The following is a 72,082-nucleotide window of genomic DNA, read 5'->3' as shown; positions in this document are numbered from 1 at the left end:
TGATTTTTACCGTTCCACTTCTTTACCATGAAAATAATTAGCCTTTCCTTTTACTCGGCTAGTTTATACCTCAAGTAATTTTCTAAGGCTAAAAAAATCAGAAAATTTAAATAATGTTTCATTAAAATGACTGGTAGTCAAAAAAGTAAATAAAAGAAATATAACAGCTCAATTGTCTAGATGAACAAGCCCAAGTCAACAACAGAATTTGATAAGAAGAAATAGTCATTTTTTGCTCAGTATTTTTTTTTTTTTTTGGGTCAGTCCTGGGGCTTGGACTCCGGGCCTGAGTACTGTCCCTGGCTTCTTTTTGCTCAAGGCTAGCACTCTGCCACTTGAGCCACAGCGCCACTTCTGGCCATTTTCTGTATATGTGGTGCTGGGGACTCCAACTCAGGGCCTCATGTACATGAGGCAGGCACTCTTGCCACTAGGCCATATCCACAGCCACTTTTGCTCAGTATTATCTGAAAGCATAATACTGTCTATAGAAAAGTTTATAATTTAGTCCTTTGTATCACTTGGCTTTTCCCAAACCCCTTCTACATTCTTGGTGTACAAGTAAACTTTAAGATCCTCTTTCTTCTTGATACCCAAACCTGCAGCAAGATACATTGATGAGGAGACAGGGAAAATACATTGTTTTTCACAAATGTCAGAGTCAGACTCAGAAATTAAAACCAGGAAGTAAACTAGGGAAAAGCAGTTAACATTTCCTCCCACTGCAACTACTTCTATATGTCAGTTTATAAGAATGATCTCTCAGGGCTGGGAATATGGCCTAGTGGCAAGAGTGCTTGCCTCATATACATGAAGCCCTGGGTTCTATTCCCCAGCTCCACATGTATAGAAAACAGCCAGAATTGGTGCTGTGGCTCAAGTGGTAGAGTGCTAGCCTTGAGCAAAAAGAAGCCAGGGACAGTGCTCATGCCATGAGTCCAAGGCCCACGACAGGCAAAAAAAAAAAAAAAAAAAAAAAGAATGATCTCTCTTAACCTGTTCTCTCCTTTGAAATGGCAAAAAAAAAAAAAAAAAGCTGCCAACTCTTTATAATGAATAGAAACAGAAAAAACATAAGCATGTCTAAGAAAAGGAAGCACTAAAACCTACCTTGTGCTAAGGTAGGCCTAGACACCTTTCCATACTTTAGAGTACTAATCAACACTCATCTTAGGGTCTGCTAGATGACAGAAATGACCATATATATTTTCCCAGCTCAAGTGCAGATGAGAATCACTTGAGGGCTTTATTCTACATAGGAACAAGAAATGTTTCTCTCTCATCTCCATTTCACCCTTACTTTATTTTATGATACTAAAATAAATCCTTACTAAAATTTCCCCGTGTGAGATGCTCCTTTTTTCGAAGACATCTGAATTATTTCTTTCTTTCTTTGTTTATTAGCATATGGTTCTCAATGACTTGTGGCTTTATGAGGAAACAGGGAAGTTCTTATCCACTGTCTGGTAACAAATTCTTTCATTGAGTTGGGCTATAGCTTAGTGGTAGAGCACTTGCTTTGGATGTGTAAGGCCCTGGATTTGATTCCAGAACCACAGAGGAAATAAAGGGCAAAAATTCCTTTGAATCTTCTGATTTTGCTGACTAAATGTACCAGTTGTTTTCAGGCCTGTTATCTTCTGGCCATCTCTTCCCTCTCAATGTGCTTATTATCCCTCTCTATGTCAAAACCCTAAGTTATCTTCGGGTCATCGCCAACCTTTCTTTCTCATAGCCTACTTTCAGTGTGTGGTCAGAATCTGCTACATTTACCTTTGAGGATTTAAAATTAATACTGTAAATTGACAACTTCAATCATTCTTTGATCAAACAAGTTACATACTAACAACACCATAATGACCATCAACACTCAAGCTCAAACACTTCAATCACTCACAGAAGAATCAAATCCCAGGTTGTTAATATGGAAGTTAAATCTCTGCTCATTCTCTAGCTTGCCTGGAATGTTGATCTGTGGTTTGTCTTTATGATTTGTACTCTCCTGCTTCTTGTTCTTATTGCTTCCTTGTGTCTCTTTACTCTGTTTATAATGTGGTTCTCCCTCTGATCCTACCTAAAGATACTGTTGATCTTCAATACCCAAGTATAGTCCTACCTCTTTCTTAAAGAGCAGAAACAGTGCATCATTAAATTTTCTATTCTAAAATACAGAAGAGGAAATGCAAAGAGGGTTGGGATGGTGATCGTTACATCTGTGAAAAATACAATTGCGCAGTAGATTAAATTTAATTTATGATTCACCAGGGCTTTAGCTAAGACTAGTGTGAGACCTATGCGTGCGCGCACACACACACACACACACACACATTGAACAGAAGTTTTTCTTTAATAACTACAGCTATTCATAAATAAAATGATACAGTAGTAAAATTTTCATGAATGGAAAATCAAGTAAAAGCTGAATTATGTAACAATTTACATTCTAATAGTGCTTTATGTTTGAAATCATTATTTCACTTAACCATCCTTAAAACCCTGGTAAGATACAGGATGCAAATGCTATTATCACCATTTTCCTTAGGGAAATAAGCAAGCTTAATGTAACTCAACAGCATAGAGCTAATAAATGCCATAAATGAAACACTCATTCAGATTTTCTGATCCCTAAATACTGGTAATCTCTAAGCTTTTAAAACTGTGAATATTTAAAATGTTTTATATAATTGAAAATAATTTTGTAATATACCAGGATTTGATTATGGTTGTATTGCTTTATTTCTTATTACTAGTAATCTCATTCCCAGGACTAATAAGTTTGGCCCACTTTATTCTTCTCTCCTGTTGACCACTACCAAGCAACATTTCTCTCTTCCCCCATCCTTCTTCCTCCTCTTTCTCCTCTTTTCCTTCTTCCTCCTCCTCCTCCTTTTCTTCCTACCTGTTATTCTTTTCTGACACAGAGTTTTATTGAGTTGGCAACACTGGCCCTGAACTTCTGGTCTCAAATGATTCTCCTGCCTTAGCTACCTGAATACCTTGGACTGGAAGCACATGCTACTGTGCCCCTTTCTCCTTTCCCCACCCAAAAACAAAAAACAAAACAAACAACAACAACCAAAAAAACCCACACCACATTTCCTATCGTCCCTGCTGCTATATTTTTATATCCTGTGGATTTTGCATGCATTTCCTTCTAGTGGAAGTGATTTTGTTTGGTGTTAGTCACTATCCATGTTTTCCAGGATTCCATTGTATACAGTTTGTGAATAAAAAAAGAAAATACTGGGAGTAGATCTTGCTTGTGTTCTTGGTCACTTTGAATGTCCTTTTTCTATTTCATGGTGCGTTTAAGTTTGTTTCATGATTCATCGGATCATAATATACCATCTCCTTCATTTCCCTTGTATTAGATGTTAAAGATTTAAAAAATGCTGTTCCATTCATTGATCTTCCTTTCTGTGCTTAACATTCTTACAGAGTGGAAATCTGTGTCTTCTATATAGCTATCTAGCCAAGTAAGGAACTAATTGAGATGAGATTATCTTCGTCGAGCTAAATATGCTTTCTGGTGGTACAAACATACACAATTTCTCTAGTTCTAGAGATGGAATTTGTAGCAGCCACATGGGGTGTAAGCACTGCATGAATAGAGAAGCTCATTATCTTCAGACACAAAGAAGGATTTTGCACATCAAATATGCTTGATGCAATGTTTCCTTTGATTCCTCAGATGGGTTACATTTGAGCTAAGAAGAGTGGTTTTTTAATACACGGCACTAGTTGTTTCAATATGTGTTATGTAGGTCTACACAAAAGAATCCTAAAGAATTTTCAACTCCACAAGTATATAAAATATGTCCAAAGATGCAGATTATATAAATTATTATGATTACTACATGATGCATTTTTTGTTTCTTAGTTTTTACTTTGACCAGTTATTTCCTCCTAATCAATGCTTTATTTTACCTTAAGGATGAAGTGAATGACGCAGATAATAATAGCATCTCATTGTTACTATGTTCTCTATATTTGAAGCATGAGTCAGAGCATTTTATGCCTATTCACACAATTTTCAAGAGTACTGTTGTTATTGCCATTTTACAAAGTTGCAAGGTGAGTCACAGAGGAGAGAAGTAAATTATTCAAAGTCACATAGCCAAGGTAAGGAAGTCAATATTTCCAGATAGGCACATACTTTATCACTATACTCTAATGATAAATATTATAATTATTGTTATTATTATAAATGTTGTCCAAGTTGGAATTTTAGAGAATGAGCAAAATTACCAACAGTACTTTTTCTGGTGATATGTTAATACATTTATTCAGAAAGAAAAAAAAAAAACTGTTGTGGATGAGGCTAAGTGATGGACCTCTTACCAAACATGGACCAGGTACTGAGTTACAGTGCAAGAACTGAGGAAAAGCCAATCCAAAAGATCAAAAACTTTAAATCAATTTCTGTAAATCTATGAAAAAATTTAGACATCTAGAGAGAGAGAGAGAAGTATCTAGAAAAACAAACCTGGTATCATTATTATAGTGTCTCAGAAAAATGAACCAGGGAGTAAAAAGAAAGTCAAGAAGATAGATAGGACAGAATAAAACAACTAAGGGAACAAGAAAAAATATTGATGGTGCAACACTTACAGAAATATTCCTATCATTTTAAGTGATTAAATGCCCCAGATAGAAAAAAAGTTAACGAAAAATAGGGTTGAATCATTCCTAACAGTTGGCTGCTGAAGTAAAGGCTTCCATGTTTCTTTATTATGACAATTGACCATCCAGATAAATTATGATTCAGTAAGTTACAGGTGAGGGAAATGGAGCGGAAACATACAAGGGACTCAGCAAACTGTAAAATGGCTTTGGCTTTATCAGTGGGCTCATGTTCAGTCCATCTAGTTGATGAACATCCTTATCAGCCAGCAAATATAAATGACTTATGGGAATAATATTTCAAGGCATAATGACACTGCTATATCTAGTATTCTTCTAAGATCTGGGTTATTAAATATTAAATATCAAAGCTGTAAATTATAGTAGCAGCTCTATATAACTAAATTAAATTCAAACAAAACCTAATTTCCTTAATCATTGCCTGTAATCCTCCAGGAGCATATGCTATTAACTCAACTACAAATGGCACAGAAATTGCATGACTTCAGTTAAGTTATTTGATATCAAGTTCTAATCCAGGGCAGACTTCTATGCAAATCTCCTACAGGGATTTTAATATTTCCACAGTCATATTGGCTTTTTACAAAGTAACTAATCTTTTCTTATTCTGATTTCTCACTCCTTTATCCAATTTCTTTTAACTTTTTTTTCTTTTTCCTTTCAGTGTACATTTTAGGTCATTAAAAAAACTGCCTGTAGAATTTTATTTTTTTATCCAGCATTATCCCTAAAGTTATTGCAACTTGAGATTCTGCACAGAGAATTAATTAAATATAACTGGAAGTATTTATAGACCCAATGAGCTATTTATGGCCATGTATGTCAGTGCAACTCCAAAATAGTAAAAAACAAAACAAAAAAACAAAAAAAAACCCTGAATAGTGTAATTTAACTCATTGTCCCTCTAGCCAAATATTGATCATGGGATTTGTTCTGTGATTAAATGCATTTTGGCTACTGTAATTAGGAACGAATGGCTTAAATAAATTAATTTTTATGTTCTTCTTAGGTAAATGTTAACTGTTTTGTGAAGAGTATGTCCATGGACTAAATAATATATGACCAAGATCTAAATATTCCTATGTTACAGATGAATGCAAGGAAGATGAGAGTCCAGAAGAAAGTGTGTGTTAGACTTATCTTCACTGTGATCAAATACCTCAGATAAACAATTAAGGGAATGAGGGATGTTTAGTATGACTCATAATGTCAAGGTTTTTGTCATCTCGTTTGTTGTTTCTTTCTTTTTGTGTGTGTGGTAAGGGAGAACTTCATGACAAAAAGGTCTGGCAGAGTAAAGCTGCCTACTTCCTAGCAGTTGAGAATGTGTATGCTGAAAATTTTGAATTGCTACTATTATCTCGCCCCCTTGCAGACCTTCCACTCCATAGGGTCTCTCCAGATTCATTTCTGCTTTACTTGTATTACCTTCCCTTGAATATCTGGCAGGTAAATCAATGTGGATTCATCCCTTGTCACAGTCAGCATCTCAGCATATAGCAACTGGCATACTCAAAGGGGTTAACTGAAGGTTTAATGAAGAACAATCTACTGATAGGTGTAGAGAATCAAAGCATCCCATAGAGGGTGCCTGCTTACAACATTGGAAATCTTCTATCCACTGTAGTACTGAAGCAAGCAGCGTTTGGAGCCCACAAAAATCCTGGCAATGCAGAATTCATCAGACTGCAGGAGTGACCCCAGAATGCTTCAACTAGTAGAGGTCAGGGGAATCAAAAATGAGAAATTTGGGGCTGGGAATATGGCCTAGTGGTAAAGTGCTTGCCTCATATACATGAAGCCCTGGGTTCGATTCCTCAGCACCACATACATAGAAAAAGCCAGAAGTGGCGCTGTGGCTCATGAAGTAGAGTGCTAGCCTTGAGCAAAAAGAAGTCAGGGACAGTGCTCAGGCCCTGAGTTTAAGCCCCAGGACTGACAAAATAAAAAAGGAGAAATTCTCCCACTGTTCTCCTGCCTCCTATCATCAGAGTGGGGAATAACTCATCTCTCCAGTAAACAAACTCTCATCTCACTCATTCCTCATCCTTTACTAAAGACATCACTATACATTCACCTTCTCGTGTGAAAGCAAAATTTTCTTTCCATTCCACATATTTAAGCCATTACTAAACACTGTTGGTTAGTTGCATTTAGGCTGCTACAATGCACCCAAAGTGCCATTAGTCCATGTGAGGAATGCCCTAACTCTTTCTTTTCCCTGCCCGTTTCCAACTTATTTTCCCATGATGGCTAGGAAGAAACTTTTTAACATGGTGATGACAAGCTATTTTCACAATACAAACATCTGTCAATAAAGCAATATCCCAATTCATCATTTTACTTGTTACCTATCTCTTGAGATGAAGACACTGTAATAACTGTTTGTTCACAATTCTAAGCCTTTCAGAGCTAACAGTGAACAAAACAAATTTCTACTCTAATGGAGTTTTCTGTTCTTTTAGGAGGAGGAAAACAAAGTAAGTACAAAATATGCCAGGTATCAAAAGTTGTATCATGAAGAAAAAATAAATCAGAGCAAGCAGTTACAGAGTGTCGGAGATGATGCTTTATTTATTTTTTTATCATTATCCTTAAGTAGTTGCACAAAGGAATTTCAATTCAACATGTCATTTTGTGAGTACAATGCTTCATAGTCAATTTCTCCCCTGACTTCAGAGCTGCTATGTTAGTCAGTAGTTCTTGCTTAAAAGATATTGGAACAGAGCCTTGAATGAAGTGACCGGTTGTCATGAGCTAAGTGTTTTAAGGAGAGGAGGAAGTCTTAGGTTCTGATACAGGATTATATACTTTTTAAAATATATTATATACTTTGAAGAAGTGAAGGAAAAACAATCTAGCCAGGCAGAAATGAGGAAATGGAGTGGAAGCCAGATTGAAGAGCAAGGAAAGGACTAGATCATTCATGTAAAATTTTTGTTAATGGTTACGTCTAGTGTGATGGTGAGCCAAAAGAGCTTTGAAGTAACAGCACAACGGAAGCTCAGTTACATTTTTTAATCATTCATGTCATCATTGTATGCATAATTGACAATAAGTTGACTTCTGGAACAGGAATTAGTTCATAAGCAAAGGCACCAGTTAGTAGGCTTTTATTATAGTTTAAATAACACATGGATTGCACAGTTAACAATAGAAAGGTGTAAATTCTTTGGTCTTGGGGTGTACTTTGAAAGTAGGATTTGCTACTGGAAGGAATGTGTAGGTTAAAGAAAAAGTGACTGGTGAACTGCTTGCAATGTGATCTACATGTTAGCAGTCACACCTCTGTCATTAATGAATTATTTGCCATTGTTTTTCAAAGTATTTTTGTTGGCCTACTCATTGTGACATCAATTAATATCTTACTAATAATACTGAAGTATTCTAATAAGGCTTTTCTTTTTGATTCATTGAGAAGACAATAATTATGCTTGGATGACAATTAGAATGAAGCTAGTAAAACCACAGTTGCTTAAAAATTGCCTGCTACCATTCAGAGGCCCGAACAACACAATAATCCCAAAAACTAAGGACTCCTCTTCCAATCTTTTGGTTTTTTTCCAGTTAAAGTTTTCCTGTTAGAAAAATATAGGCCTTCCATCCCGTGTTCATTTTTAAACTTAAAGCCTTTTCAAAAGTAGAGACTTCTTCACATTGATGATGCAAAATGTTGATGTTGTAAAACAAAAATACATGGGATTAAAAAGTTTTGTGAAAGGCCTGGATAAAAAATTCCTCAATTGTTCAATGTATTAGTGATGTCAGGTACCTAGGAAGACTAGTTCTGATTTGTACTTAGAGGTTCTGTGTTGTTTAGCATTAGACAGGAGCTCAATAAATACATTATTGAACTAAGACTGCAATAAATTGTGGAGTGGTAAACTTAAGGCAATATAGTCAAGTGCCAATAGTTTATGCTTGTAATTCTAGACACTTGGAAGCTAAGATAAGGAAGATCACAATTTGATGCCCAAGTGGTACAGAAAACATATGGAACATACTCATAATGATGTATTCTGCAGCTATAAGAAATGAATGAATATATTTATGCACATCTGTCATGGGCAAGTAGAAGAGTAGCAATAAGTCTTTGCTTCAGACTGTGTTTCCTTTCAGTAAGATATGCTGAAGATTAATTTAGAGCATAGTATGTATATTTTTGAGGGGAGACATTGAGAATCACATATATTTATGTATGAATGTATGTGTGTATTTATATCTATATACATACACACATGTATATATGTCTACTTTATATTTAAAGTATACATAAAACCCATCCTTTTTGATTGGATAATATATAATCTTGGAATGGTTCATCTTAACATGAGTCAAGTGATGATAAACTCTTGGTTAGTCTAGAGTCCCTCCTATTGCCTAACTGTGCACATCACTAAAAACTAGGCCCTCAACCACTTGCTTTTTCTTCTAATATTATATACCACAAATTGAACTATTTCTGTGGAGTGTAACCTCAAACACAACAAAAAATTCATTGAGACAGTATGTAATAAGCACTGTAGAGTTTTCAAAAAGAGGTCTCTATTTTGATATAAAAATGTGAGGTTAAAAATTAAATAACTTTTTTTTTCTTGGTTAACAGTGAAGCATATCATACAAGTAAAGAAAAACAGAAAAAGAACATGGCTATGTGGCTCATAGATCTGAAGTACAAGGTCTAAATTACATTTTTAATTGATGCACTAGTTTGCTGAGTAAACATAAACAGTCTTCGATGGAATATGATTTAAGCCAAATATTCCCACGTCACTATAGTTGACAACTGTTAAAGTCACCAAAAGAGATTTTTTTCATGTTTCAAAGGGCAGATATTCATATACAAAAGACCTTTGGTGTCTATGAGTATATTGTTCCAGGGAGTCCTCCATTAAAAAAAAAAGTGAATGATCGGGGCAAATGAAGTTCATTATTCAAAAATTACTTAATTTTACCTCTAACATATGTGCAGTTGCCTCAATGTGTAACAACATATGATAAGTTACTTTATTGTCACAAAATTACTGTTGTCCATGTAAATACTCCTTTAGATTTTATTTCTAGCTTTATGTCTTGATACAATGAATACTTGATTCATTTTTCTGGTAATGTTGCCCAATTTCTGCTAAAGACATATAGCCTTTCGGCAAATCTAAAATTTTCATTTTTATCACTTACAAATGTTATGTGCACTTTGGGGTTCAGAAGGATTACTCCAAACTTTTACCTTGATCTGTGGGTTTGCATTTAGGGGGCATAATTTCACAAAATTAAGGGCCAGGAGTCACTCAGCATTTCAAATGATGATTTAAGCACACTGGAACTAAGAGACTTTCTCTACATCTCCATGTCTAAATGATGTCCTTTAGGAATTGTCTTTTGCTCATTCTCTTTCCTGTGTGTCTTGTTCAACCACATCTACTATAAGCATATATATGGTGGGTTCCTGTGACTAGCTATGCTATGGATGATAATTTTCAGGAGACTGTGGACTGGAGACTGTCCAACTGGATGATGAATTCTTAGGTAGACACATCGGAAGGATTTGGACTCCAGGTTATGAGATAATCACGTCCAGAAATCCCTGGACCACCAGCTCCTAGAAGATCATTTCTGGGAATTGATTTCCAGGCCTCCAGAAGTGTCTGGTCTGTGATTCCCAGATAAACTACCCTGAAGTAGCCTCAGACTATTGCCATGGTGATGTGCTGTCACAGTCTACCCCACCATTTGTCTCCCATTTAAACCAGTTGTTTTTGTTCCTTCTGTGGTAAGATTCAATCTCCTTGAGGTTTAAAAACCCTACACAATCTTGGAACATGTGGCCAGCTCTACTAGTGTGGAATGTGTGAGAAGGATGGCTGAAGGAACAAGAAATAGCCTGTTTTTCTCCGAAGGTAGGAGAAGTATCAATAACTCAGTACAGGATGAGACTGGCATGAGTATGTGTGAAGAGAAGGGATGGAAGCTTAAGGCATGGGCAAATAGAATAATCATCTTCTTTCCGTGTATTATGTCCAAACCTCAACTTTAAATTTGATATTCCTAGTGGACTTATGTGAGTAGCCATACCAAGCTTTTCAGTGGTTAGAACAAAGTTGGGGTTAATTCCATTTAGTGTAATATTTTCCTTTGTGACTGAATGTTCACTTCTTGGTAGTCTTACAAAATGACAGAAATTTTTCTTCAATATCCCTGCCTCAGAATGGGATTGGGTTGATTTATGAAGAATGACATTGTAACCTTTTTAAGTCTCTTATTAAAAGTACCACTCACTGTTCATTAATACATTATTTTCATTCACCAATCACCATTTATTTTGACTCCACAACTTTGGGAATTTGTTGCTGATGTTTTTAGAAGGGCATCAGAAGTTAGTGATAGAGTAGAGGCCATGTTGGCATATGAATTATTTCTAATGCTCTATGGGAAACAAATGTAACATTGGTGTAACATTGGATTTGGGGCTTGTTAAAAAAATCCAATTTTTCTCCTACATTGGAAGTTTTGAAAGTATGAAGTAGTAAGAACTGCAGTCAATTTCATGCTCAATACAAAATATTACGAGCTGGAAAGTTCTGTACCAGAGGCTTCAAATGAAATAGTAAAAAAAAGGAAAAAAAATCATATATAGTTCATTTGAAAAGCATAAAGCTTACCTGTTCCATTAGGTAATTTGGAGAGTCTAAATAGCTTCAATCATTGCTGTGAAGCGCTACCGTTTTCTGAGGGAAGTTACTCTTCAAACTAGAGCTGCTGGTCAATAAAAAGCAGGGATTCTGTGGTCATGATATTTGTGCAATATTTCTGCATTATCAACTTTTGATTCAGAAAGGGGGAGAAACATACCTGTAGTATCCCCAAGGAAAGTCTGTAGCAATCTATTAAATGAATCTAACATTGCACCTTTGGAGAGTTTAGAAATTGTTTCACAGAACAATTGCATTGCTTTTATTTACAGTTTCATAGGTCATCTCCCAAATCTATGAAGGCTGTACAGTGAAAAATTGAAACACCTTAGCATTGCTACAAACTACCCTTTACTTTTTATTTTTTCAGGAGTCAGATCATGAAGATTTTTTTTATTAACAATAAAAATATTTTAAAAAACATTCTTCAAGTCCGTTTTAAAAATTGTGTTATTTAAAAAATGAAAAAGTCACTTACATACAAACATAAGGACCTTGCAACAAATTATGTTTCTAAAAGTTGATTGCATAGCATGATACAAACACATATGCAAAGATACATATACGCATTCAATCATGACACTGTTAGTGTGATTTAACTTTTACTTATGCATTGATTGCAAACCATTCAGATAAAAACCAAGTCTTTTACCACCACTTGTAATGAAATGAGGATGGTAGAATAGCCAGGCTATGCCAACCCAACATTCTGGTAACCAAAGGTCAGGGAGCAGTATTCCAGTTAAGGTTAAATGTCTATTTGTGTTTTCCACTAGAAGTAAGTAAGTTCTTTAAAAATCAATCTCCTACCACAGCAACCTTACTCTATCCTTTTACCCCCAGCCTGGAACCTAAATCCTTCACTGAAGGAAGAATGTAGGCCTTAGGGTAAGCATGACTTTTTCTCATTGAGTCTCTAAGACTAATTATAAGAGACATTATTTGCTTATTTTCTTTCTTGGCCATTCAGCTACTTTTGGTAACTTGCTGTGATTTGTTTCCTTGACCTGCTATTGCACTGGTACTTAAACTCAGGGCATTCTTTTCCTGCTTATTCTGCAAGTGCTCTCCCACTTGAACCCCCTTCCAGCCCAATATTTTCCTGCTTATTTTTGGAGATGGAGTTTTCTGGACTATTCTTCCAGGGCTGTCTTGAAACTTTCATCCTCTGGATCTCAGCCTTCGGGTAGCAAGGATTACAGTGTGAGCCAGCAGAACCTGGATGACCATGCTAGTCTGAAGCAGCATGATAAAAAATCTTCCACTAACACTTTGAGGAACTTGTAATCTACATTTCCTGGTGTTTGAAAAGAGCCTATTTGAGGTTTCTTTCCAGCCAAATCATTCACAGGAAAGACAAGAACATGCAATCCTTGAACTGATGTTCTTATTCTGTAATAATGAGAAACACTTGAGATGGGACTTCACCACTGTGGTAGTCATTCAGCTAGCTGCCATGGCAATATGCCACAGACATGTTGTCTTACAGTTCTGGTGGCTGGATTTCACAAAATCAAAAAGGCAACAGGCCTGATTTCTTAGGCCTCTCTCTCTAGATTGTAAATGTTTCCCTCCTCACTATGTCTTCATATGGTCTTTCCTTATTGGGAAGCCCTAGGCCTTCATGCTATGACTTCCTTGGACACTCATTACTTCCTTAGAGGCTCCATTCCCAAATATAGTAGTATTGTAGGGCAGAGATTCAACATGTGAATTTGGGGCAGAGAACATCATATAAAATTCCATCCCCATAGTACTTGAGTCATGAGGTATCAAGGAGAAAAGTAAACAGCATTAAATGACTTTGATTCTCTTCTGAGGAAAGAGTAAACTTTGCTTGTACACAGTGTAATTTTTGGCATCAGACAGAATGACTTTAACTGGAGATTAGCCATGTCTTTGTGGAAGCTGCCACATTGACAAGGATGGAATTAGGGTAGTTCATTTAATATGTTGATTTGACTAAGCAATGTAGTACCTAGATGTGTAGTCAAGCATCATTCTGGATGTTTCTTTCAGAATTTTTTGCTTTGAGATCAATGTGGGAACTGGTAGACTGACTAGAAACAATGCGTCCTTTATAAGGAAGGTAGGCTTTGTCCAATGAACTGAAAACCTAAAGAGAACAAGAGGCTGACTTTCCTCCAAATAAAGATTTCTTCTGGTTGCCATTCTTAACACTAACTTAGACTCTTTTTTTCCTGATGGCCTTTGAACTATGGCCCTATAAGTTCATCCTGGTTCTACAGCAGTAGCCTCCGAGCCTTCAAATTCAAAGAGATTCAGACTGTGGATTTTTGCAGAACCTTGATTCTTCTCTTGAGAATTCTGACTAATTTCAGATATGCTTTTCAAAGGCTGGTTATCTCCCACTTGTCACTTAATCATGTGCATTGTAAATGTTTCCTCTTTAGTCATGTTAATATTTTCTAGTTGCAAAATTTAGGAATTAGAAAAAAATCTCAGTGATCTTTCCTACAGTTTTCTGACTCCTTGTGTGAGTCACAAGCTTAAGTGATTACAAAATATTTAAATGACTATAAAATATTTCCTGAAGTCCCTAAGGTTTTAGCTATATAACCTCTGGTAAATAGTTATCTATTCTGAAATCCAGTTCCTCATTTATAAAAGAGGAATAAAAATACATCCCCTTTTAATCCGTTAGTCACTTTAGTGTCTGATAATAAGGCATATAAATGTTCCTCTAAAAGTACAAGCCATCATTGTGTGAATGAATTTAGTACTATCAATACATAATGTGTACAGGTATTTGCTACTATGTGTTTATCTGATGTTAAAAGTCCCCACAACTTAATGAACAAATGTTTGAAGACAATGGCAAGTTAGAGCACATATTCAGCTATTTTACTTTCCCACTTTGCAATGGACAGTTGAAACCAGGGAGACAATGTAGCACTAATATGTAAAGGGCTTTGGAATTTTTCTAATGCCTAGTCTTCCTGTAACCACTACCAGGAGACCTGAGTAATCAACACAAGTGAATACCATGATCTCATCTGTAAATTACTTACTAAGAGATCAATTTTGTAGGTCAGTCTATCATTTCAAAGTATGTGTAGATTTCTATTCATTTATACAATGCCATATCAATGTGGAGGTGGGGTGGGAAACATAGGGCTAATCAATATGGTTTCTATTAGAAATAGGAATCTTAAGTCTCTCTTCATTAACTGTAAGAATGCATTTCCACCCCTTCCCTCAGTATTTGAAATCTCTGTGGTCATTTCTTTTCTGCTCTGCAAATTCCCAAAGACTCTAGACCATGAGAGTTTCCTTGCAAGAAAATATTTGAAAAGGAACGAAAAAAAAAATCACACAGTATGACCAGAGTACAAAGGCCACCCCTTTCTCACCTTTCTTCAACCACAATGAGGGTACTTTCTCAGGTTTTGTTCAAATCACATAGAAGAAACTAAAGTTCTTGGATTAAACTTAAGCAGAAGGTTTCATCTTTCCTTTTGTCACTGAGTCATAAAAAAGAAACAACCCAAAACACATTCAACTCAATCGAAGTTTAACCAATCACAGAGCTTTATTAAACATAGCATCAACTGAAAGAAAATATGTAGTTCTTGCCCAGGAAGGGATGGATGCCAAGAAAAGAGTAATTTTCTGGCTTTGTCTTTGAGATCTATAAATTTTATTCTTTGTGCAACTCACTATGTTGCTGAATAGCTGTTGATATTAAACAGGAGAGGAAACTTACAAATGGACAGGGAAATACATCAGGGATTATCAGATTTTAACTAGTCACACTTCACAAGGACCATGCTCACATCAGTTTTTGACCTCAGAATGCATAAAACACTTTCTTTTCTCTTCTATTATTCTACCTCCTTATTTTTGTGGCCAAGTTTATATTGGATGCAAAATTCGTTCAGACCCAAACTTGGCATGTGAACCCTTGCTTTGGCTGCCTTTGGGTTAGCACCAATTTGCAAAATAAAGTCTGAATAATAATCTAAGCTGTAAGAGTGCAAAGCAAAATAAGTCTTTACCATCTTATCAAGGAATATAAATCAATCTGGCATGGAAGTCAACCTTCATTTCTATGTAAAAGATCCAGATGTAGTTATGATACTATTTTATAAATATAACCAACATGTTAGACATAATGAGAGCCAAAGACTCCATGGATCTCATAAATGGCCCTTCATAAAATCAGTCCAAGCCTTGGGGCATGGAATTCACTTGATAGATTTTGCCTTTATTCTGATTGCCTTCACCTCTTCCCTCCTGATACTTACTCAATGCAATTTCTTTCCTTCCTCCTTATATTCTGTCATGTCTTTGCCCCATGTATTGCCTAGAGGCAATAGATTGGCTCTTTAAGGAACAATTTAAAGCCAAAAGGGAGTTGTTTTTGGAACATGTATCTGCAGTGATAACAGATTGTGATTTCGAATGTTGATCTTCATCATTTAGTGTTTCCAACGTAGGCCTGAATATATTAGCGTGCTGATACCTCAAACTTCATGGAAACCCTTCATTGGACTAGACCCATATTGAGGTGCTGCTCATTGGGCACAAAGCTCTGTCCACAGTTTTTGTTTGTAAACCTACCACTCATAAAATGCCGGGATTTTACTTCCTTTAGTGTACAGCAACCTGTTAGGGAAACACTAAAATATGAGGAGGAGACGCTTAGGACCTAAATAGGAGGACCTTTCTTGCTGTTGCTACTTTGACAGCCACACTAGGCCCTCTCATCCAATCTCTTCTTTCTCTTTGCAATCCATTGTCACCAGATGGTATCCTTGCCCAATCTCCTCAACTTGGCATGTTTGCAACCCCTTTGATTTTGCAATTTCAAAACACCAAAGCCTCTACTATCCCAGGATGTATTCTCCTGGTATCCAGTTTGAGATTTGATCCTTTTCTAAGTGGAAGGCAATGGCATCTGGTGTTAATATGCTCTCCCCCTCTTAACACTCATGAATCTCCCTTCAGTTACTTTAATACTTTGCAAGGGATTGCTATCCTTTCCTACCAAATTTAATTTCAAAAGATTTTTACCTTTCTTTAACCTTGTGGAGGCACCTGATTTCCTGGGGTCTCCATTTTCTTTCCATTTGTTGGCTTTCTCCACTTCCTCTTTGGCCCTACCCACCCTGGAATTGATAGCAAATAGGAGAACAACTGATATCAGCCTTCATGGATCACTGAGCTATCTGCCGCCCCTGGTTGAGAAGATGAGATCCTAGAGGAATGCTTTAATATATTTTTTCTGTACCTTCTATACACTTGCACTGCTGAAGGCTGATGACCATACTGACATGATCTTGTGTGTTTGTGCTCAGGGCTGCTTATTAATCCTTTGCTTAGCTTCTATTCTCTCTCCCTTCAGAGAAAAATCTTTACCACTCTCCTTAAATTTGCCACACAACATCCACCCTCACTGTCAGCAAATGGCCTCCTATCTACTCTGCTCTGATGACTGCGGTCATCAGGTCTGACCTCTGCCAATTTCCTGTCTCCTTCAGTTCTTGTCTTATCTCAACATACACCCTTCCCTCCTGATATATCCCTGAACAAGATGCCCCTTCTCCTGCCCAGATCTCTTCCCATTTTGTTCCATTTGGTTAACTCTTCATTCATCTTTTTAAGATATCTTAAGTGGTCACTCTTCCAAGAAGGGATCCTTAAGGTCCATCCCCATAGCTAGCTTGAGCAATTCTCTTTAAAGCTTTCTCAGAACACATTCCTGATATTGTGGTATTAACTATTCTGTTATAAAGCTGATGTGATATGAGTTTTGAGATCATCCAGATAAATACCCAAGGCCTATTCACCTATAATCCTCAATGCCTAGATCAGGTATGTTGTATAAAAGAGATAGTTTTACCTATTTGATTTATCAAACCTTCTTTCATAACCAAGTATATTTCATGAATGCAGCATTAATCAACAATAAGAAAAACAAAACAGAAAGACCAGACAAATTGGGTGTGAATGCAGTGGTAAGGTATTTGCCTAGCAAGCCACAAGGCTCTGGTCTTAGCCCTCACTCTGGAAATTAAAAAACAACTACAACAAATCTAGACTAAGAAATCCACAAAGGAACACATCTCATGGGATTACATCTTATTTTTCTTAAAACATGTATGTGTGCTACTATGTACACATCTACACATGTATTCATATTTTCTAGCATGTTTTATGGAATAAAAGAATCTCTTGTTCTACAGTCTAATGCTGATGCATGCCTCTGGCCTATTTTGCACTGGTTGTTTGTGAGAATCTTACTTTCTGTCCGGGTGTATTCATGGATAACATCCACCACGTTTAGGTATGCTATCATAACTAGGGTACCAGGCATGTACCACACACATACATCCAACTGTCTGCTGAGATGAACTCTCATACACACTTCTGATCATTGTTTTTTGGAATCATTATGCTCCTAATTCTAGCATCCTCAGGCAGTTGGGATGAGAAGCATGTACCATCTGATTTAGCTATTGATTGAAAAGGGTCTCACATGTATACCTGAGCTGATCTGGAAACATGATCCTACAGGATCTGGAAACAGGACCATACAGATCCTTTCAAGTAGCTAACATTGCAGAGGTGATCCACAATGCCTGGTTTGTTTTGTTTTTTTCCCATCTTTGTTTCACCTTTTTAAAGCTGCCACAAAACAAATAAATTGAAGATTTCAGATGACTGGCTTCATCTTGTAAATTCAGAAGGCCAGATCAATGTAGACTTTGCAGCAGTGACAGAATGATTCTGATAAGTGTAATGATCATCATCATCGTCATCATCATCACACATAAACAGAAACAAGGAGCATGGCAAACAGAAGAAAGATGATGCTAGCCTAAAAGCACTCTAAAATATCATATAATAATTGCTTTGCTTGACATATCTTAAATCCATTTTTATCCTATAAGCTACTGTCAAATAAACTAAATTGCCCCAATAAAATCTTAGATAGTTCTCTCTTCATATGGTTCCTCATTCGTGGATTCAACTACCTGACAATCAAAAATGTTTTTTAAAAATTCCAGGTAGTTCCAAAAAGCAAATCTTGGGGCTGCGAATATGGCCTAGTGGTAGAGTACTTGCCTTGCAACAAGCAAATCTCATGGTTTTTTTTTGTGTGTGTGTGCCAATCACTATACTAAATCCTCAGGAATGAATTGATGAGTAGCACACTCTGCTGTTATCTGTCATTATTTCACAGACTCTCTAGTCCTTCCACTACATGGTAGGCCATTTCCTGTCTCACATCATATTTTTATATTATATATTTGGCCTTCAATAGGATAAATGCACTGGCACTGAGCAGGTGCAAGCATTTTTCATTCCCATAATTCCCTCAGCATAACACCATTATATTATTTTTAAATTTAATTTTATTGTCAAGGTGATATACAGAGGGGTTATAGTTATATATGTAAGGTAGTGAGTACATTTCTTGTCAAACTCGATACTCCCTCTCTTATTTTTCACTCACATTCCCTTTCCCCAACCGCATGTAAGTTGTACAGTTAATTTCCAGTGTATGGTCTTGTGAGTATCATTGTTGCATTGGCTCTCCCTTTGTCCTTTGTCTCACCATTTTGATGTTCCCCTTCTTTTCACTAATTCAGATAAACGTATACATAATACCCAGGGTACCAAAATCAAATAGTGACAACAGGGGATAAAATATAGGAAAGACAAATGAAATTAAAAAATTATATAATACATTAAAAATAACAACAGCAATGCAAAACCTCTTCTTTCCATATCTTGGAGTTCATTTTGCTCAGCATCATCTTTTATGATTATGTGTGCATAGCTATTGAGCTATTGTGATCCTCTACTGGGGCTATCCTAGACCAACCCAGATGCCCCTCATTAGATGAGTGGATCAAGAAAATGTGGTATATATACACAATGGAATTCCATACTTCCATCAGAAAGAATGGCATTGCCCACTTGTATGGAAATGGAAAGACTTGGAAAAAAACATATTAAGTGAAGTGAACCAGGCCCAAGGAAACATAGAATCTATGGTTTGCCTTGTTGCTAATAATACCATTATATTATACATAGTCTATAGCCAACTTAAAAGTACCCAGGAGGATATGAATAGTGTATATGGAAATATTGCAGTATTTTACTAAAACACTTGACCATTCATGAATGTTGGTATCCTGGTCCTAGAGACAATTCCTTCTGGATACCAAGGGGTGTCTGTATTTATATATGAATTACATTTTAAAGATACACTTCAATATTTTCTGGTTGTACAGAGATTTGAACTTAGGACATTTATGCTTGCTAAACAGTTGCTAAAACATAATAACAGGCCCAGTAGGTATGTTGTTTAAGTTTGGCCTTGAATTGTCATGATATTTCTATGTGTATATAGGAGTAAACCACTATGCCTCATATGTTTTGTTGAGATACAGTTTTCCTAACATTTTGTTCATGCTGGCCTTGAACTTCAGTCTTCCTAATATCTGCCTCCTGAGTAGCTAAAAGAACAGGCATATGGTAAACGCTTGACTTTTACAGTATTTTAGATATACATAAAACCTGTGAAAATAGTATTCTTTTTTTCTATACCTTCATGCATTTTTCCCTTTTGCTAATGTTTTACTATCATCCTGTTAGATTTGTAACAAATATGGAATCTACACTAGTATATTTTTTACTATACTAACTCAATTCCACCCCATACTTGATTTTCATTTACATGTCCACCAATATCTTTCTGCCTTTCAGTGCTATAGAATCCTACCCTAAGCAGTGTATAACATGTATTTACCAGGCCTCCTCAGTTTCCAAGGCTTCTTAAGGGTTTGTCAGTCTTGGTTCTTCACCACCTTGGCAGTATGGGAAATTGGTAGGATATCCTGAAAAATGTCCCACAATATAAGTTTTTCTGGCTTATGTTTTTGGGTTGTTTTTTTTTTAAATGGAGACTAAGATTGAGGCTCTTGGGAGGTAGAATACCAGTCACATATCATATAGTGGGGGCAGAATCTATTCATATGATTTATGTCTGTTCATATTAACCTGATATCCGTGTACAGAGAAACTTCATAACTATTGTGTTATGTGATTCTTTTAATGATCATGAAATGGATAAGTTGGCATAATCCATTTTGCAGTAGAAGATATTGAGTCTGAGGATATTGTGCTGTGACTTTTACCTCATAGGGCTCTTACAGTACTGGGTTGATCTCCTCTAAATTATATAGAAAATCAGTGCTTATATGAAGCAAAATCATACAATGCTTGGTAGAGTAAACCCATTCTTGTGGGTTAGCACGGTTTATATTTCAATGGTACATGTTATCTTTATACTGTGGTTATAATCACAGGCTTTTTAATACAAATGTAGATCATATTGGTCAAACAACCAATCAAGTAACAAATGACAGGCTATATAAACAAAACATCATCATTTAAATTCATGTGAATTTTAAAATAAAAGACTGGTTATTTTGTGTTGGTCATGCTGTCTTTTCTTATAGATTCACCTTTTATTAAAACCTAACCCCAAAATATTAAAATTCATTTAAAAGGTTATTTTTTATGGAGGAAGTCAACTTATGAATACGAAAACAAACATTTTGGGTTCATAACTATATTAGTCATATCTCAGACAGGGAAAGAGCTTGAGGACAACTGTATCTCTGGAGACAAAACAATAACAAATTTGTGGTAAGTATAATTATATATTGCAGACACAATTATATATTGTTATGATAAAATCAGTATTTTGGAAATAATAATAGCATATTTAGCTCTTATTATGAGGCAGGTTTATTGTAAATGATAATTTTCCACTGTTAAAAATAATGTTTTTCTGTGCCTCATATTTGTAATTCTAGCTATTCAAGAGGCTGAGATCTGAGGATTGTGGCTTGGACCAATTACAGGCGGACAAAACTTAGCATCTCTTATCTCCAATTATCCAGCAATAATAAAGAAATGGAGGCATGACTCAAGTTAAGTTTTGAGCACAAAAAGCTAAGGAAGAGTGTAATTCCCTGAGTTCAAGGCCTTAAACTAACTTACACAAACAAAATAAACCAACAAAAAACTCATATATTGTATTAAATTTTACTGCTCTCTTCATAATTTAAATGAGGACACTAAAGCTCAGAATTTATGTAGTCTTAATGTGTAGCATGCTAGGGTTGTAATGACAAAACATATAGACCACATATCTGAAAGTGTCACAGCAATATTTATTACAATTAAAATCAGTTTTAAAAAGAAGAATTAAAGAAATATCTTCAAATACAGCTACATTCAGAGATACTGGGGGTTAAGACTTCAACACATGTATGGACAGGGCCATAATCAACCTATAACAGGAGCTGTGATTCCTATCAAGTCACATGATGCTAAAGTCAAAATTATAAGTACTTTGTTCTCCTGAGAGATGAAGCTCACATTATTCAGAGGGGAGAGAACATCAGCATGTTTAGTCTTTATTTTTCCTTTTTTAGCATAGAAGATGAATCAGGGATTTTGCTTTTCAATGATCTCCCATCACATAAGAGAATAAGGCATTGAGCTTATGCTCATGAAATTTGCTAACTTTATCCTGTATCTCTCCATTCGCAAGCAGCTGGACTTAGAAGAATAGTCAGTGATGGTACCAGATGGGAAATAACTCATTTTTGTTCTGTGGAGTTTATTCAACCCTTGCTTATATCTTTATTTATTTATTCAGCAAATATTTGTTGAGTGCCTGCTACATTCCAGGCAGTCTTTCTAAGCACTTTGGAAATATCAACCAGTTTCATCCTAGCCATAAACATGAACCTACTATCTTTTTTTAAATAGGTGAGAACTCAAATCTCAAAGGGATTATACAACTTGCCAACAGTCATATCACTTAAGAAGTACAGCCAATTCTTGAAGAAAGAGAATTGGGTAAGAGAGTTTTACCTAGAGTTTTTCTCTTCCTTGGTTGTTTTTAAAGTGTCTGAATATTGACAATTATTACTAACCTTTAGTGGGTGTTTTTTTTAGAACAGCAATCATTACAGTTACTGCTAGCTTTGTAAAGCTGTTTTTATCCATTGAAAATAGGTTATAACATAATCAGAGTTACAATGTCTACTTCATTCACTTTTTAAAGAACAGCAAAGAAGGGCTGGGGATATAGCCTAGTGGCAAGAGTGCCTGCCTCGGATACACGAGGCCCTAGGTTTGATTCCCCAGCACCACATATACAGAAAACGGCCAGAAGCGGCGCTGTGGCTCAAGTGGCGGAGTGCTAGCCTTGAGCGGGAAGAAGCCAGGGACAGTGCTCAGGCCCTGAGTCCAAGGCCCAGGACTGGCCAAAAAAAAAAAAAAAGAACAGCAAAGAAATAATTTTAAAATTCTGTTTCTAATTTGTGAACTAGGAGCTAAAAATTTCACTTTTGAAATGAAGGTTTTTCAATACTCAGAAAACTAAAAGCAATGTTAGAAACCCTGAAGTGCTGGGACAGGAATTTAGAGGAAATCCAATAAGACTGAATACTGATTCTGGCCAATGGAGATACCAGACTGGAATAAAAGATTGCAGAAGTGAGCACATTTCCTTCTGTGAGGGTTACCAGGAAGCTGATGCTATAACCAGAAGGTACAAAGAGCAGCAATGCTCGTGGTCTTTGCTCAAGGTCTTTGCTCAATAATTATGGCTGGTAATAGTAGAAATGGCTAGAGATCTTCTCTGCTTCCTTCTTCAGAGTTTTTTGTCAATACTTTCCTTCAAATTAATGTACTCACTTCCTTCTGTATGAAACTGTAACCCCTCTGTATATCACTTTATCAATAAATAAATTTTTAAAAAGTAAAACCTGAAAGTTGATCTTTATAAAAAAGAAAGGTTAGCTAGGTATGTTGGCATGCACTTCACCTATAATCCCAGATACTCAAGAGGAAAAGATAGGATGATCATAGTTTGAGACCAGCATAGGAGAAGTTAGAGATAATCTTTCTAAGTACAAACAAAATTCTTAAAAAGTAATAGAGAATTTGTCTTGCATAAATGAGGCCTTGGATTCAATCAATTACCTGTACCATGAAAGAGATGGGGGTAGGAACTGAGGTACTCATTTAAAAATGGGGAGAACAATAAAGGGAGAACCACTGTGGCTAGATATGTTCACACCTAGAGCTGGTGTATAGGGAAGAAGACAAAAGTCAATTCAGTTCCACTAAGGACTGAATCAAATGCAGTAAGCATTGGTGCTCAGAGGAACTTTCCGTATCTAGCTTTCCTGCCCACTCCTTTTCACTAAACTACAAAGGAAGCCAACTTGACAAGTCTTTCCTGACCCATACACAGGACCACTGCCCATTCAGTGGACAAACAATAGCTTAGAGCATTTACATAGATACATTTTGGAGTCAGTCTAGATCTGATTTGCAAAAATGTAAATGGAATAAGAGGGCCAGCACATTGTTTCAAGAATGGGATTGAATTAGCCAAACAATTAACATGAAGACAAATGATTCAAGAGGATAAGATAATCAAAAGATCATAAGTAATAATATTCAAAGTATTTTTAAAAGGTATTATCACCAACCAAACCAGAATAAGCTACTGTGAAAAATGACATATTCATTAATAACTAAGGCATGTTACAAAAAAAAGTTGACAAAAAATCAGGAGCTCAATAAAGGAGCTCAATAATAAAATAATCGAAAGGCCAGTTACACATCTGGAAGATAAATATCAGAAACACTACTGGAACATGAATGATAATGACAAAAATGAAAATTATAAAACCTTTAAGAAGGGGATGGCAGAAACAAAAGAGAAGAAACTATCAAATAAGTAATAACTAATAAAGAATCAACTAGACAATGATACAAGATTACTGCACTAGAGAAAGCATATGAAAAATATATCTAAGCACAATCAAATGGTAAGTATTTCATAATAGAAAAAATTTCTCAAAATTTGAAACATTTAAAAAATACTTATCTGTAAGGTTGGAATGGCATTCAGTGAAAGAATTTACCTCATATTTTCAAAGCTCTGGTTTTCATCCCCAATGCCAGAACATAACTAAACAAAAAGAAACACCCAAGAACGCCAAGAAGTTATCATTCTAGCTAGATGACATGTCAATGTGTCAATAACATTACTCAGGGATTTCTTTGGACTGGAGATGTATGATATGTGTATGTTAACCCACAGTCAACCAGCCTGCCAGCCTTCATTCTATCCCTGCTCAAACTGCTATGCCTAGAATATCATTTTGAAGGTTGAAGAGAAAACTAATGTTCACTTTGCATAGAGATTGCCAATGACTGGACTGCAGTCATTGAGAACCTCTACTGTGAATCACCTTATTACCTGGTATAATGAATCAATTCATCACACAGGTCAGAGTTCTCAGATAATAATACCACTAGGTTGAGGCCTTCAACACAAGCACCTCTGGGAGGATATTCTAGATCCAACCTGGTACCTATAAGTAAAAGAAGTAATCAAATTATGTTTCTTAGGAATTGGAACTCAATATGGAGGAATTTGGCTGGAAGCCCACAGTGCAAAAATTTATCAACTGAAACTACATAGTCCCTAATGTCACTCAGGTACAGTGTTGGGCTCTGGCTCTAGTTGCCTACTGCTTTGTTATTATGCTTCCTGCTCTGATTCTGAGGAATTCCATCTCCAATTTTGGACCATGCCATTTCCTTTGATTACTAAACTGCCTCTACTTGAGCTAGCTTGAGATAGTCCCTTTCTTGCAACTAAAGTCACTCTAGTTCAAAGAGAAGCCTGACAAGCAATGATGCCAAGTTTATATTCAGTGGGGAGGAGAGTTCTGGTGATGGTTGGCCACCAGAGACCAGGTGGTAATTCATATCTGCTTTGGTGTGATACAGGGTGTTCATGAGAATTGGGTGCATGCAACTAAGATTCCTGTTCAAGAACAGTACACTGTTCTTTTTAATTGCTTCCCCCTACCCTTCCTTCTTTTTTAAAACTTTATTGGGCTATTAAATTGGAGGTCTCAAGATACTTCCCAATGCCTCCAGTCCTTTGAAATGGTTCAGAAGAAAATTAAAAAGAAATAACCTTTACATTCTCTTTAATGATAGGTTTGTTTTTAGGATGGAGAGTCAACAGAGCCTAACTTTCAAAACAGGAAATAAGAAGGATTTTTGAAAGAGGTCAGATGGGCCTCACCTTCATTTCATTTTTAACCCCTTCTCCTAGAGTCCTTCCTGAAAGACACAGAGAAGAGCTATTCTGATAGCAGGCAACTAGTCTTCATGGCACCATCAGTGAGGCTGGGGATTATGCCAAGAGTCTTGCACATACAAAACAAGAGTTCTACCACAGGAGTCACAACACTTACCTTCATATTTTGTTTCCTTCTATAGATAGGCCCTTGTCTTCTACCTTTTCTTCAAGCTAGCTCTGCACTGGTAATCCTCCTGAGTAACTGGGATTATAGGCATAAACTACCATGCCCAACTTTCTAGCTTTCTTTTGAATATAAGAATTTCCCAGACCACTTGGCCAAAGCCATCTCGGTGATTGTGATGAACTGAGATACCTATTAGAAATGCTTCATCATTGTGTCTCAACATAATCAGAACATGAATATTATACAAATCATAAATGTGACCAAGACTTTCCTTCTCTAAATTAAGATTTATTGAGTCACCTAATCACAAAATTAACCTCATTTTCTGTTAACATTCAATATACAGTGTAGTCCCACTGACTTAAAACCCAAGATTACCTAATTCAAGCCCAAATGCTTTCTAATAAATAATTCCCCAGTGTTTAAACCTTTCTAACACTTTCTTACTGTGATATCTCATAGTACCATCATGAAGTGTGTCTCAGAAAGTAGTAATCCCAATCTGTTCAGCTCCAGATGTGTTCCTCATGATGTTTGGCTAGAGGACTTAGGAAAGTTGGGTTTCTCTGCTTCATTCATACATTTCCTTTTCTCAGATCATCACAAAGCAGCCACTTCTCTTAGTCCTAGCAACACATTCCAATGCCTATGAAGTACTGTGTGCTAGGTGCTTAGTATAGATTCACTTATTCAAACCACTAAAGGCCTTAGGAGTAGATAGGCTCAGTACCTAATTTACAGATGGGAAAACTGGGGCACAGAAACCACAACCTCAATAAGTAAATGAACTAGCAACTCTAGACAGCCATTTGGGCTCTGACTTCCACCCCATGCTACTGCCCCCAGTCTATGCCCACTGTGCTCTGCTTGTCTGCTTCCCAGCCTAGCCAGTACTGCTGATGCCAGACGTATACAGAAAAAGGCACTGTAATAAACAGCCCCAGGAAATTATTGCTGAGTTTCCTGTAAGATGCTGGGGGAGAAGGCACAACCATAGGAAACACAAATAAATAATGTCTCCCAGATCTCAGGGCTGGAAATAACTTCTGAACTATTTCTAAGTAGTTGGGATTTGTTTTCACCTAATATAGGTTGTCACATAACTCAAGAGGGTTGCCACCTTGATTGTAAAGGAGGTGGGGCAATGGTTTAAAATTAAATAAATGTAAGCAGGGAAATTATTGGCATTATTTTTCTTTCAACATTACTAAAAATGAACAGGAGAATATTCCTTCCTGTGAATAGTCTGGTACTTTTAAATTCTTCCTTTGTAACCAAGAAAAAGGGAAGCTGGGCCATAGAGTTTTGGATGCAGTAATTAAAATCTAACAAAAGTCCAATAACCTTGTTCAATTTATTATTTTAATTACTTTTGTAATTACTTTCTATCTGTGGCCAAGCACACTAGCTTTCCATTTACAAGTGACTCAAAATTTCTTTTAAAAATAAATATATCCCAGTGACAGTCTGTGTCCCTTTAAAAAAAAGAAAAGTTAAACAAATAGTGCTACAGCTGGTAAGACACCAAACAGGGAAATACAAACATGAAGGTGCCTGGAAACTATGACTTCACTTCCCTCTTTGCTGGATACTCTGAAGACTGGAGTTCAATTCATGGGGCATCCTCTCAGGAGTTCCTGTGCCATGGCCCTGTCCATGACTCTTACCTAATGTCAATCCTAGATTTGGCTTCTGTTGTCCTCTCTATCTCCTTCCTATCTCACTACTCTCCATCCTTGATCAGGAGGGGATAATGGCAGGAGTGAGATAGGGAGGGATGCAAGTGGCATGATAAAGAATATCTCTCAGTAACACTGTGTCAGAGAATAAAAGTGACCCGGACAATCCTTATGCTGAGTGAGGTGCAGGAAACTCTCAGAAAGAGCGGTGCCTCTGTCTATCTGGCTCTCCCTGGTCCTGGCAAGTTTCAATTCTTCAAACTGATCAGAAACTGCATTTCGAAAACTGCTTGGACAGCCAATTCTTTGGCTCCCCCGTGTCTGAGCTTCGAATCACCATGAGAACATGTTGCTGAGATGTGGGAGTGAATTCAAGAACATTTTCTGTAGATAAGAAGGAGGTGATCTCTCTCTGCATTTCTGGCTCCTTAAACTTCAGTCCACCTACCTTCTCTTCAATTTACCTCCACCTCCCTGGAGTAGGGGGGTGATCCCTGGGGTGGGGGCGGAGGGGCAATCCTCAAGTAGACGGCTGAGGGTGGGGATAATGGGCAGGGATGGAAATCTGCCTCCCCCCCTCCCCAATCCCAGGACTGGGAGGGAAATAAGCAGAGCTGGAGAGTGAACACCCAGGAGGCTGGTCTGCCCCAGACTCTCTGACCCCCACCCCCACCCCAGCAGTGGAGTATAGCTGGGTTTTGATCCCCCCCCCACACACACACTTTTTTGAAGAGTTCTCAGGAAGTTTGGGGGGAGGGGCGAGTGGCGCTCTCCTGTCCTCCTGGCATTGGGCGCGGGAGGGTGAGGCGGGACTGCAGACCGCAGCAGGTCTCCGTGCTGTCACGTTCCTGCCCCGGGGCAGATCGCGGTGCGGGTCGGCGGGACTCCGCACTCTGATCGGCATGGGGGGCCTGGTCTTTCTCAATGCCCTGGTCACCAGGCTGCTGTTTGTGCTGCACTCGCTGGTGGGGGTCTGGCGAGTGACCGTCGTGAAGAATGAGCCGCGGTACTGGCTACTGGCGTTACTCAACCTCCTGCTCCTCCTGGAGATGGTGCTCGCCCTCAAGTTCAAGCGCGGCCGAGGCTACAAATGGTGAGCGTCCCGGGACGCCGAGGGAGGGAGGGAGGGTGCCCCTGGGTATTGTTGGTGGCATTTGCAAGCAGCCCCCTTTCCCCACCTCCTAGTCCCCCTCTCTTTCTTCGAATTCAGATCCCCTTTGTCCTTTTTGGGAGCTTGGAAGGCGCGGGAGATGCGTGCGCGGCTCGTGGGCACGCAGTGGTAGCCTTGGGTGCCAAGGCAGCCCCGGGCAGTCTGCAGCGCTGATCACTACCGAGGTTCACCCAGTGCCCGATTTGGAAACTCACAAGATGAGGAATAAAGAAGGGAAGAACTTGTTTATTCAGCACAAAGTGCCCCCCGGATAGGGGCCAGGGGGTTGCTAGGTGCCTGTTTTGTCCATTTGGGAGCTGCCAGCGTGCAGGTGTGGGGATGCCTTCACCTGGCATCCGCGGCCCTGGCGCAAGCGGGGCGCACAGTGAACCCTCCACTGTCAGAAACCCCCTGGCTGCGCAGAGCGCCTCAGGTTCAGCCACTTCCCTTCTGTCAGCCCCTGGCGCGCTTGTGGTTTCTTGCAGCCACTTTTCCATTGTGAGTGAAAATCCGCAAGTGTCCTGGGCTCTGTGGTGAGGAGCCAGCTTCAGGTTCGATGGCTTAGGAGCTTGGCTAATGGCTAGCTTATCTTGCCACGCATGGGGTGCCTGCGTTGCTGGCAGAGGCACCAGTGGGTAGCGATTGTCTTAACCTCAACCTGTGAGAAGTACAATTCCCACCCGCTGCTTTTATTTCCTCCCGTACTGGATGGCAGAAGATGTGGAAAAATTGCTGTATTCTTTACAGAGCATCTCCATTCTGCTGTCCATCATACTCCTAGACTATTTGCATTGTAAACTTCTCCAAGTCAAGCCTCTTCCCATATTATTATTACTACTATTTTAAAATAAGACTGTGTTTTCACATATATTGATACTTTGAAAAAATACCTAATGCTACAAGAAAGGAGCAGACAATATTTGCCAATTTAAGAATTGCATACGCTTTCGTGTTATAGTTACCATCATATTCAGGGGGCAAAAGAAGACCCTCTACAGATTTACATAATTATATATAAAGCCTTGGTTAATTTCATGACAACCATAAGAGAAAATGCCTTTGAAGATGATGAGATTCTTCTTGCTTGAATTTTGTATTGTTAAAATTTTCTAGAATTATCAGTGTTCAGGTTATCGGTGTTCAGGGCATTCAAGAACAATCCTCATTCAATACATCAAAAATTTGGATTATTACTCCAGTCCTCGTGCTCATGAACCATTTACTAATTATGAGACAGTCAAGGTGCTTTCTACCATGCCTTTTGGTAATGTTTAAGAAAAACTGTATTGACTTCCCAAGTAAGCCTCATGGTTAGAAACATGAAAGGGGAGAAAAGTATTGGTTCATACAACATGTCATATAACGCTGATTCAGTCTGAGCTGAATAGCTTTAGTATATTAGGTTAGCCATCTCTTCCAGACTGGAAAATGACGTCTCAAGTTGAAAAATGTTCCATGTAAAGTAGTCATGTCACCAACCACCAGTTTTCTGGGACAAAAGTTAAACTCAAAAGAGGAGCCAGCTCAGCAGGACCTGAAGTAACCTCTCCCTCTCCAAAAGTCCATCAGATCCATCCCAGTTATGTAGAAATACAGTAGCCAGAGGAACTTCAGCTGCATGCCTATGTCATTACTGATTGTTGAATCAGGCAGACATGGAATTGAAAAGTGAGAAAGGAAAAGTGGCTAGAACATACATGAATGGAACATACAGTGAATAAGATAACAGAGAACTGGCAATGGACTAATGTCTAAAATTGGGAAGGAGTCTCAAGATCAGACCAGTGATGAGGTAAAATATAAGCATTCCCACTTTCTTACTGTGAGAACTTATGTATGGTATTCAGTGTCCCTGAGCCTTGGTCTTGAATCTGTAAATATTTATTTGGTGGGTTCTTGAAGAACCCTTTGAGATAGTACATATGTTGACAGTCCATGAATAAAGATGAATTCTCTCTAGATCTTAAGATTTTCCTTTATTTTCTTCTTATTCTTGTATCAGCTAGATATATTTTATGTATGTGCAAGTCGAATATCTTTTCTAGAGAGATTAGCCAAAACCATTGGTTCAAGGTGGAAAATGTGAGGAAAACATATTATTTATAAAACAGACCCATGGTGTATACTATGCATTGTAATAGTAATTAAAGGAAAATATTTTTGGCTCAACATCTTAACTAATATTTGAAAATCATTAAAGAATGTAATTGATAAATTGGTCTCATAAAATGTCAGGAATAAACAAGTCTTTGTGAATAGTCTACAAGGAAATATGATTAGTGATGCTTTGTTGAACAGACATATTGGTCATGCTTGATCACACCATAGAGCACTGGGTTTGAAAATAGGGTCATTTGTGCAGTGACTAAAGCCTACAAATTACTTTGTCATGAGAAAATAACAGTCCGAGAATGGGCTGCTCAAAGCATAGATGAAATTATTCTTGAAATAACATGGTAGCAATGAAAGGTGATTTGATTTGAGTCATATTACATTTCTACGTTGAAGTTTTTGAGACTTTTTCTTTGCTTTTGAGTGATAAGAAAATTTTTTCTTTACAAAATGTAAGTTAATGGACTCTACTAGAGTAAACATTATAATAGTGTCTATGCTATTTCTACCTAAAATATTTACATGTCAATCTATATAAATATAGGTCTATATAAGTATGGAAATTTCTGACCTATAGATCTTATATTATGTGATATGCTCTATAGAACTCAAAGTACCCATTTCTAAAACACCAACAAGCAAATTAATTTATATTATGTTAGTGGGAAATAATGTTGAAAACAACCTGATTATCCATGAAAGGAATAGCTGGATAATTATGATGTATTCACACTACAGAATATCTTTTGTTATTGAATATAATGAACTAGTTTCTAACCAATGGAGATATATGCATGTTGTATTGTCAGGAGAATAAAAGTAACAAAACTGTAAATGTTATAGGCCATTTAAAAAATGGGCATAGGAGAGGAATTTCCCTTCACATAAATTGGAAACCGTGTCTTCAAGTTAAAGAAGAAGCAAAAGCAGCAGCAGCAGCAAAAGTGGAAGACGAAGAGGAGGAGGAAGGAGAGGAGGGGGAAGAGGAAGGAAATGAGAAGAAGAGGAAGAAGAGGAAAAGGAGGCAGTGTTAGCTTCTCTTTCATATTCAAAATTAAATATTATATAGCAGATGAAGATGCACATACATATAGGATGAAAAAGCTCCTTTACTTGAAAATTATATCTATGAATTTCCTTTGGGTCATTCTGGGCTACTTTTACTAAAATTTACACCTAGACTCCTAAAAATCAAATCAATAGAAATTATGGCACGAGACACATACCCATATAGAGGAAGATGTGATCTAATTTTTCAGAAATGCAGCAAACATGTTACATGTGTCCAAGGAATTTTTCTTTAGCTATTCTTTGGAAAGGGAAAATGGAAAGAGAGTTGCTGAGCTCAGCTATCCAGGGAAAAGCAGCATTACATCAACACTATTAACTTGCCAGTTGGAGAAGTTTAATATGCTGGAATCTATAGGATTGAGAAAGAGAGCCAAAGACATAACCCTCGTTAAATTTAATAAATATATGTAAGGAGAGTTTTCTCTTTTTCTACCCAGCATTTGTTTCACCTGCATATTCACTTACATTTTTACAGGATGGAAATTAGTACCACACAGTTTTAGTTTATCCTAATTTTATTTACAGTTATCTGGACAGGAATCCAATCGATTGGTGGATTACTATTTAGGTAAAGTCAGATCCAAGCCAATAGTGAGAAATATTACACAAGGGACAGAAAATTGACCAAGAAAGTGATAAAGCAGAAGCTTATTCACTTGAAAGCAGGGGATATCTGAGACTAAATTTAATTCTAAATTGAAATGACTGACAAAAGTATAGATGTTAAATGCTGAGTTTTTTTCATGGAAAGTTTGTGACTGCAAAGAAATAATGTATTTGAGTTAATAGATAATATTTCATGTATGTGCTTTCATATATATATATATACATATATATCTTTCCCTTTTCCTTTGTTAAATTTAATGAAACAACTGTTTGCTGACTTGCTTAATAAGTAAACATGATATGATGCTAGACATTTTGTGACTAGGGAGAAGAAACAGGAAGCAAACAAATATGAAGTTTAAAAAATAGTATTCTTATTGAGTGCTCTAAAGGAAGAAAATAAGGATAATTAGGAATAGTATTTATTATGCTCAAATGAGTATTACACACAGATTATCCCATTTAACCCTTACAAAAACTGTTATCATTCTGTTTTTGTCTCTACACACACACTTTTTTTGGTACTAGGGATTAAACTACGGACCTCACACTTGGCTTTTGTGTTCATTGTAGGTGCTGTACTACTTGAGCAATGCCTCCAAGTTCTCTACTTTCTTTTTTCTCTTTTATTCTTTGTCGGTTTGGTTTTTTGTTGTTGTTGTTGTTGTTGTTGTTTGCCAGTCCTGGGCCTTGAACTCAGGGCCTGAGCGCTGTCCCTGGTTTCTTTTTGCTCAAGGTTAGCACTCTACCACTTGAGCCACAGTGCCACTTCTGGCCTTTTCTGTATATGTGGTGCTGAGGAATCGGACCCAGGGCTTAATGTATATGAGGCAAGCGCTCTTGCCACTAGGCCATATTCCCAGCCCCTCTTTGTCGGTTTTGGGATTTGGACTCAAGAGTCTGAGCTTTTTTTGCTCGAGGCTAATACTACCATTCTGAGCCACAGCACCACTTTCGATTTTCTGAAGATTAATTGCAGATGAGTCACATATATTTTCTTGCCTGAGTTGGCTTCAAACTGTGATCCTCAGATTCAGCTGCCTGAGTAGCTAGGATTACAGGTGTGAGTTCTCAGTACCCGGCCTGCCTGCCTGACTGCTTTCCTTCCTGCCTGCTGGAATTTGTTTTCCTTTTCCTTCCGTTTCTTTTCTTTTCTTTTCCTTCCTTCCTTCCTTCCTTCCTTCCTTCCTTCCTTCCTTCCTTCCTTCCTTCCTTCCTTCCTTCCTTCCTTCCTTCCTTCTTTCCTTCCTTCCTTCCTCCCTCCCTTCTTTCCTTCCTTCCTTCCTCCCTCTTTCCTCCCTTCATGCCTTCCTCTTTATCTTTTGCCAAATTGGAGATAAGAGTCCCATGGAATTTTCTTCCTGGCTAACTTTTAACCTCGATTCTCAAATCTTAGCCTCCTGAGTAGCTAGGATAATAAGTATGAGCCATTGGTACCCAGATTAATTGTTTTTCTGGTGTTATTGGGGTTTGAACTCAAGGATTCACATATCAGGTGCTGTGACACTAACTACTTAGCCATCCCTACAGCCCTTGATTCTTCCTATTTTGAAATGAAAAAACTGAGGCATAGAACTTTTATATATTTTCACTCAGGATTACATTGTCAGTAATTTGGAGAAGGTTAGTAGGGAAGACTCCAAGCTCTCATGTCTGTTCATTGCACTTCTTAAGAGCCTGGAGAGAAATGGATGTGTGGTTCTTGGTGAAAGAAAGGCAATGTACAGCATTGAAGTTACAGTAAGAAAACCCAGTGATATCGGACTGCTAGAGAGTTGATCATAAAGAGGACACCTTTAATAGGTGAGTTCTAGAAACAATGGACAGATTTCTTTATCACTCTCCATTCTACTACAATATACAAAATGCCTACTGTTTCATGGTAGGTGTTGTAGAATAGTAGAAATGAAGGGGGATGGAAGTAAATGAAAAAGGCAAGTTTCTTTCCTCAAACAAAAAAAAAGAGAAAGTTTTAACCAAGGGACTCAGAAAATAATGAAAGATGTAAATATTAATAAGCCAGTGAGCTAACAGATAATGTTAAGCAAGTAAATAAATAGTGATCAAAACTAAGAATACTTAAGTGGAATGAGTTTTAGTGAAGGGATGGCTGGAGAGGTGACATTTGAGCTGAGGACTTAGAAATGCAAGAAAGCCAGACATGGGATGAATGCTTCATAGAGAACAAAGCTAGAAAGAGAGACTATGTTCTTGTGCCTAGAGACACTTTTAAATGCTGTCTTTAGTGTGTGTCCCTGTCTCTTCTCCTGTGTCACCTGATTCTACATGAAAATAACTCTTCCTCATTTTTAAATACTTACCATAATCTTATCTTAAGCACTTGTGTGCTAGAAGTTGTCTGGATGGCTCATAACTGAAAAGAGGAAAGACAAATTAGGAAGTAATAAGAACTGATACTAAATTCAAGTGTGTTTATGAAAATTCAATTAAACCTGTTTTGAGTATTCAACTAACACTGGACAGCTCCATGGTGAAGGAACACCTGTAGACATGACAGATATATGCTGCATAAAAGATAACGAATTTTTTAACATTAGTTTTTGAGTACTACAGGATTACTGATGGAATTCTATATGGCAGCATATACTTCCCTCTATTAAAAGTGTTTATTAAATACCAGAGAGAAACTTGAGAAATGAGTATGTTCTTTCTCTGTTATCCTCCACTGATCTTTTTGGACCCCATAGAAGATAAAATGGAGGCATTTGGAAGAAGATCTTGTGACTTCCATAATGTCTACATGGGCATTGGACCTTCTCTCAGAGGATAGATTGGGCAATGTCTCTCCCTGCTCACACTGTTTGTCATGAAATCTCTCCTTATCTTCTTAGTTATTCCAATAACACTTTTTACTATGTATTAGATTTCCCAGCTCTGTCTATAATGTGTATCAGGAGTCCTATAATAGTATATTCTGGTATGTGTATAGCCATGTGTCTTTTGTATTCTGAGCCTTGAGCCCAGTGTAAAAATGTGGCTTTAATTTGTATTCCTCTGGAAACACAGATTGCATATTACTATCAAGGGTGTTTTGAGTAATTCAAGTCATAGTTGAGGAAGAAGACTCGTGTCCTTAAATAAGTCGAATGTAATACTATGTTGGTGTTTAGACAGTATCTCCAAAAATTGAATCATTAATTAATAACCATGCTGTCTCCATTCATATATTTATGGAGACCTTTAGAATTGAAACTCAAGGTGATTGTCATTTCATAGAATTTTTTTCTTCACTGGAAGGAAAACAAAATAGAAATTACTGTGGTGGCTAAAATAAGTCAGCATAATATATCCCTACTTTTAAATTTTATGCATTCCTCCCATGGCAGTCACATTATTATGCATACACTATCAGGACAAATGTGAATTGTTTAGCTTCTTTTCCAACATTAGGCAATTCATATTTACATCAAAGTTTATTCTCTCCATGTGCCTGCCTTATACTATGTTGTTAGTTCCTAAGAAGTACTAGTATCAGGAGAGTTGAGTCTCAGGTGGTTAAGTCATTTTGTCAAAGAAAACAAATGCTTCTTTCTGTTAAATGTTTCTTAATGTATGCACTATACACCCTGCTATTTTTGAAAGTCACATTGAAAGAATAGTAAAGACATAAAGATGGCTGCTATAAAATGCCAAGTGTGGATTGGTTTTGTTACCTTTCTCTGAATATAGACCTACCACCTATAACTATTGACCTCAGTAGGGTAGATATGTACAACTGACTTAAAGTTGCATATTTATTAGAATAAAAATAATCCCTAATAAAATGAACCCTAACATTAGTGCTCTTGCCAGACCTTGTATCTTCTGTCCAAGCCCCTTTTTTTTCTTCCCGTGATCGTTCTTCCAGTCTCATGCAACATTTTAGTTCCTCTGGAAGAGCTTCCCAAGGCATGGTGATAAGGATGAAGATGATGGTTGTAAGGTTAATAGAGGTGGTAACAGTCATCAATTATTGAGCCTGTTACATATCCATTATGACCATCCTCCTGACTGTATATATTAATTTATCATTACATTAGGATGAGGGCACTGACATACAACAAGGTGAAAACCTTACCTAACATCACAACTAATAATAATATATCATAAAAAAATTTCAAGCATCTGGTAGGCTCTCACATTTATTGAGCCAGACTTTTGCATTAATTCTTAGCCCATGCAATCTGCATACAGTCCTCCTGATACTATTACTGCTCCTACATGCAAATGGAAAAGCCAAGGTTTAGGAGCTTGGAGGACTCCCCTTCCTAGGAATGAAGCCTTGGTGATCCTGTGTGGAGCCCTCCTTTCCCCAAATTTATCACCCTAGTTGTTGGGCTGTACCTTCAAGAACCAAATTCGGCTTTACCCATAGACAATAGAACTATATGGCTTTTAGGGTGTTTCCCTAGTAGACAAAGGGTCAAATTTCTCTATTTTTCACTCAACTTGCATAAGTAGATCCCAAGTGACCTACTAATAGAGAACTAGGATGAGTTTTCTTACAATGCAACGTGGAAAAGTTCATACTAAACATATGTCTCCAAGACATTCTTGCTCAAGCAGATGTCCTTGTAAAAACCAAAATGGGTTGTAAAGGGTAAAAAAGAAGTAGAAAATTCTAGACTGTCTTTTTTTTTTCAAATTTTTATTATCAAACTGATGTACAGAGAGGTTACAGTTTCATACGTTAGGCATTGGATACATTTCTTGTACTGTTTGTTACCTTGTCCCTCATACCTCCCTCCCCCCTCCCCCTTACCCTTTCCCCCCCTGAGGTGTTCAGTTCACTTACACCAAACAGTTTTGCAAGTATTGCTTTTGTAGTTGTTTGTCTTTTTTTACCCTGTGTCTCTCAATTTTGGTATTCCCTTTCAATTTCCTAGTCCAATACCAGTATACACCGTTTCCAATATACTCAGATAAGATTACAGAGATAGTGTAGGTACAACCACAGGAAGGTGATACAAGAACATCATCAATAATAGAAGCTACAGATACACATGGGACGTTGAAAGTAGTTACAACTGTGATATAACAATTGTCTCCATAACATGGAGTTCATTTCACTTAGCATAGGTCTTAAAGGGAAGAAACAGCCTTTTCTATAGAACAAAAATAAATACCACTGTCTTTATATCAAATGAAATAAACTACATGACAAACATAACATTAATAATAATTTATAATCTCAGGAAGTATTAAAATTCCTTCAATCAGAAGTGAGTTAAATTCATTTATTCATTAAACAAACATACATTCATTCAAGAAGCCTCATTGCACTAGATGTAATAGTGTTCATGAAGGAGTAGAAAATAAATGCAACTATAGGAGTACAGTACCTAACAATTGTCTGAAAACCAAAGACTTTTTCACAATTTCAACTGTGCAAAAATGCTGCAAGGCCAAGAATGAAACAGCAAGGAAGGTTGTTGATGAAAACATATTGGACTTGGAAATAGCTGTTAAGTGTGCAGGAAGGCAGAGGATGGACATGAAGTTGCTTGAACAAGCACAGAGCTGGTATTTAAGGTTTTAGTAGAACCAATTCATTTAGGAAGATGTGATGATTTTCCTTGTCTCAAAAATGTTCTTTGAAAAAAAATATAGCACATAGATATTAATATTGATTTTTCTTTTGTTCCTGTGACTAGTTTGATAGTGAAATGCACTAGTGATATTTATTTATTTATTTATTTTGAGGTACTGAGCATAGAAACCAGGCCTTTGAGTTTTCTAGGTTAAAACTCTACCACTTAAACCCTACAACCAGCATTTAGTGAAGTTCAAATGTGACCTATTCAATTGTGACAAAGCTGTGCTTGCTTCATATATAGTCTCAGAAAAATCTTAGGTTAAGTGACATGTGTAGAGTAGTAATTTTGCTTTGAGTTTATATACTAATTTAGGAATAAGACTTTATATTTTTGGCTGCAACAATGAAAAATTATAATCAATGGCCATGAAAAATCCAAGAACCCTAATATTCACCTTCAGAAGTAACTAAATATTAACATTCCTCAAGATGAGGAAGACCAATTCTATTGTGATGGATGTTTTCAAATCAGATGAAATTGCCCCCTTCTCTCTTCTGCTATTTTTTGTCTATAAGGTCACTGGAAAACAAACTAATCATCTGATCTCAGAAACAATTAGAATGTATTCAGTCCGTATTCTATTTTCTTCTCCTGTGGAAATTTTCATGACTTTATAGCGACTTAGGGATGGCCTCCCTTGCCAGGGAGCAGGTGTAAACTAAGCTCTGGAAACAGAGGTGGTTGATGAGCATCATGCTAATTAAGAAAATATATGGATAGTAGTTGGAATTGATCCAGTGGCTTCTTAGGCACTCAGAGGCTGTGAATCCCACAAAAGCATTGGGTTCATTGTAACTTTCACAGAAAGGTAAGTGAAATATTGAGACCATTTCTTCCTGCATACTAATATCAAACCCTGTACTGAGCAGCATTGATAGAACTCATGTATGTTAAAGTTTGCTTGGAAGAACCAGCTGAAGCACAAGAAAAAAGGAAATCCTCAAATCCTTAGAGCTAGAGGCTCAGAAAAGGGTACTTTGAATTGGTTTCTTGATTTCTGTGAAATTTGAATTTCCATAAATTTTATTGAGAGTACTTAAAGTGATTTAACATGAGATATTTTGAAACTCGAGTCTAGGATCCTTGCAGAATAGCACAGAAATACTGAAAAATGAAATACAAAAAAATCTGTATTCACATAATAATAATTTTAAACATTATTTTTGCTTCACTTAAATATCCATTTTCAGATGTTATTGAGAAAAGCTTAACAATGTTGTGTGTGATACAATGGTTAGTATTTTTCTATATTGCTTCCTTATAATGTTCTATGTTGTAAAAAATGAATAGCTGTTATTTTTCAATTAAAGAGCAGTAATTGTCATTTTTTGAAAGGGGAAAATGGAATCCTAATTCTAGACTAATGGTGAGTTAAAGTAAATAAAATCCATTGCAGCATTAACTTGCTAAATGTCATGACATAATCATTTTTTTTTTTTTTTTTTTTTTTTTTTTTTTTTTTTTTGCCAGTCCTGGGGCGGACTCAGGGCCTGAGCACTGTCCCTGGCTTCTTTGTACTCAAGGCTAGCACTCTGCCACTTGAGCCACAGCGCCACTTCTGGCCATTTTCTCTATATGTGGTGCTGGGGAATCGAACCCAGGGCCTCATGTATATGAGGCAGGCACTCTTGCCACTAGGCCATATCCCCAGCCCCATAATCATTTTTTTGAAAAGTATTACAATTTGTTGAAATGACAGCCTTGTATGATAAATAGTATTTTATTTTTGAGTAAAATGAAATGAAAAAATTAAGTACAGTTCTTAAATAATTCATAGCAAGGCATGCACACATTTGACTAATAACTCAAAGAAATAAATTTGTTAATCAACAAATAAATATATAAATAAATAAAGAAAACTATCCATGGTAGGAGATGTTTTTCCTACCATGAACTTGGGAAAGAACTGTTAGGAAGGCTAAAGGTTGTGAAATCAAAATAATAAAAGTATTGTGGAAAGTCTTATAAAGGAAGGTTTTCATTTAGAATAAGCAGATGAGCAGAGTAGTTTGCTATTTAAAAATTAGCACTAGTAAAGTCCAGCATTCTGACAGAGACTAGGAGATACTGTGATTGCAATAAATCTGAGTTTCTCAAAGCAGTTATCTCATTGGTAATACAATGTGGCAATATTTTCAGAATTTTCTGCTTGGAAGTGTTGCTCATTTTATGATATATGTATTCGATTGTTTTTGAAAATCAGTGTTATATGTTGTATTTTAACAAATAAGTATCTAAAAACTTGATAGCACTTATTTTTGAGTGGATCAGAGCCCATTATGGTATTAGTCTTCAAAGTGGTTGGTATGTACTTATTTCTATGCTATCAGCAAATAAGGAGTGAAATTAATTGGTAACTCCTAAGAAAAGGCATGCAATTTAATTAATTACACACCCAATATGGGATCAAGTTTTATTTATTTATTTTTATAAAACACACACTCTTGCTACAAAAACAAATTGCATTGATCACACAAAATGAAGAATCTACAAACCTACTGTGTGGAAACACCTCATACCTTCAATTTCATCTACTTGGGGGAGTAATAGATTGGGGAGAATTGCAGTTAGAGGTCAGCACTGGCAAAAAACAAATCATGTGACCCCATCCCACAAGAAACCAAGCATGGTGGTTCACGTCTGTTATCACAGCTGTCTGGGAGGCATAGCTAGGAGTATCATAGTCCCAAGCTTACCATAGTAAAAACGGATATCCTATCTTAAAAATAACATAAAGCACGAAGGGCTAGAGCTATGGCTCAAATGGCAGAGTAACTGCCTAGCAAATACTAGGCCCTGAAAGCTAAGTCCATGCAGATCAACTAGGACTCTATCAAATAGCTAAAATATTTGTGGGGAGCCAACAAATTCAAGAAATTCTGAAAGGAACTGTGGGTAAAATTTTTACAGATAGTCAAAATCCTTGTGGGGTACTCTTCTAAGCTGATGGGGAAACAATTACATGTTATCAATTGGCTATGTCCTTTTTGTTTGTTTGTTTTCTGAATAATTACTTATTTATTGTCAAAGTGTTCTACATAGGGGTTACAGTTTAATATGTAAGACAGTGGTTACATTTCTTATATAATTTGTTACCTTCTCTCTCATTTCCCCCATCCCCCTCCCCTTTTCCCTCTCCCCCCATGAGTTGTTCAGTTGGTTTACACCAAATGGTTTTGTAAGTATTGTTTTTGGAGTTGTTTGTCTTTTTATCCTTTGTGTCTCGATTTTGACATTCTCTCTCCCTTCCCTAGTTCTAATACCAGTATATACAGTATCCAGGGTACTCACATGAGATACAGTGGTAGCACGCGGACAACCACAGGAAGGGGATACAAGAGGATCATCAACAAAAAAAGCTACGGTTTCACAGGGCATGTTGAAAGTAATTACAACGGTGATATAACACTCGTTTCCATAACATGGAGTTCATTTCACTTAGCATCATCTTATGTGTTCATAAGGGCATAGCTATTGGGCTCTTGTGATCCTCTGCTGTGACTAGCCTAAACCTGTACTAATTATTCCCTATGAGGGAAACCATAGAGTCCTTTGCCATGCAGAAACTTTTAAGTTTGATGTGATCTCATTTATCAAGTCTTTCTCTGATTTGTTGTTCTTAAGGATCTTTACTCAGAAAGTTTCTACCTGTGACAAAGTGTCCTAATGTCTCTTCTACTTCTTCTTATAATAGTTTCATGGTTTCAGGTCTAACATTAAGGTCTTTTATCCATGTTTAATTGATACTGGTACAAGATGATCTAGTAGGAGCTAGAGTCAACTTTCTGAATGTGAATACCCAGTTTTCCCAGCACCATTTGCTCAAGAGGTTGTCTTTCTTCCAGCCTATGTTTTTGGCTCCCTTATCAAATATTAAATGGGCATAGTCTGTGGGTTTAATTTTGAATCTTCTGTTCTATTCCATTTGTCCTCTTTTTGTGCCAGTGTCAAGCTTTTTCAGTACAAAAGTTCTGTAGTACACTTTGAAGTTTGGTATTGTTATACCTAAAGCATTACTTTCCTTGCTAAGAGTTTTCCCAGCTCTACATCAGACAAGGATTTAATATCCAGAAGATAGATAGATAGAAACATAGATAGATACATAGACACATAGATACATAGATACACAGAGATATATAGATAGATACATACATAAATACATACATAGATTAAAAATTAAGTCCTCAAAGAAAAAGCAACCAAATTATTAAATGGACTAATAACCTAAAGAAAGATATCTCAGAAGAAGTAAAAATGGTCAATATACATGCTAAGAAATGCTCAGTATCTCTGTCCATAAAGGAAATGTAAATAAAAATAATACTGAATTCCACCTCACTCCAGTTAAAATGGCCATCATCAAGAAAACTAACAATAACAGATGCTGTTGAAGATGTGGCCAAAAGGGAACCCTATTACACTGTTAGCAGTATGGAGGGTCCCCAAAAAAACTAAACCTAGAACTACCATCTAACCCAGCAATTCCACTTCTAGGCATTTATTAAAAAGATCACAGACCAGGTTACCGTAAAGTGACTAGCACAACCATGTTCATTGCAGTACATTTCACCATAGCCAAGATATGGAACCAGCCCAGATGCCACTCAGTGGATGAATAGATGGAGAAAATGTGCTGTATATGCATAATTTACTTTTAATTAGAAAGATTCTGCCATTTGTAAAGAAATGGAAATACCAGGAAAATAATTAGATTAAGTAAAGTAAGTCAAGCCCAGAAAGTTGGCATCATATCATTGATACGGAGAAACTTGAATTAGCCTATGAGTAAACACCTTGGGCAGTATGCATGTGGTTTCAAACATATCATTTGAAATATGGAAGATATGAATGAGAAATCAAATAGCTCAATTCCTTTGAAAGGCAAAGTCAAGCTCAACAAAGTAAGCACAAAGTAAACACCAGGAAATTGATGCTTATAAGAGGTGTGGTATGGCCAAGGGGATATGCATAGACAAAGGAAAAAGAAGAGTTGAGTGGAGGAGAACTCAATATATATGCTACAAAAGTAAGAAAGAAAAGGGTAAAGGTGGGTCAAGAGAGATGAATGACAATGTTGAAAGGGCTGATACTGATCAAGATGAATTGTATTCATAAACTGCCTTGCTATATGGCAACTTCTGTGTAATAACTACTTAAATATAATAAAAATAAACTAATAAATAGTATTAATTGTAGTTCTAGAGTCATAAGTGTCTGGCTTGTAAATGCTGGAATATGTTGTTCCTGGAACTTAGGAAGCAGTAAGCCTTTGGATGTGACAATATTTTTCCTAGGCTGTGGGCACTTTAGAGCCAAGGACTGCAAGCATTAGAAAAGCTTTTTGTTCACCTACTCATGATTTATGTGAGTAAAGCCTCTGTCTATTCTATTTGCTTAGTTTTGTTTATTTAAAAATGTGGGCATTTAAACATTCAAGTATTTTCTTCAATGAACATTAATTGAAGATTTAGCAATACCATGGGTGAGAATAGAAGATGAGATGGGTAGCAAAAAGAAATCTAAAGACAGAGAACACCAAGAATCTGCCTTCAAGGAACATGCATAGGAAGCTAGGAAATTGTACAGCATGTTTTGGATACAAGCAATATAGTCATTCATTCCTACCGCTCCTTGAGAATAGAAGTAGGATGTTAATATGCTCATGGGAAACATGTATGAGAAGGACACACCAAACAAAGTTTTCATTATTTGGAGAGATATTTTCTCTAAAGCCATTTTAGAGCCTCTCTTTCCAGATTAGCCAAACTGGGAGGGCCTAAACGCCCTCTTCTGGCAAGTCAAATAAGGCTGTGATTCAGGTATAATTACTTCCTGGGCTCTCAGTTTGATTCCTATTCCTTCTTTCTATCCATTTTCATTTTTTAATGTTGAATACTTCTAATCAAGAAGAATTGAAGTAAAGAGCAATGTTTTAAACTGATTTTTTGTTGAATTACTTTTGTAGCTCTGGGTCTTAAATCCCAATTTCCTACTAAGTACAGTACCACAGAACTACAATCCCAGCCCATAATTTTATTTGTTTTTTTAATACACAGAAGTTAGAATACTGATTAAATATAAAATTATGAAATATTAATGTTTTATATTAGTCAACACGCAAAATCTTAAATCTCCAAGTGTGTGTGTATTTGCATAGCCAAGTTTCTACTTAGAGGAAATATCTTGAAATTGAAAAGTATAATTTTCCAAATATATGTAAGTATATATATATATATGTAATACATAGAAGAGGTTTAGGATCATTGTTGTATTTTTAACTCTTTCAAGAGCCATTATATGTTCAGTGCAATGTTTCCCACAGATTAATATTATAAAGATGTTGTGAAGAGAGGTAATCTCAAAATAATTCAGAAGGAGTATAGGACATTTTGGTCCAGCCAACATCTGTCATGTCAACACAAAAATTTACACATTCCAACTGTCTGTCTTTCCAGAATTCACTTCCCTCTGGGTTTCCTGTGGAAATCTTCCCTCCTGGTGTTTCCTTTGATTTGTAAGGTCAAAGAGTTAATTGCTCTTTCTTGTTTTTTTTTTTTTTTTAAGCGTGCTCAACATAGGTTTTTGATATTTCCTTGAAACCCAACCATCTTCCAAGTCAGATTTTAATAAGATCTTGACCCATAACCTTTCTTTTCAAAATTAGTTTTGGCAGGAAATCAGGGGTATGAGAGTATCTATATTAAATATTGATTTTTTTTAAAAGACTTCTGTTTCTTGCCCTTTCTCCCCTTAGAAGTTCAGGAGAGATATTAACAAAAGGGTTAATAGCCTTAAAATTTTCCTTTTAATTTATATTTATTTATGCTTCTCTCTTGATTCTAATAATATTGGTTGGGTAACAGTTCATCTCAAAAAGGCAAATGTGTACTGAAAGTCTTAATAAAGTCATTGACTTACAACTTTGAGATATTCTGTCAAGTCCAATCTAAACCAAAACACAATTTAAAGAAATATATTTAGGAAGCAAATTTTTTATTTTATTTCAACTGGGGGGGGGCTACATTTTAATTAAATTTTTCATTTTCACTCCTTCTCTTTGCCTTGCTATTTTTGTGTCCTAGCAGATTTTTATTTGAGTTGTCAGAATTTCAAGTTTATCTTGAGAAATAGTCAATCTTCTTGCTATTACAATGTTGAAAAAATAAGTCTGAGATTTACTATTGCTGTATTTACTTTTTGTAAACCATCTTAAACATAATATACCCAGTGCTGTGTCAGAAACTAATGGGCAATGTACCATTAAATCATATTAAAATTAACATCGATTAATTGGATTAGAAATTCAGTGAGAATGACAGCTGCTAGTGCCTTTTACAGTTACTATGTTTCTCTACAATCCATATGGCAGAAATCACATAATGCTTTCTTCTACTCTCATGGAAATAATAAACACTTGAGATAAAAAAAAGGCCGACTTTAATGTGGTCAGCATTTTTTTTCTCCCTTCCCCTCCCAAATTTCCTCCTTTTTGGCTCTCTTCTCCTCGCTACCCTTCATTTCCCTTCCATTTCCCTTTTTCTCTTCTCCTTCTCTTTCTTTCTCTCTCTGTCTCTGTCTCTCTCTGTCTCTGTCTCTGTCTCTGTCTCTCTCTCTCTCTCTCTATCTCTGTACATAAATTTTTTGTAAATGCTAAACTCTCCCTGTTTTCCCTTTCACAGGTTTTCTCCAGCTATATTTCTGTATCTGATTAGTATTGTCCCATCATTATGGCTTCTGGAAATGCATCATGAGAACCAGGTACTTCTTTCTTAGAAAAAAAGAAAATGGAATATTCAGCAATAAGTGACTTATACAGTATGATCTTACTTATTTCATAAATATATTTATTTAAATAATTGGAGTTTTCAAGAACTGAATAAATAAGATGGTATCAGGAAAAGGACCTGATTCCACGATCTGTCAAAAATTTTAAAAGTAAGGCTGGGAATATGGCCTAGTGGCAAGAGTGCTTGCCTCGTAGGTTCCATTCCTCAGCACCACCTACACAGAAAAGGCCAGAAGTGGCGCTGTGGCTCAAGTTGGCAGAGTGCTAGCCTTGAGCGAAAAGAAGCCAGGGATAGTACTCAGGCCCTGAGTTCAGCCCCAGGACTGGCTAAATAAATAAATAAATAAAACAATAAAACAATAAAAACATTAATTCATTCATACTTAAGATTGCATAATTAATTAATGCTTTCTGTTAATTATCTGGTTATTCTAAGCTGCTTTCCTTTCCCTACAATGTGGTAGAATATAGAGGGAGTGAGGAGGTTTAGTTTTAACTTTTGTAAAGTATTCCTGGGCTATGCCAAGTATGAGCAGTTCTCAACAATCTGACCTTCTGTAAAATGGTATTATAGGAGCTCCAGAGCCAAAACAAAACAAAGCTCTTAATCTGTATGTTGCTATGTAAATACAGACTAGTATGGGCTATTTTAAAATATGGACTATGCATGTAACTGAAGATTCATGTTTGGGGTCTCCTTGCTCTGTTTATGAATTAAGAATTTTATTCTAGAGGAATGAAATTAAAGTTAAAAGTGAAACATTTTTAAATACCTTGGGAGGAAAGGTAAGCTTAAACGTATCAGATCTTCCTGACCTGGGAAGAAACTGTGACTTTTTATATAAGGGTTTCATTTTTACAAAGAGCATTTTTTTCATTGAGCTGTTTCCTACATGGAAAATTCAGGTTAGCAGGCTATAGGCTAGGTTAAAGCACGATGGCAGCTGGTGCTCCTATACAACCTTGGGAGGCCATTTAAGTAAAGAATTCATCCAATTCCACAACGACTTCATGGTTCAAGATACAGAATGATGGTACAGAAGAGCTCTGCACTTATTACATAGTCCTTATGTTTCTTTATTAAATGCTTTCAACAAGAGTAGTAAGAATCTGACCTTAAATAGATTTTTTTACTCTGTATTTGGTCATTTTATAGCACAGCTAAACATGTGCTATAAACAGCTAAACTTGATCAGGTAATGTTTACTCCCAAATTTAGAAACAGATGGGAATTTAGCTCTGTAGACTCTTTATTAAAAAGAAAAAAAAAGGGGCTGGGGATATGGCCTAGTGGCAAAGAGTGCTTACCCCGTATACATGAAGCCCTGGGTTCAATTCCCCAGTACCACATATACAGAAAACGGCCAGAAGTGGCGCTGTGGAGCCCCAGGACTGGCAAAAAAAAAAAAAAAGTAATTGCTGTAAAAAGAAAAAAAAAGTAAGTACCAACCATGTAACCATGAAGAAAACACATTTTTCCTCTTAAGATCTCATAGTTATAAGCTGTCTGTGTCTACAGTGAGTATTATTTTATCACCGTATATTGGTTTATTCAAGTTCCTATAGCTTTTTATAAACTACCACAAGGAGTTGAGGAACTGTATGGAAATTGGCTCTGGTGATTTAATAAAAAAAAAAAAAAATGCCCTTCATATCCAATTCCCTGACATGGCTCTTTTCCACAATAACAATTCCTTTCCCCAAATGCTTTTATAATATAAATGTATCTCATAGTTAATTGATATACAGGTCAAATCCCATTACAACAAATAGCATGCAATGAAAAGCTCTTTTTCACCAAAAAAATTAAAAAAGGATTTTGGAGCTCCAGGCAGTACCTCTCTAATTTTCTTACTAGAGAAGAAATTGAGCCTTTAGTAGTAATGGATTTGACACCGAGAATTAAAATGAATGCCCAGAGATTAAAATGGCAGGGTGAGCAGAGATGGAAGTAGATAAAGGAAGACGAAAATGTATTGAGGTTATATTTAATAAAATGAGAAGTGACAGAATAAGGGGACATACAGAAATCCCCTCTGTTCACTTATTCAGGAAATTTTGGTTGTAATAATCACTTTGGTTTTTACAGTTTCTCATATTTGAAGGTATTATCAAATATATTTTATCATTTATAGACCCCAGGACTTCATAAGGTAGGCCTGGTACATACATTTCTGTTTGTAGAAAAGGACCCTGAGGCTCAAAAAGGTTAAGTAATTTTCTTAAGGCCACACAGCCAATCAACAGCAATGCTGGAGGTTAGAACTTAATGCCTATTTAGAGCACTAAGCCACATTGACTTTTACGATATGTTTTAGAAGATTTTGCATCAAAATGATCTGAGTTTTCCATGATGGGAAGAGTAATTTAACCTTCTTTCACACATAGTACATTTACTCTACATTCTAAATATTCTAACTTATGACTTGGCATTATGAAAACAACCTGACCAATTTCATGACGATATTTCTCGTAGATGAGCAATTTCATACCTGTATTCTTGAATCTGGTTGAGTCTACATGCATGGAAACCAATTGGCTATGCCATTGTGACCTTAAGCATTAGTGAGATGTGTGTAGATTGGATCACAAAGTGACTTGTTTGTTTATTGTTTTCAAGTGGTGCTAGGAATTGAATCCAAGGCCTTCTGCGTATTAGCCAAGTGCTCTATCAGAGAGTTACATACCCAATCCTATTAGTAAAATCTGTTTATGAAATGTCACAATGGAAGTAAGGGAACTCTTACATCTCAATGAGCATCATGGTTTAGTTTAATTCAAGGAGTACTTTTTAAGCTATTAAAACTGTTGAAAAACATAGGCCCTGAAAAGACCATCTGTTGGTACCAAACTCATCTTCATGGAATCACTTAAACAATGGCAAATGTAAACAATATAGCCATGAAACAAAATAATCAGGCTAAGCTTAAGAAATCACTTGCTCATTTTAGTCTTAACAAAATTAGTACTTTACAAAACATGTCCTCAATCTAAAACAGCATAACAAGAATGGAAAAAGTTTAGATAAGTATTAATACCACAATATGGATTGCAATGCTATTTACTTCTATGCTAGCTTCTATTACACAAAAAATGACATCAAATACCTTCTGGGAAGATTTTCCTTTCTATTTTTTTAAGGAACACATACAATGGTTGGTGAAATGCTCAAAACATTGAAGGGGAAAACACTTAAAGCTTAAACTTTTGTGTGTGTGTTTTTTTAAATAATTACTTAAATACCAAAGTATTAGTGGATTTTTGTTGATAGCATTTCCAAAACTATTGCAAGGTACACTTTCAGTATGTTAAATGTTTTCATACCTCCAACAGGTGGCCAAAATTTGACCATTCTATTCGTAGTCACAAAACTAGTCTGTAGAGGAGGTGCATGTTAAATATTTAATTTTTTTTATCTGCACTTATCATTTCCTATAGCCCTAGGTACACATGAACATATATCACATACATTACCCCCCACATACACAGTGTACACCCAGTTGGTATTTTTTGCTTTTGTAGATTAGGCCTGTGACTCTTAGCAAATATTCTTGTCATTTCACCCATAACATTAACTACTTGTGTGAAGGGTAGAAAAATATATTTTCTTGGCAGATTTTCTTTTCTACTTTTTAAGTTACACATAGACTTATCAATGAAATTATCAGAATAATGAAAAGTAACACTTTTATAGCTTTAACTTTTTTTTCCTTTTTAATAATTTCTCTATAGACAAAGGTGTGATCCTAAAAGCATGGTCGTGATAGCGGAGGTGATGTATATGTATGTTTCACAAATATGTTAGCACTGCAGATGTTTAAAAAAATTCTTCAGCCTTTAAAAGAAAGCCAGTTTGTAAAATATGCATTGGTTGCCACAACATTTTCTGGTGCTTTCTCTTTCTCTAATATATTTTCTTGTGCCCTTACTCTATCTGCAAAGGACAAAGATCCTTTGCAGAAATTTATGTGAAAAAAGAAACAAAGAAAGAATAAGGGGAAAACCCATGTCATTTGTTTTAGGTCAATTGTAGAATTTTCCATAAACCTAAATTGACTTTTAAACTGACACTCAACTATAGAGAGCACTGAACATGCTAATTTTTTTTTTTTGCTTGTTACAGTACATGACAAGCAAGATTGAAAGTAATTGGGCTACTTATTTAAACAGAATACTATTTTGAGAAACAATCATAAAATAAATGCGTTGACCAGGAACACACATGTTATACTGTTATCAGTGGTAGTCTTATTCCAGGGCTCATAAAATGAACTTTGGTTGTCATTTTTCAGTTCTATGTCCCCCATGATAGCTCAGAACATCTACAGCCTCACAGGCCCATGGAAAAGTTAGAGATGTATAGTTAGCACTTATCACATTGAATATAAAGAAGTTTGCTGTCTCATATTCTAATCTTTGGAAATGTTAATGCATCCTGTATCAGATTCATATAACTGCTCATAATCTTTTGGAAATGTGGAAGCCATTTTTAACTCTACTTTGTGATTTTTTTTCACATTGCTCCCTCCACAATTCTTAGCATTGCAATATTCAATCTGAAGGAATATCACAGAACATGAGCAGAAGAGAAGACTTCAATCAAACCCAGAATCCTTATCAATCCCATATCAATGGAGTGGATGATATCATTGAAACGGTGAGGGGTTTCCCACTTTTCACCATAACATTCAGCAGGTGGTGGACTGGGTTGGGATAACACACTGTCCATCTATCAGATTATTCTTCTGTAAGGAAATTTGCGAAAATAATTGTTTGGCTCAGGAATTCATAAAATATGACCACATTTAATATATTGTTAAACATTTTTTACTTGCCTGAGAGGTATATGTTTATATACCACATTCATTTATAAATATATTCAACTTATAGAATTAAGCAACATTTAATTCACATAATATTTGATTGGAGATTCATAAATTGAAATATACAATGTATCAATATGTTAAATAAAACATTCATGTATTTATGTATTGTAATTATCTATGTGTATATTTATATACATCCAGGTGCATCTATTCCACTTATATATCACATACGTGGAATCATGCCACCTTTCAAATGAGATATTTTTACTATAAATATATATATAGTATTCCTCTCTACATGTCTTTTTATGGTTGTATAGGTCATTTATTGATAGTACTAAATAACATTTCATTGATCATCATTTTATTTATCTATTTACCTATTGAAAGATTCCTTGGTTGCTTCCATATTTGGGGCAATTATGAATAAAGAAACATGCTATAAATATCTATGTACGTTTTTATGTGGACAAAAGTTTTCAGCTCTGAATCAATATGAAGGAACATGATGGCTAGAGTGTACAGCAAGATTGTGTTTAGCTTTCTAAGAAACTACTGTATCACCCAAATTGGCTACCAGGAATGAATGAGAGTTCCTCCGATCACTAACACTTGAAGTTAATGTTTTGGATTTGACTATCTAGTAAGTGTATAGTAAGATCTCAATGCTGTTTTAATTTATATGTTCTCTGATGATATATAACATGATGCACTTTCTCATATACTACTTACCATCTATATACCCTCTCAAGAGGCGTCTATTAAGATCTTTGTTGTGTATGTGTATATTGAAGGTCAAACGTAGGGCCTTGCATAGTGTAAACATATGCAATACTTCCCAAATATATAACCCTTTTAAAAGTCATGCTATTGGGGCTGGGAATATGGCCTAGTGGTAGAGTGCTTGCCTCGTATACATGAAGCCCTGGGTTCAATTCCTCAGCACCACATATATAGAAAAAAACAGAAATGGAGCTGGGGCTCAAGTAGTAGAGTGCAAGCCTTAAGCAAAAGGAAGCCAGGAACAGTGCTCAGGTCCCGAGTTCAAGTCTCATGACGGGCGAATAAAAGAGTCATGCTATTTTCTTAATGTTGAGTTTTTTTGTATTCCTTATATATTTTTTACTCCCCAAACATAGACCCCTTTTAAAAGTCATGTTATTTTCTTACCTTCTGACTTTTTTTGGTTCCTTATACGTTCGTGACAACAGTCCTCTACCAGGTGCATCATCTGTAATTTTCCCCCCAAGTCTGTAGTTTTTTTAATTCTCTTTCAAGGTTTTTGCAGAACAGGAACATTTGGTTTTAATGAAGCCCAGATTATGATTTCTGCCTTTCTTGAACAATTTCTTGGGTATAGTGTTTAGAAAGTTTTTGCCACATAGAAAGCCAAGTTGGTTCTTACTCATCTTCCAAAACTTTATCTTTGGGTCTGTGATCAACTTTGAGTTGATTTTTGTGAAAAGTGTAAGCTCTGTATACAGATTTGTTTTGTTTTGATTTTTGTTTCGTTTTCTCACTTTGCTAATCAATTGAAAAAATTGCTTGTGGTTTTATGGGAGGTTATTTCTGGACTTTCTATTCTGCTCCATTGATCTATTTGTCTACTCTTTGATACAGACCACACTGCTGTGATTATTGTAGTCTTGAAGCTAAGTAGATCCAGCTCACTACATATAAATTTTAGAGTCTACTTTTCAATGTATACTAACTATCCTGCTGAGATTTTGATTAAGGTTGTATTAAATCTGAGAATAACTGACATCCGGGAAACTTTGAATTTTCCTATTTCTAAACAGAAACTATTAACTAGGTATTTTTTGATTTAGTCCTTCATCATTAGTAATTTTCTTTGTATAGAATGTATAAACACATACAAATGTGTATACATGTATTTTTGTTCTAATATGTTTTGTTAAAGTTATGCACAAGAATTTGCTAATGCAAATTTTACACTATTTCTAATAAAATTTCTACTTCTTTACTCACATACAAAAAAGAGTTTAACTTTTTCTTTATCAACTTTTATTCTACAACTTTATTAGTTCAGCAAATATTTTCGATCAGTTCTTTAGGATTTTCTGTCCAATTATTTTATTTGTGAACAAGGTTGCCTTTTTTTTTTTTACTTCTTAGACTTTATACTTTTGTTACTTTTTCTTTTCCTAATGAACAGGCTAGGGCAACCACTTTATTAAAATCTGAAGTATTTTTACATGAGATAGAAAAGATTTTTAACCAAATCAGAATATTTCCCTTTTTGCCCATATGTCTGATATTTGGCAATGGGGTGAAGGGAAAAACTCAAAGTGAAAGTTCCTCTCACTGAAAAATGTTTTTAAGATGATTTGCTATTGATCCTCTGAAGTAGCATAAGAGGAACTTTAGGTATCAATTCAATTCTTTTTTTTTTTTAACTTTTTTTTTTTTTGCCAGTCCTGGGCTTGAGCACTGCCCCTGGCTTCTTTTTGCTCAAGGCTAGCACTCTGCCACTTTAGCCACAGAGCCACTTCTGGCTGTTTTCTATATATGTGGTGATGGGGAATCGAACCCAGGGCTTCAAATATACGAGACAAGCACTCTTGCCACTAAACCATATTCCCAGCCCTCAATTCAATTCTTAGCACAGCTTATCTATGTCACTTTGAAGGAATCACTTAGTTTCTGTGTCCCTCAGTCTTTTTTTTTTAATTAGAAAATAGGATATTTATCTTGCTAAGGTTCTTTCTTTGTGAATTAAATAATATGTACAGGAAGTTTCATAAAAGATATATAAAAGTATGCATATCAGATTAGCATCCTGGTTGACTTTTATTCTTTTCGGTAATCTCATGCATTTGATATTATCAAATGACTAAGAATGGTAAATGATTTTATATAAACATTGTTATGAAGTCATTTGCATAAGTGAATTGGGATCATTGCCATAATCTCTTCTAATCTAAGACCTTGTAGCGTTTAAAGGTTGTAGCTTACATGGAGAATAGTATTCCTTGAAACATATTCAAATGGTAAATGGGAAAGAAATGTCATTCAGCACCTATTACTGGGATGTAGAATTTTTCTCAAAGTCTAATAGTAAAGGCAGAGTAAAATTTGCTCAACACCTTGTGGACAATTGAAAATGATAACATTTCAGAATAACAATAACAACTTTATAATGATTATCTTTCTTTAGGCAAATAAATATTAATTTTCTGTGGTGGATATAATAGAGCTTTAAGGCAACAATAAACAAAAGGAAGATTGTAGCCTGGTTAAAAAGTCTTCCCAGGTTAATACATCCAGGTTCAAAAATCTGTACAAGAAAAACATAATATTATTTTTGTGATTTTGCTATTAAATTTCATAAAATGCTGGGATGTATTGTACTTTGTTATAGAGTATAATAAAGTATCTTCAAAAAATTATAAATTTGGCTCTTTAAATATCGTATGGTACAATGTCATTAGCAAGGGGTAGGACTTAAGTTACTTCCTTGCTAAATTAAGTCCCATTTAGGGGACCAGATTAAATGTTTGGTTTTTTCGTTAGTAAGTAAAGAATAATCCTAAAAATACTCACAAGAGCATACTCTCAACTGAGAAACATGAAAAAAAAAACTCTCTCTGCATTAGCTGGTAGCTCCTAATAACTTCTCTGTGTGTGACATTTCTGTTGAACAGGCCAGACTGTTTGTAAATAACTTATCTAGAGTATGTGAGACAGTCTGGACTTTGGGCCTCCATCAAACTTTCCTGTTACTGTTGATCATTGGGAGATGGCTTTTGCCCATTGGAGGTAACATCACTCGAGACCAACTCTCTGAACTGCTCCTGATGTTTGTGGGAACAGCGGCTGACATCTTGGAATTCACCACTGAGACTCTGAAAGAAAATAATGTGAGGTAAGTGCTGCAAAGAGAAGATCTTTCCAAGGTCAGGGTCATGTAAGTGTTTGCTTTTCATATTTAGCATGAATAGTGATTTTTATTATATCATGTATTCAACATTAGGATCTTGGAATTTGCTGTCCTTTAAGTACAAACCAGTATCCAACACATGCACATATATACGTGTGTATATGGGTATACACATGTGTATGTATACATACACATATATGTGCACGTGTGTATCTATATACATACATGTGCATGTGTGCATATACATGCATGCACACACATACATGCTACACACACATATATGTGTATATATATATTTGTGTATATATATATTGTGTATATATATATGTGTATATATGTGTATATATATATTTGCAGTTTTTGCTAGAGAAAGGGATACACAATATTTCTTGTAGGCAAGAACAGAAAAGTTCTGCCTATTGGCATGACCACATATAGGAAGGATCTTGGTTATTGGCAAAACTCTTGGAATGGGAGCTCTATCTTAGTTCACTTTTCATATTCCCAAGTATAAAGAGCATGGCCAATTGTAAAGTAAACAAAATCTAGAGCATAGCTTAGCTATAATTTCAAAAGACATGGAGAAATCACTCCTTTCTGTAGTTGGAGAATTTACATTCCCTGGTGTGAATGGTGTGTGGGGCAGATGAAGTTTTATTGTTCTAAATTTTATTTTTAGTCAGTTTTGTTCAAAGTGCCCAAAGGCTTTCTGGTGTAGATGCCTATAAATTAAAACTTATTGAGTTGGTACTTTTATTTTTGCCACAAGCAAATAAACTCAGAATCCATGATCACATCTGTTTATGGAACTACTTTCTTCCCATTAGGGATTTAAGTCTCAGTGCCTGAATGTACTTTAAGCTTGGGTTGTTTGGCACTATGCTATAAAAATAAATTGGAATGAGGCTGGCTTTTAATGCTGCAGTTTACTTTATGTTATGCCTCTCAAATAACAAAACATAAAGCTGAGCAAAACAGACTAAGTTATTGAGTAAACTTAATATCTCAATTATGGTACAAATTATATTTATAACCATGGGCTATCTTTACAAAAATCACTTCTTGTTTTGTTCATACCAATTTTTTTATAGCTTATTCAGCTGACATTATTTTTCAAAGAATCTGATCTGATTAAACAATTTTTGTAGTTTTAATGGCTTTAAATTGGCCAATGTCTTACATTGCATGTTTCCAAACACTTCTAAGAATTTTAAATATAGTGTGATTACAAGAAAAATGTGAAGAGGTCATATGAGTACATAAAATATTAGATGTCTTTAATGCTAGGGACATGGCAATATAAACAAAACCTACCTAGAATTACAAATATGCTACATACCTACAGAGAAAGGAGTTAATTGTAGCATAGTAAAATAAATATTGTGGAAAATATATTTATTTATGTTTTTCAAAAAATTCTAATATAGTCTGAGAATATAATTTAAATTATTTCAAGATTTTTACGTTGATAGAGACTCACATTATGGTTTACCATATGACCTACTCTACTCATGCTTAAGAAAAATGTATATTTATGCCTTCCCACTTTTCCTTGGCTAATAATAACTTGATTCAAGGAAGACATAATAATGTTACTCTCTTTGAATGTAGTATCATGCCTCATTTGATTCCTGGCTCCTAGCTCCCTTTCACCCATCCTTTATGCTATGATGTTTACACATCGATTATGAATTTATTTGTATGGTATTACCCACATAGTATGGTTTGGTAATTATTGTTGATTACAACCTTTTGATTTTTCGAGTATAAAAGAAGAAAACATTTATATGGCTGTACAACATATTTACATGTTTTCTGTTTACTCATATGTTTACCATTTTAATATTCTTCATTTCTACATAATAATTTAAGTGTACTAGCTGATGTTATTCCTATTCTTTTTATAAACTTCATATAGTGCTTTTCATGGGGCAAATAGGCTAGCAAGAAATCTGTCTTTCTACATCTGGAAATATGTTTATTTATAGCTGTCATGTTTGAGGAATAGTTTTGTTGGATATATAATTCTTGGTTCACAGGTTTGACAAGTTTTTGTTTTCTTTTAGCACTCACACATGCACATACACACCATTTCATTGCCTTCTTACCTTTATTGTTTCTTATCATATGTTAGCTATTGTTTGTTGTTACATTGACCCCTATATGATGAATCAATGTTTTCTTTCTGTTTGCAAGATTTCTTTTTTTCAACCTAATTTGTACTGTGTGGTTGAATCACTGCTTTCAGCCATTTTAAGGACCTTATTAGGCTTGGAACTGTAAATTATGCTTTTTTATGTCAAAAACTTTATCCATTATTTCTCTGAATATTTTTATCTGCCCTATCTTTTCTTCTTCCTTCTAAGGCTTCTATTAAAAATGTGTATGTTTCATCATGTGTAACAGGTCTGTTATCACTACTCCAAACTTTTTTATTCCTGAGCAAAGATCATTTATTTAGAAAAAAATAATCCCATATTATATCTGATAGTCATTGCATTTGGGTAGCTATTCAAAGGAGACTCTTATGTTTACATTGTGTTTTCTTTTTCACTATATTGCTTTATGACATATTTCTCCTGGAATAGGATAACACTTTTTTTCCTTTTTCTGTCTCTCATTTTATTATGTTCATTTACTATACTTATCCAATGACTTGTTTTAAAAAGTAGCTTAATTATATTCTGTGAACATCTCTTCTTATACTTTCCAAAGGAAATAGTAAATTGGCAAAATAGGGCTTTTATATTTACTTTTTACTTGTCAGTTTGAATGTGCTGATTTACCACACTCTAGTCATTTATCGTCTTGGTTTTCCAAGAAGAAAGTGATATATCAATAATCACACTTCTTATGGGTTTAAGTCCATTGTTTCCCCTGCTTCTTGGTTGACGTGGCAAAGCTGAGCTGTACACATGGGTTAGTGGTGAATAAATCCACTCCAGATTTATCTTCATAAATCTTCACTGACTGCAATTTGATCTCAGTGGTTTATTTACATCCTTGAGTGATTTCACTGTCTAATCTTATAATCCATATTTGTCTGCTTACAATTTTTCAGACTTCTCCAAACTTATTTTTGAAACATTTTATCGGTACTTTTCTCAATACGCACATTCTTTCATATTTTGTATGTGTGTGTTTGTTTTTGTGTGTAATATATAAAAACATACATCCATTATTATACAGTTAGATTTGGACACCTGTAGAGATAGGATAGTCTATCATCTGTTTCCTAAGAGAATGAAATTATTGCACTAAAGGAGCATGCAGAAATAATAATGGTAAGAATGGTTAATAAACTAATGAATAATATTTTTGAGTAATGTTTGCTGTGAGTGTAAAGGTTTTGATGAATGGTTGTTTAGGCTTAACATCAACATTGTGAGTCAGATACTATCATTTATCATTATCATTTTATGAGCAAAAATGTGAGGAAGTCTCAAAATTAAATATAATTTCAAAATATCTAACTTGTGTGGCTCTCTCATACTTAACATGTATAAAGTTCTGTTTCAAACATGATCTTCATACATCGAACATATTAAAATAATACACTTAAATTATCTTTTAAGATCCAATAGCTATTGCTATTGTCATCTTCGCAATGCAGATGAGTAATCTGATGCATGCTGATTGATGCTAAACTACTTGTTCATATTGACGTAGCTGGTAAGTGATCACTATGGGATTAGAGCACTGCATCCTACTGCTCTAGAGAGAGAGGTAATTAACAGCTGAATTCTGATCACTTGGAGCCAGAACCTTTGACCTTTCTTCCATAGCTGTTTTTGAGAAACACATGTTTTATGCCATTCCAACTTGGTAATTCAGTCACAGCTTTTGGAATCCTGATTGTGTCCTCCGGGATGCTGGTTTTCTATCCAAGTTTCATTTCATATGCATGCACATGCACAGCCTTCCATTAGTGCTGTAGATGAAGTCACTGATGAAATGTGAAGGAGAATGGAATCAGAGATAGAGCCTATAGCAAGTCATTCTAAAGCTTCCTGTGGGAAATCATTTACAGTTAAAATCCACTCAACAAAACTGGGCTTCAGTGCTTCATGTTTATCATCTTGGCTACTCAGGAGGCTGAAATCTGGGCACCAAGGTTTGATGCCAGTCCTAGCAGAGAAGTCCAAGAATGCATGTCCAATTAACCAGCAAAAAGCAGGAAGTAGAGGTGTGGCTCAAATGGTAGAGTACCAGCCTTGAGTAAAAAAGCCAACCAAGAGTACAATATCCTGAGTTCAAACCTCCATTTAAAAAATCCACCAAAATATACTCACATATAGAATTTTGTTTTACTTCATTAATAAGGACACCATGGGAGATGCTCTACAGAGAGCATTTTTAAATCCAAATGTCTGTCATCAATTTATATATTATTACCTCCTAAGCAATTCTGGCTCTATTTTTTAAAAACAAGGAGAAATAATCTTATTTGAGTACAGTTGTTCTCAGAGAACCTGTACTGATTCTTAGTAATTACTGTCTTCGCCTATAAGGGTTCTCAGAAATATTTTGAGGATCACTTATGTAATCTAACTATGTATTAATAGTAACATACTTTTTGTACTTTAATATATATTTCTGCTTCTTTTTGGAAGTTGAGACTTGAATTTTTCTGTCATCATCATGTCTCTACCATGAACTCCCAAAATGGAGAGTGGTGGCTTAGAAATCCCATTTACAAATTCTCCAAGCGTTCTGAGATTTAATTTTTCAAGATCCCAACACTTGAAGCATTTATAGATATCCCTTACAATCATCCCATTTAGTTTGCTTTCAATTACTGTTCCCTGATGATTTTTAGCCCTCTCCAATCAAAAAATCCCTCTTGACAGATGGAAACAAAATCTGTTGTTATAACAATGACTGCAAGTTGGTAACTTCCTTTGCTAGAAATAAATGTGTCTTTGGAACTTCTTTGATATTCTTTGCCTTTCTATCACCTTTATTCTTTCTGCCTTTAGTCTTCCATAGACTTCAGTCCCCTAAATCTACAATATTAATGCATTTTTTCCCAGACATAGGCCTGTCTCTGTTTGTCCAGGTCATCTGCCTACAAATATATGTTGAATGTCAACTGTTTTCCAGGCACCATTATAGGCACAGAAAAATTCAATGATGATTCAAACATGCATATTCCTGGCCTACCAGACATGTCTATGGTATATATTTTTTAATGAAATTTCTCTCTCCACTTCTTCTCACATATGGACAGTCTTTATGAGCTTTTAATATTTGCACATCTCTATGTGATACCTTTCAATTATAATTTTGGAATCTTGGTAAAACTACCAGATTTTTCCTTAGAAAATTCTTGGTTAGTCCTTTGAATGTTGATATTACATCAAATTTCACCATTTTAGCATTTTTCTCACATAAGTTTTCTGTAAAAAATTAAAGACAACAATATGGGATTAAGCCTCAGATTTTGTTTTACCTCTTTCTCATCATTACATAATGTCACCCACTGTTTTCTTCACAGATTTATTGTCATCAGCATATTTTATTAGTTCATAAGAGGTTAGTTAAGAAGATGCCTTGCCATGCATTGAAGATTTCACTGTTGGGCATGTGATTGTAATTTTTATTACTAACTGAAATGCTTGCTACATTCTAGAAATAACCCTGGACTTGTCTGTGGTATTCTCCTTATATGGACTTGGAGTATGCTTCAATTTCCCCTTGACTTGGCAGGTAAATATTCTGATAATGTCACAAAGAAACAGAAAAATACTGGGTTGGGAATATGGCTTAGTGGTAGAGTACTTGCCTTGCATGCATGAAGCCCGAGGTTCTATTCCTTAGCACCACATAAAGAGAAAAAAAATAAAGAAGTGGTGCTGTGGCTCAAGTGGTAGAGGGCTACTTTGAGCAAAAAGAAGCCAGGGACAGTGCTCAACCCTGAGATCAAGCCCCAGGACTGGCAAAAAAAAAGAAAAGAAAAGTCGAAAAATACAATTGTTGATTAGAAATAACATTAAAGCTAAGGAGGCAATAGAGATGATGACCATTTTCATATCCTAAGTTCCAGTTTGGCTTTAGAAGTTGATTGAAACTTTAGAATGCTTACATACCACTCCGGTGTATATGAGCTTCAAATACTTGAGTGGCTAATCACAAAAGTTTTCCCCCCTTTGTTTTTTGTTTAGTGAGGTTTGAACCCATCGGATATTGTCCTTGCTGGAGGAAAGTTCTATCATTTGAACCAGACCTCCAACCATGTTTTTTGCTGGTTATTTTGGAGGTAGAATCTTTTCTTTGAGAGTTGGCCTTATCAGGTCTTTTTATATTCACTTGAAACCATGGTGATAACTTATGATTTATAAGACATCCTGAAAAGTAGATAAGATATCTATGTAAAAGTTTTTCCTCCATAAAAAGGGATAATAATCATAGCATCTTAAATTAATGGTTCTTGTGATGATTCTGCAAGATATAGTTTGTAAAGTACTTGTCAAGATACTGGCATACAAATGTTATCAACTGACATTTATAAAGTGTCATTTTCATTCTTTTGTCAGATCTATGTGTCACAGAAATTTCAAGACTATCTGTGGAAAACTAAATTTTTCCTCAGTGGTGGCTGTTTGGTCTTAATTTAATGAAGATATAAATCTTTAGAATTTTGCAAAGAGATATAATCTGTTTGGTGGACATTTCTTAAGAGAGATGATCTATAGCTGCATTTTCCAAAATGGTACCCACATGTGGCTCTTGAAATTTCAATGAGACTAAAGGGTCAGTTCCTCATACTAGCCACATTTCAAGTGTTGACTTGTCACATATGGCTAGCATATTGGCTAGAAATATATGAAATATTTTTACCATCACAAGAAGTTCAATTGAACTGTATTAATCAGAAGTCTTAATAATAAATTTGTATTATCCTGGAATTTGGGTTTGGGAATTCTCCAAATTTTGATTTTGGAATTCTCCATTAGTCATCCAGTAAAATATTAGCTGATCTGCTGCCCTACTGAGAGAACAGTAGATGCCAGCACTCACACATTGAGCAACTCACTTAGTGGATCCTTTGGGAGGCTTACTTGACCCTGACTTCTTTGGAAAGTTACTGATTTTATGCTGGTGTTTCATTTGTCATTCCCTCATTTTTCTCATATCTTGTGGTTTATAGCCTTGCTAAGAAATTTTTTATTTAAGAGAGAATTTTGTAAACTTTCAGAGGTGATAATGTTATGCAGCTGTTTGAAAAACAAAGACCAAATGTTACTTCTGACTAAATGACTATTGTGTTTTCCAACAAACAGTACATTATGTGTACCCATATCAAAGCAGCTTCATAATATTTGCAAGGCTCCAGTAGACGAAGGCATTCTTTGTTTGAAAACTCCAAATGGAAGGCTCCATTATTCTAAAAGTATTATTTTTTGCCGCTGACCCTGAATTTGAATTTACAGTTTAGAAATTAAACCAAGAAAAAGTTAATTTGTTGATTGAATTTCCTCTTGTTCAACTGGAAAATAAGTAATTATCACCAGTCTTTCTCGTAAATCATGAAACAAAAGCATAAGAAATTAGGACAGAATGAAAGCACAGGTCATTTATTTGAACTCCCTCCCTACCTTTAGAAAGTATGTTTAGAAAGAAGTAAATTTGAATGTGAATATAAACACTAACTTTTCTCAGCACAGTTTATACGTATGTCTGAGTGAGTCAAGTAGTAAATGCATAAAAACTGAAAGAGTTAGTAAATAGGCAAATCTTGAAGAGTGCATCTAGAAGGATCATGTAAACTTTGGTCCATTAATCAAGCAAGTCACTAGTTATGACTGAAAGAGGAAGTGATAGAAGGCCGGGTGTTTTTTTGTTTGTTGGTTGGTTGGTTTGGTTGTTTTTACTAGAAACTGAAGAAATTAGTGAGTAGATACCCCTTTTCTCCCAGATATGGTTATTCCAGTTTTCAAAGAGAACAAGGGGAAGTCCCAGAAGGTTAACTAAATTGACCAGTGTCTCCCTACGAGTAAAACGGCAGTCAAGCTCCAGAACTTGAAATCTTGAGTTTACCTCTCTGCTGCTTGCCATAGGGCAGACTGAAGCAGTCACGTGCTCTCCTTGGTTCGCTCTAGTCTGCTTAATTAGACCTTCCCCAGAAAGAAAACTAGAATCAAAATTAATGATTTGTTTTAAGTAGATAGAAGTCATATAATTTGGTGGGAACAGTTAGATGAGGAAGAGCTTGTTGTTGCTGTTGTTCTATTTCAAATTAAATTTCCATCATTTATCAGTAGAACGTTCATTGGTAACGATTTATCCAGTTTCATCCAACTTGGATTTCTGCAGTTCAGAAAGGTAATGTCTTGTGGTGTCTCTTGCGTTTGCAGTACATCATGCGGTGTGCCCTTCATCTGAGAACGCGAGGAGATTCCCCATCCTGTTCTTTTGCCTGTACAGTGCGGATTTGTGGAACATTGGAATCAGCGTCTTTATACAAGATGGGCCCTTTCTCATTGTGCGTCTCCTACTGATGACCTATTTCCAAGTGATAAATCATATGCTCGTGTTCTTTGCCGTGAAGAATTCCCTCGTGGTGGTGTTGCACCTCTACCGCTTGGTGGTGCTGGCATTGGCTGCCCGTGCTTCCTTGAAAGATCATTCCCAGGGCCCCAAAACAGAGGGCAGCAGCCAGGCTCAAGCCTTGGAGAGCAAGCGCAGAGGCTGGGAGGGCAAGTCAAGGGAGGGCATGGCTCTTCCCTTGCAGGCCTCACCAGTGACATCCGAGGACTCCCACTCCACACCCTAGATACTTATTCCAATTGGCCTGCAGCTAACTAGGTTTCTCCTTCTGCTCCTTTTAAGAATACCCCTGTCTCTTCCTCTTTCCCTCTCTTTTTTGTTCCCTTTCCTTTCCTTTTCCTTTCTTTCCCCTTCCCTTCCCTTCCCTTCCCTTCCTTTCCTTTCTCTTCCTGCCCTGCCCCTTGCCTTGCCCTGCCCTTCTCCTCTCCCCACCAATCTTGGCCTATAACAATTTTCAAAAAAATGGCAAAAAATGATCTTAAACACAAAATGAAGCAATTTTTTTAAACCTGAATGGAAGGACTATTGACTAGTAACTATGACATCAATGTAATGTGATGGCATCATATACAGTTGTTCAATGACTAAATGATTGGTTGGTGTTGAACTGTTTGAAAAGCTATGGATAAGGTTGCCCTGATACGCCCTGGAAAGATGCAGGACATCTGTGGTGTCTGCTCACTGCGACTATAGAAGCTTTGAACTTTGGCTCCACTGTCCCATTTTCCTGGAATGTCCCTCAGACTTCAAAAATCTACATTCAGTGAATGCACAACAAATGAGTGAAAAGTGCCTTGAAAATTACCTCACCTGTGGGCTAGAAAGCAGTGGAAATCTCTGCCCAGCTGCCTATCACAGAGAAACCGAATTCATCCCTTCACAGGCCTTCCCAGGAAAATCATTTTTGGGGGGCTGATGTGGAATTCTGTCATGGTGCATATGTTGTTACAGAAATTTTATTGCTTTTGGCTTGGGCACTACAAAATTCACAGCAAGGCATTTCGGTTACACATCTCCTGGTTGCCAGTCAGTAAATACTAGTACCATGCAAACACCATCACAGTTTCCAGCCTGACTGTGACTTGCTGGGTCTTTGGTATTGTGCTGAATCCCACTTTCAAGCATTCTGCCTTGCCAAGTGCAATGACATGAGCGGATGCAAGAAGCTCAGACTCAGCAAATAAAGGTCTTCAGGATGTTTACATGTTACTATGGTGGCAGTTGGTCCAACAGCCCCTACTCTTCCTGGAGCCAGCCTTGGCTCTCAGGAACTCAGGGATGGTAAGGGGATGAGGATGGAGATGGCAGAGCCCCATCCAGGGCGCTTAATGTTGAGCTGCACCACGTGTGGCAGCAGATCTAAAATCAGACCATTTATTTGCTCCACCACTGAATTAAGGCTTCAGTTCCCACTATTAACACAGTCATTCCCTCTCTTCATGCTCCCTACTTTCCAAATGGAGGTCATTCAGAACACTTCAAGTGATCTTTGCTTTTAAATATAGATGGTAAACATTTAGTTGGTTGCATAGTTGTAATTACAGGGGGCAAAGAGCTCCAAAACTATTCTTTCAGGTTCAATGCATCATTGCTCCTATACCAGTGTGCTCAGGAATTCAATGAGATTTTTCTTTCTTTCTTTCTTTAAACAAACTCTTTTATTAGCATTCATTAGTTGTAATAGAAGGTTTCATTGTGATAATTCCATAGGTGCACACAGCACAGTGTACCTTAGAACAAGTTTACCCTTTCCATTATATTGCTTAGTCCCTCCTTCTTTCTCATTTTAAAAAATGTTGAGTGAGTTTCATCATGCTATACACACCGCACATACACACACTTTGATTCTCTTCCTCCCTGAGAATCATCTCCTTTACCTCTCCCTCAAACTCTCCCTCTAAAGACTCTGGACCTCAAGGGACTTTTGGTGCCTCTAATTGGCTGAGACTTATTGATAACCATTTGGGATACTTTTTTTTTTTTTCTTTTGGCCGGTCCTGGGGCTTGGACTCAGGGCCTGAGCACTGTCCCTGGCTTCTTCTTGCTCAAGGCTAGCACTCTTCCACTTGAGCCACAGAGCCACTTCTGGCCATTTTCTGTATATATGGTGCTGGGGAATCGAACCTAGGGCCTCATGTATACGAGGGCAAGCATTCTTGCCACTAGGCCATATCCCCAGCCCCAATTTGGGATACTTTTATCTGTAAATCTCTGTGTGACATGCTATACATTCAAAATATTTGATTAAAAGTTTTATAGACCAATTTCTTTATACTGAATAATGTATATTTTCAATAAATTCTATTTCTTTCTTTTCTTCCTGTGTTTCCCATTTTAATAATATAATGATTGTAAAATTATGCACAAAGTGAATGGAATATGTATTTCCAATTTTCCATAATAATTCTTATGCAAGTTGAGATCAGGAAATTATAATTATATGAGGTAAAGACCTTGACAATTTTTAAAGGTGTGCTATTTAAAATGCTTAGCAATGGAAGGCAGAATAATAACTGCTATTTATAAAGATGCCTGAAGAGAGGCTGTTTTTATATTGGCTGTGTTATGTTGAATATTTCCTTAAACAATATGTATGTGATGCTTATTATTGAAGATTTGCTCATGGCACACTTTTCATGTTTTAATTTTTTTTCTTCCAGCAAAACAAACATTGATTCTCTAAAAATAGAGAAAGTATAAAGTAGGACGGCTGTTGGAAGGATATTTTTAAGTGCTTTTAAATCAGAGACTTGGCTTGGTTTCATGAATGAGTTTTGAGTATTTAAATAAAGTATTTTGTAATTAGCACTCCTCCAAAGGCCTGGGAAACAAAAAGCCTGTCCAAATTCTGGCATTATTTAGAGAGCCAGGAAGTCAAAGAGCACCCAGAATCATCTTGGCAATTAACTGTGGCAAATATAGACACATGCTTTTTGCTTCAGGTTTTCCAGGAAAAATTGCTAAGGGCAGCATTTAACCTCACTGCCAGTTTTCCCATTCCCTTAATCTGGCTGCATTTATAATATGAACAAAAATATGTATTTATTAAGTTTATTTGAAAAGCAACCTAAGTTCAAGACATATCTCTTATGACAGTTAAAAATATATTCATTTAATTGCATGCATTTAAAAATGTTTTATTAGCTTTCGATCTTTTCTTTTTTTGTCTTTTTTGTTTTATGTTTTAGAACTGTATGTTTGTATTGTGGATGGCTAAACATTGTAATGTTTTAAAACATCCATGTGTTTGCTATAAAGTGACTAGATACCATTTATCTACCATATGCAGTTATCCTGGGACTTGTTTACATTGCGTTTGTAATAAGTGGGCTCACATCATCTCTATAATGGATGCACATTATCCCTTCTACCTCTGTCTTCCACAGAACACATGCCAATTCCCAACTACTGAAGTAAGGGGTTCAGTTGTGCCAATTGGATCTGTTGTTATTATTTCTATTATTCTTATAATTGTATGATCAAATGACTCAACACAACATTTCACTTGTGAAAAAACATATTTGAACAATATTGTGTGGAAACATGCCTTGTGACCATCTTGTGGGTTTTATTTGCCCCTGTTGGTGACACTATGACATGTTAAGATTAGTAATCTGTTTTAGTCTTTGATGATACCATTAATTCTACTTAAATGGTAAGTGTTAACATTTTAAAAAAAAACTTGCATTGGTTCATTCTAATCTTCTGGTGAAACACCTTAAAAATATTTACCATTGATTCTACTATAGTTCATGAGTCCTTACACAACATAAAAACACAGCCAGGAAATAGAAGGACTCACTACTGTTAACTCTTTATCCAATAGAAACTTTTCATTGTTTTGGGAAGGTAAAAATTGTAGGTGCAGGCCTTAGGATTTCTATCAGGTTTTAGAGATGAACATTGGCCCTTACCATGTTTGGCACTTAATATCAACAACAACTGTTCATCAGTTGCCCTGTTAAATGACAAAGAATAGCAGTGATCAGACCTCTATGTCCACAAATGCAAGGGAAGACCCAACAGTTGAATTACAAGGGCATAAAAAAGACACACTAATTTTCTGTAACTCTAGACTTTGCTTTTACTTCAGGAACATTTTGATCTGCTCTTAGAAATATCTGATTAGGGATTAAACCAGGCAGCTGGAAGATGTTTACAGCTTTGAGACTTCAAATAATTTTAGCTTTCTGTATGATTGGAACATTTAAACAATGTTTGAATAATTAACTGCAGCAGCCTTAGCTTGATGAGTGTCCATTCTTTGACTCGTTGTTACTAGAATACTGTTTAACAATATATTCTTTGAAGCATTTGTATTGTTTTTCTATGACTGATCTTTGTATTTTATTATATTCATTAAATAGGTGTGCACAGTTTTTTCTCAATGTCTATTTTTTGCCCACTTTTCATGTATTTGTGCTCTACTGTAATTCAATTCCTTTTTGGTTTTGAAGTTCTTGCTTAAAAATAACAAACTGATCTATTTAGAATATGATTAAAGTGGCATTTCAAACCAGTGAAGAAAGGATGACCAATTTTATAAATGATGTTGGGAAATGTTGCAATCCATCTGGAAAAAATAAAGTTAGATTTTTATCTCATGCAATATATAGAAACAAATTCCAGATGGATTAAAGATCTCAATGTAAAATGAAAACTATAAATATTAGAAGAAAATATGGAATATATCTTTAGTATTTGGGGAATGGAAAGATCATCTGAAGCAAGACACAAAAGCTGGAAGCCTCATAATAATAGGCCCGCAGATTTTTCTATATAAATGTTGAACATTTCTGAATGGAAAAAGTATTCTAAATTTATCACTCCTTTCTTTTCTGGAGAAAAGGAAGGCATGTGAGAAGTATGGGAGTTGGAATGGTAGAGTCAAACTTATCATTTATTTGTGTAAGATAGAACATCTAAGACAAGAATATTAAAATTTAAGTAGCAATTTAATAATTTACCAGAAATCACACAAAAACTATTTTCCTATATATAAATGTAACAGAATGCATAGTTGAAGGAGAAACTTCATTTATAATATGGCTTGAACCATAAAAATACATAGGAATAAACTTAAGAATTGTACAAAGTATATGGAAAAAAATTTAAAATGAGTTTTGAAGGTCATAAATGAATAACATATCTATTAACAAACAGAAATATCATTTTGGTGGACAGTATTAAAAACTGATATTTTATGAAGTATCAATTCCTCCTGAATTTATCTATAAATTTAACATAATTTCTATGTTATTGACAAGATTTCAATTTTTAGCTTCCACATAAGCTGATTCTAAATATTTTATGATAAAGTATCACAGAATAGCTGGAAAATATCCAAAGAAGGAAGAAAAATCAGAGAAGGCTTTCAATATATCTAAGTAGATTACATGTCTACAATAACCAAGAGAATCTGGTTTTGGCACATGAGTAGTCAAGCAAAAATATTGAACAGAATAAAGTCAATAAATAGACTCAACTACATGAGGGATTCTGATTTATGATAAACCACAGGGCAAGAGTATTATGAATAATTTAGCTTTAGGAAAATTTTTAAATTAGATCTCTACCTCAATCCTTATGTCCAAAACATTTCCAGATGGATCAAACAATCAAACATTAAGAATAAAAGAAACAAACAGGGAACTTTGCTTTTTATAGTTGTGATGGTGAGAATGCCTTCTAAACAAGACATAAAGCAAGACAGATTCATATCTCACAGCTCATTGACAATTTTAGTTCATGAAAATACTGCAAATGAATCCAAAAGTTAAACAAGTTTGATAAATATAGAACCAGAACAACAAACTATGTAAGGTTTTGAAAAAACTATCCCTAAGCATGGATTTTCTTAATGAACTAACAATTCTTACTAATAAGAAAACAAAAAAAGAAAACAGAAAATTGAGGAAAAGATATAAGTATATGATTCATTGCAGAAGTAAAACACTAACCAAGTTAAAAAATACAAACCAAACCACAAGAAATACTGTTTTCCAGATGCAGAATGAACTACAAGGGAGCCATATTTCACTTACTGAAAGACTAAATCCCAAAGCTTCTTAAGAATGCTGTATTAAAGGAAAATTGTACTTATTTTATTTTATAATTTAAATTTTATTGTAAAGGTGAAGTACAGAGGGGCTACAGTTACATAAGCCAGTTAATGAGTACATTTTTTTTTTTTAAAAAAACAGTGTCACCCTTTCACTCATTTTCTCCCAGTTTTTCCTCTCCTGGCCTCCCTTCTCCCCCTATGTTGTACAGTTCATTTTCAACATAGTGTCTAGTGAGCATCACTGATGAATTTTTCACCCTTTGTTCCACCATTTCTGTTCTTCCCTTTCCCCTCCCCAAATCAGATGAACTTATATATAAGGCAAAGGGTATAGAAATAAAAAAAAAATTGTGACAAAAGGGAATAAACTGGAGGGAAAAGAAATAACTGAGAACAGTACAGTAAAAACCATGTGGGTGTTCTTATTTATGACCAGTAAGAGTAGAAATTTGTACAATAACTTTGAAAGACAGCTTAGACATAGCAAAGTCAGAACTATCTTATTATTTTGATCTAACAACTCAACTTCTAAGGAAGTGCTCTACAAATAAATGTACAAAATATATGAATGTACAAAATATATAAATGAGGCTGTTGAATATTTTCTATAATAACAACTTGGTTACTGTCAATGGGGTCAGGGTGAGATAATGGAACTTCTATACTTCATAGCATTTGCAGACTCCAAAAGAATGAAATAGGTTTAGAATTATTTACAGAAAAAAATGATTATTTTGTTAGATACAGATAAGCATGAAAAGCAAATCAGTATGTTGCTCTTTTGGTAAATATTGTCTATAACTACTTAACAGGATAATAAACATTTGAAATAATATGTATGTTTCTAATGATCATGGGTGTTGCAAACCTGAGCAAGCGCCTTGTCTCGCCAAGATGGGGAACAAGCTAATGATTGAGATCGGACCTCTAAACTGGGTTTGGAATACCAGGGGGTCTGCACCTCTGGCCAGCAACAGACTGGCATGGTCCCATAAGCAGGGCTTTTATTGATCATCAAACATGAGAATAGGGCTGGGGATATAGCCTAGTGGCAAGAGTGCCTGCCTCGGATACACGAGGCCCTAGGTTCGATTCCCCAGCACCACATATACAGAAAACGGCCAGAAGCGGCGCTGTGACTCAAGTGGCAGCCTTGAGCGGGAAGAAGCCAGGGACAGTGCTTAGGCCCTGAGTCCAAGCCCCAGGACTGGCCAAAAAACAAAACAAAACAAAAAACATGAGAATAAGTGCAGGATACAAGGTAGCAGTCTCTTTGGTGGATGATACCAACACTAGAGTGGGGGAAACAATCCTAGGAGTGGTGACTTTCTAGAAACAGGAGGTGAAGACCAGCAGCAAACAACCACAACTTAAATAGGCCCCTGCCTGGCTCCAAGGTCTGTGGAAGTTTGGATGCTGATAGTTCACACCTAGGGTGGAATCTGCAGACTTTGTAATGCTAAGAGCAATTGAGCTTTCTCAGGCCATTCAGCCTTCTGAAAGTCTAGAATGGCATTCCAATTCTCTTTGGCCAACCTCATGGCTCTGCACTTATAAGTTCCCACAATATTTTCTTTTCTTTTTTTTTTTTATTTTTATACATTCTATAGTTTGAGATTCAAACAAGCATGCATTAATTTTATAATTTCAAAACCATTTATGAATTAAAGGATATCTCACCAAAACTGTGAATTTCGCATGATCATTCTGATATGTACAAATGATTCAAAAATAAAGGGCTGGGAATGTGGCTTAGTGGTAGAATGCTTGCCTACCATGTATGAAGGCTTGGGCTCAATTCCTCAGTACCACATAAACAGAAAAAGCAGGAAGGGGCACTATGACTCAAGCAGTAGAATGCTAGGTTTGAGCAAAAGAAGTTCAGGAACAAGGTTCAGACCCTGAGTGCAAGCCCCAGGACTGGCCAAAAAAAAAAAAAAAAGTAAAATCATATCTATAATTTTATTTTCTACCAATGAAAATAAAAACTTTGCTTCTGTAATTAAGGCTTATATTAGATAAATAATGGGCTTAAGTTATGTGACATACTGTGTTATATACATGGTATATGAAATGTTATATACTTGGTATATGAAGTGTTATATACTTGGTATATGAAATGATGTATAGATCTGTAAAAGCACACAAAAAGCAAGCTGATTGAAAGTATTCACTCAGTCTTTTTGGCAAATCCCATGCAGATTTACTTTACTGTTGCCATTCTGATGCTTCCTCACTTCTTGACATTTATAGAGCCGCCAACACAAACTGTAAAGGTTTTCAACTATAGTCAAACTAATTCCCCAAGGAGAAATTGACAACTGAATGGAATCTTGGAAAGAAAACAGAATAAAAACCAAACAACAGTAACAACAACAAAAACTTCAGGAAGAATCTGTACAACCATTTCTAAACACAATCACTGCAAGTCTAATTTAGGTACATAGCCTTTTTAAAAATTTTGGTCACGTATTTACTAAATATACAATTGATTGATGAATCATTTGCAAGTCAGATCCAATTATTATGCAAAACAATAATTACTAAACCAAAGATATATCAGATATATAGTCCGTGTGACAAAATATGTTTTCTCTATGAATGCTTGAGTTTCGCTTCTGCCAAATACCTAGCTAGAGAATTCATCTGCTTGTGGTTCAGGGATCTTGGGAGTTGTTTCTACTTTCTGGCAAAAAAAAAAATAAAAAAAAATGTTCTTCTCTATTATTCATGGCTTCCCACATGACCTGAGTGACAAGTAGCAGCTGGGCCAGAGCAATAATTATTACATCAGTTTTCTTGATTTCAACCAATTCCTATGTAACTAGTGATTTTTATAGGGACCTCTAACCTTAATTTTGTTGCATGTGTGTTTGTGCTGGTACTGGGCCTTGAACACAGGATCTGAACTCCCCATTAGCTTTTTCACCAAATAATAACACTTTACCATTTGAGCCACAGCTCCAATTTTGGCTTTTGAGGGTAGTTAATTAGAGATAAAAGTCTCACAGACTTTTTTGCTGGGGCTGCCTTCAAACCATGATCCTCAA

The 72,082-nt window shown here is 35.9% G+C and overlaps 1 protein-coding gene across 1 annotated transcript; it reads left to right on the top strand.

Annotated features, from left to right (window-relative positions):
- The first annotated feature begins 28,136 nt into the window (after positions 1 to 28,136).
- Tmem26 (transmembrane protein 26) lies at positions 28,137 to 63,311 on the top strand. Its single transcript, XM_048338848.1, has 6 exons — positions 28,137 to 28,462; positions 45,585 to 45,663; positions 50,232 to 50,348; positions 54,183 to 54,403; positions 60,051 to 60,127; positions 62,776 to 63,311. Exons 1-6 carry the CDS (start codon positions 28,272 to 28,274, stop codon positions 63,192 to 63,194), a joined length of 1,104 nt encoding a protein of 367 aa, XP_048194805.1. The 5' UTR covers positions 28,137 to 28,271; the 3' UTR covers positions 63,195 to 63,311.
- Positions 63,312 to 72,082: the final 8,771 nt, after the last annotated feature.

Source organism: Perognathus longimembris, chromosome 2 (genome assembly GCF_023159225.1).
Source record: "Perognathus longimembris pacificus isolate PPM17 chromosome 2, ASM2315922v1, whole genome shotgun sequence".
NCBI classification, from domain to species: domain Eukaryota; kingdom Metazoa; phylum Chordata; class Mammalia; order Rodentia; family Heteromyidae; genus Perognathus; species Perognathus longimembris.
This window is presented reverse-complemented; position numbering and strand designations above follow the sequence as displayed.

Excerpts from the sequence above, each read along its gene's own strand:
- Tmem26 (XM_048338848.1), top strand. The coding sequence starts at position 28,272 with ATGGGGGGCCTGGTCTTTCTCAATGCCCTGGTCACCAGGCTGCTGTTT. Across the intron at positions 28,463-45,584 it reads CGCGGCCGAGGCTACAAATG|GTTTTCTCCAGCTATATTTC; the intron begins GTGAGCGTCCCG and ends TCCCTTTCACAG. Across the intron at positions 60,128-62,775 it reads ATTTCCCCTTGACTTGGCAG|TACATCATGCGGTGTGCCCT; the intron begins GTAAATATTCTG and ends TTGCGTTTGCAG.